The following is a 72,089-nucleotide window of genomic DNA, read 5'->3' as shown; positions in this document are numbered from 1 at the left end:
AAATTTCGCTTTGGAATTCGAGTTGAACCCTGTGCGTGTCCGACACTTGGCGAATGTCGGGCACAAATGACCTATTTGCCCTTCTACTTACAAACTTAATTTCAAATTAGCCTTGACTTCTACCGAAAATTCGGCAGAATCTCCCCTGTAATTTGTTCAATCCCAAAATTATATCTGTCAAAACGGGCAAATATATTTTTATACAACCAACTGCCAGTATACTTAAATATACGTTCCAACAGTTCAGTTCTCAATCTAGGGCGACATATCAGAGCAATTACTAAGAGTTTACGGATGAGTTAATCCTTTTACAAAACAGAACTTCTACATCAAAGGAAGGGCACGGAAGACAGAAAAATGGCCCGATGGTGGATTTCTGTGCACGTCTACAGCCTGGGGGCGCAAAACATTCAAAAATTTGAGTGGACAAAAATAAAGGTCTAGAAAATAGCATATGAACATATTAACCCTACTGTAAAAACAGTTATGCAAAAACTGAGTTTTCCTCTTCTTTATATTCATACTAAAATCAATGCATTCACATAATTATGTACGTACATGCCAATCATATTCAAGATCAATAAAACTCGCTTAAAAGCACTGTAATCAATTTAAAACTACCAACTAGGTGTACCCCTTTAATTCCGTCAATTCCTGATAATCCGTCAATTCCCTTGGCAGGTCCCGGTGATACAAAGTCAACCCGAGCCGCAAACTGGCAGGATTCAGGGGACCGTAATCAGCCTGATCTGCATTCCTAGCTCTCACGGTCCGGGCGTCCCCAAAACTCATGAGGCAAATGTCAAGTGCACTGATAAAACTGAAAGCAAATTGGATGTCCGTGGACATCGTCATATCCGAAGGCAACATATACTGAAGGCAACCTGATTCTGTAACTGGGTACCTAAGGTGGCTTAAGAAAATATAAGATTTCTGAAAGGTCTGATGAAAAACTGAATTTTTGTTAAATCTAGAACTCTACTGCCATTTTGTCTGATATAAATCTCAAACTCTACTTTCCATAACTTTTAGCATTTTAACTAGGCAACATATAAATAAAGATATTTAACTTCAACAAAACATGCTAGGAAAACCACAATCAATAAAACTTATTTAAGATCAAATAATGGAATTTATTGCATAAAATCACTTATAAAATAAAAGTCCACTCACTCCTGGTCCGAGCTAGCTAGACCTCTTGAAGGTCCCTCATGCGGGTCTGCCTGGCCCCGGGTGCGTGATCAAACCACCATGAATATTTAATTAATAAAATTACTCGGTATAAGTATTTAATTAAAACTCCGACCCCCGGCTCCTAGAAGTGCGTGCACTAACTTTAAAGTCATTCTTAAGCCTACTTAATAAATTCGAATGGTTAAAACTGTCTGAAAAGACCAGAGACTCACTAAGTAATAAACTTCCATATTGGTCAATACGGAACCTCGTGGGGTCCACAACATCCAATTGCCAATCTGGGAGTTCCTATAGGTTCCTCACATTTACATAATCATGTCCTGCTAGTCTGGTCTGAATTGGACGGTCGGATTGACCACGATCGTGTAATCTCAAAATTTCTAAACCCTAGCCCTAGGGTTCGCGATTTCGGAGTATCCGGGACTCCGATTCACAATCCGTTGAATCCTACACGATTCTGAAATTATCTAGAATAACATATCTGAAATTGAGTACGATCCAACGGCTCAATAGTATTAAACCGAGAAAATGCACAATATGGACAATTCTTTCGAGGCTCAAACGGTATCCAAATTGAGATTCACGAATTCCTAAGCGCCCGAATTTTCAAATTCGAAAATCCAATAGCTACACTGAGAACCGATTAATTCCTACCCAACAGGCAGCTAGAACAGCTCGAGAGGTTCAAAATCCATACTTGGCTCGACGAAAACGGTGGCCGGAGGAGGGAGATCGACGACAGTGAAGATCGAACGACACCGGCCACTTCTTCTCCATTTTCCAGCCAAATCACGGCGGCTGGAGGTGGGAGCTGGCTGGGGCTGGAAGAGGACAACGCCCCGGTCATTTCGGTACTAGGGTCCACAGCCGTGGCCGGTGGCTGGAGTTTCGAAGAGGGGAAGTGAGGCCGACGGAGAGGGAGAGTTCACGGGAGAGAGAGAGAGAGAGAGAGAGAGAGAGAGAGAGAGAGAGAAATCTGATTTTTATAAAATCCCATTTCGAAATAATTACGATTGTGCCACTGAGTTTCTTTTGACCATAACTCTCTCGTTGCAACTCCGATTCGAGCCCTACGTGTCTATGAACTCATTTCATCATGCTCTACGCAACGGTGTCTGTAGAATTATCAAATTCCTTTCTGGTCAAAAAGTCAACTTTTCATTAATAAATTATTTCAAGGGCAAAATTGTCATTCTTCATAATAAATTACTAATTAAATATGAATTTTGGATTTGGGTCATTACATCAACAACACAAGAGTTGTAAAGCACACCAAGGGTTAGAGACACGAAAAACACATAAAGAAGAGAACACATAGACGACAACAATGAAGAACCACATAGGAGCACACCAACTCAACGTAGAACTTGACGAAGAAAACCTCATATGGCCAAGCATAGTTCTTCGGGAGGCGCATAGGTGAGATCATATGTAAAGAGTCAACATAATAGAGGAAAAACACAACAAACAAACCCAAAAAAGCAAACAAAGAAAACCCTCAATGAGCACACCTCTGCATCCCAAAATTTTCAAGAGAAAACTTCTATGAAAGTACCATAGTCTTTTAGGTAGCAAAAGAATTGAGAGGTATGTAGAGGGGAGACGACAAAAAGAGACACCACACTGGAAAAAAAAATCCAGTCTCAACCACTTAACGAATAGAGAATTCAACTAAAGAGCATTCATTGAATGCCAAGCCCACGAATGCTCAAGTTGTGCACTAAGTGGGGACCCCAAGAGACCCCATACGATCGGTCTCCTTAGCCTTGTTAGAACAAGCACAATTACAAAATCTTTTAGGACCAGTTGAATCTACATCAGGACCTGTTACATCATTGCCAGTAGAGACATCGCATGGATTCTTAAGTTTCACATTGATATTTGCAGATGCACTCCTTGAACCTACCTCGTATTTTTAGGTTGTGCTATGACCCCTATTCTTTTGGAGATCCTCAGAAAACTAGATAATAGGCATCAAATTAAAAGGGTCATATAGAGCTGAGCTCATAATATTCCAAGACGTAGCCATGATTCCACTATTTGTAACTTCCACTTGTAAAACAGTATGGGCACCCAAAGCCACAAGGGGTTCCTACAAACTCACCTCCCTTTAGGGGATATCCATGGGGAGAACCCCAAACTCCGACACAGACCCGACTAGACCGGTGGAGGTGGTACTAAGGAGTGAACACCATTATTAGATAGCCCACTCTGTTGAAATAGAGTATATACGGCCTTCAACACTTGGTAACGGCGTGGCAGGGTTGAATTGGAGACAGAAAGCTGAAGCTCATTCTTGCCTCGGGAACTAGATCGCCAAGATCGATTATCAAAACTACCCCAATCCCCCGACCCATCTTTGTTCCAGAGACCCTCATAGCATGGAGAATTACTAGTGCCCTATAAGAAAGGGAAATCGCCCCATGGGTGGTTTCATATTTCTTAATACACACTTGAGAAGAATGGCCAATTCTTCCGCAGGCAAAGTAATATTCAGGAAGGTAAGCATATTGAACTCCACCAATTTCTCCCCAACCTCTAGAAAGATAATTGGTGTCCAACGAATAAGGGGTAGGGTGAGATCAAACCACACACGAATGCAAATAAAGTGGCTTACACAATTAGTGCCATCTCGGTTATCCCTAAAGAAAGGTCCCCAAATATGGCATCGATGGCCTGAACAACTACTACAATTGTACAAAAACTAGGTACACCACGTAAATGTATCCAGAAATTTCCATACGTCAATGGCATAGAGTGCATACTACCATCATCCGGGATCTTAGCTAGAAAAATCAAGGAACACCGATATGGCCAGGGTTCTATGTTAAGAACACTTTTCTTATCTCGAGCACTAATAAAGCACACCCATAACCTGTTAGAATCTAGTTCCTTGATTGAGGCATGGTTTTGATAAAGCCATCAAGGTTGACAATTTGATCCATAAACACTTTAGCCACAAGGCTATAAGTAAAGCCAATAAAACTATCAGAGACTGTTGAAGAACTAATAACCACATTAGCATGTTCCCTTGGCATAAGAACCAAGCAACTGCCAAATGAGCTCTCCATGTCCTCATTGACCACATCCTGATCGCGAACCGAAAAGGAGATGCAACGGGATATTAAGACATGAAGAATACCCACTACACCAAGAAGGAGACACATGCGCAGAAGCCACTGATGTAAGCCAGCCACACAATTACACAAGAACCCACAACCGACAAACCATAATTGCACTAAGAGGATGAATGGTGATTGACACAACACGATTGAGGCGACAATTCTAGGGCATAGAACTACGGAACCGTTACACCCTAAGTCTCCTAGTGAACCAAGGCTATCATTAACCAAAACTGAATTGGACAAGATGTGGAGGAAGAGGAAGAGACAACGATGACCACTGGAGAGGGAATATATCAACACCTTGGATTCCGATTGAGATGTGATGACAACGAACTGACAAAAGAAGAAGAAAACCTAACCCTAATATTTTTGCTCAACTCTCCTCTCGTTTGAGAGAGCGACCCGCCTTATGCCAAGTATGAATTTAGTAATATAAGGAAAGAAGGAATAAACAAAATATATTGAAAAATATGCCTACATGAGATGCATTCATAAGGGGATTCTAATGGATTAAAATCAAGGAAGATCAAGGAAATAATAACATATTAGATTCCAAAGAACGTTCCTATCATGAGTGCATGAAAAATGACATGTCTTACCATTTCGATCATGTTTCTCATACATGTTAAGTCATAGTTCTGGTATTCGAGAATTATTGAGCTGTTTCAATCTTGTAGTTTCTGGATAAAGACATCAATTTTGCTTCAACCCTACAACTAAATGAGACTTCTAAACCTATACTAAGTTCTAGAAAATGCCAACATAGTTTCATACTAACAAGATCCACCTATATGGGATATAGTCAGTAAATATGGTATAAGAATTAAGAATTAAGAACTAAGAAATATAATTTATATATATAAAAGAAATAGATATTGTGTCCCATAAAAATATGATTCATGTACTTATTTTGGCTATTATTTTGAATTTTTTAATATGAAAAATGTTAATTTACTACATTATCCTTAGTTAATGAAAATTTTAAATGCTAAATAAATTTCTTAACCAAGAGCAATTTTTAGTATTTTGAATGTTCCATCATCCTCTGTCTTTTGCTATATATATATATATATATATATTACGTATGATGGTAGAAACTTATGCATTTTTTTTTAATAAATAAAAAATGCAATGTTTACTTATCATAAATGAGTGAAGTAAGAAATCAGGGAATTGAGGAATGAGGGAAGTAAAAAATTGGTGTGGGAAGACGTCATTCCCATTAAGTTATATACTAACTACATGAAATCAGCATATGAATGAAATTCTAAAATTCTAAGGTTATTTTTGGGAGAACATGAATGGCACCCCCACTAGTTAATTTGATTTATGATTTTGAAGGTATGTGATTACAGATTTTAAGGTGGGACCCACATGTTTGTCCATTCCTTATGTATCAGTAAATATGGGGAAAGTCGGAAATTGGAACCAATTTCTTCCCATGCCCATTGATGGGAAACAAATATGATTGGAATCAAAATAAGGCGTTGGATTTTGATTACAAATACTGATGTTTTACTTCACATAAAGGAATGAAAATGCAAGTAGGGCCCACAAATTCTTGATTTTGAAGGAATTTAACTCTTGGGTTAGAGGTGGTATTCTAATTTATGAAGGACTAACATATCAAAAACCCGTATTTTTTCCCATTATACCTCACAAAATTTATAAACAAAGGAGATCCCATATCATTAAAAAAAGAAAAAGAAATGAGTTACGTATAAATAAATAAAAAGCATCTTCACAACCATATATTTTCATTAGAATGACACTGATAGAATGCCTTTTTCTTTATCTCGGAAAGTTATCATTCTATTTCTATTGGTTACAATAGTTTTTACAGTTAATCATCAACATAACTGCTTTCAGATTCAACTACACAAAGGATCCTTCCCATCATCCTAATTTTCATTCCTAATTTCTCAACCAACTCGAATCTCAAGTCATAATATGCCTACATTAATAAAATAATATCAATAATATCATTATTTAGCAATTTTAAACAATCATACAATATTCAAGAATTTTAATTAAATTAATTTCTATAAAGGCTCCCTGAGAACCCTTTACCGCGATTCCATCTAGTTGGGATCAGAGAAGCCATGTGAAGTTCCATTTACCATAGACAGTCCACTCAATGTATTTTCATTTTTCAGTGTTTTCATTTTCTAGTGGTTGTCTACCGAATCCGTTCCTGAGTTTGTACTTAATATTGTTTTTTAGGTGTGAAGAGGATTGGCAGAAGTACTACTGAGGCTTCATCATCTCGACTTGATAGACAAGGCCCCACAACCTCAACGAGGTGACAGAGAGCGGCTCCCAAGATCACTTTAAGGATACTACAAAGGTTGAAGATGTAGCTCTTATTCATGATAGTAATGTTGACAGAGAGGTTGAAGATGTAGTTGACAGGACCCGATCCAAATTTCGCTTTGGAATTCGAGTCGGATCCTGTGCGTGTCCGACACTTGGCGAATGTCCTGCACAAATGACCAATTTACCCTTCTAGTCACAGACTTAATTTTAAATTAGCCTTGACTTCTACCCAAAATTTGGCAGAGTCTCCCCTGTAATTTGTTCAATCCCAAAATTACACCTGTCAAAACGAGCATGTACATTTATACAACAAACTGCCAGTATACGTAAACAAACTATCCAACAGTTCTGTTCTCCATCTACGGCCAAATATCAGAGCAGCTACTAAGAATATACAAATGAGTTAATCTTTTTATAAAACAAAATCCTACATCACGAAACGGCGCGGAAGGTGAGAAACGGCCCGGTGGTGGATTCCTGTGCACTTTTACTGCCTGGGGGCGCAAAACATTCAAAAATGTGAGTAGACAGAAATAAAGGTCTAGAAAATAGCATAAGAACATACTATTCCTACTGTAAAAAAACAGTTATGTAAAAACTAAATTTTCCTCTTCACTATATTCGTATTAAAATCAATGCATTCACATATTTATATAAGTATATACAATCATATTCAAGGTCACTAAAACTTTCTTAAAAGCACTGTTATCAATTTAAAACTACCACCTAGGTGTACCCCTTTAATTTCGTCAATTCCTGATAATCGGTCAATTCCCCTGGCAGGTCTCGGTGACACAAAGTCAACCCGAGCCGCAAACTGGCAGGATTCAGGGGACCGTAGTCAGCTTGATCCGCATTCCTGGCTCTCACGGTCCGGGCGTCCCCGAAACTCGTGAGGCAAATGTCAAGTGCACTGACAAAACTGAAGGCAAACTGGATGTCCGTGGACATCGTCATATCCTGAAGGCAAACTGTTTCTATAACTGGGTACATAAGGTGGCTTAAGAAAATATAAAATTTCTGAGAAAATATAAAATTTCTAAAAGATTTGATGAATAACTGAATTTCTTATTAAGTCTAGAACTCTGCTGCCATTTTATCTGATAAATGTCTCAATCTTTACTTTCCATATCTTTTTAGCATTTTAACTGGGCAACATATAAATAAAGATATTTAACTTCAACAAAACATGCTAGGAAAACTACAATCAATAAAACTTATTTAAGATCAAATAATGAAATTTATTTGCATAAAATCATTTATAAAAGAAAAGTCCACTCACTCCTGGTCTGAGCTAGCTAGACCTCCTGAAGGTCCCTCCTGCGGGTCTGCCTGGCCCGGGTGCCTGGTTAAACCACCATGAATATTTACTTAATAAAACTGCTCGGTATAAGTATTTAATTAAAACCCTGACCTCCCGGCTCCTAGAAGTGCGTGCACTAACATTAAAATCATTCTTATGCCCACTTAAGCATTTCATATGGTTAGAACTGTCTTAAAAGACCTGAGACTTCACTAAGTGATAAACTGCCATATTGGTCAATACCGAACCTCGTGGGGTCCACGACCTCCAATTGTCAATCTCGGAGTTTCTATAGGTTCCTCACATTTACATAGTCATGTCCTGCTAGTCTGGTCTGAATTGGACAGTCGGATTGACCACGATCGTGTAATTGCAAAATTTCTAAACCCTAGCCCTAGGGTTCGCGATTTCGGAGTATCAGGGACTCCGATTCACAATCCGTTGAATCCTACACAATTATGGAATTATCTAGAATAACATATCTGAAATTGAGTACGATCCAACAGCTCAACAGTATTGAACCTGGAAATCGCACAATATGAAAAATCCGTTCGAGGCTCAAACGGTATCCACATTGAGATCCGCAAATTCCTACGCACTCGTGACAACCTAAGGATCGCATCAAGACTCAGTGCCACTGCACTACGCTCGCCCACGAGCCGCCACACGCGCCGACAGCGATGAGTGTCCAAAGCGATTACGCATCGCTGGAAAAACTCAAAACTACGGCTCCAAACTCCTACCCTAGGTATAACACCATATTTGGAACGATGTTTGTTCTTGGACTTACTCCAAAAACTGGCCGGAAGTGGCCAGAAAAGCGACTCAAAAATTGGCCGATTTCCAATTTGAAAATTGAACCATCAACCCTCAAAATTAATGAAATCCTACCCATCCATCAGTTAGAACACATTAAAAGGATGAGAAAACATACCTAGATCGCAAGATTTGGTAGCCAGAATCGCCGGAACGAGCTCTGAAAATTCTGAGTAAAAACGGCCGTTTTTCTGCAATTTTCGGTGATCATGGCAGCTGCCGGTGTCGGGGATGAAACGGGATGGAAGGAGGAGGAGCTGGCGGTCCTTTTGGGACCGGTACCACCGCAAACGGTGGCCGGAGCAAGTAGTGGCGACGGTAAAACCGTCGCCGCTGTGTATGCGGGAGGGGAGGGAGGCGCGTACAGGAGAGAGAGAGAGAGAGAGAGAGAGAGAGAGAGAGAGAGAGAAGAAAAATCTGGTTTTCTAATAACCAACTTCGAAATATTGAAGGTTTTGCCATTGTCGATGTTTTGATTGTAACTTCTTCGTTACAACTCCGATTCAAGCCCACTACGTGTCTATAAACTTGTTTCATCGTGCTCTACGCAACGATGTCTATAGAATTGTCAAATTCCTTTCCGGTCAAAAAGTCAACTTGTCGTTAATAAAATATTACAAGGGCAAAATCGTCTTTCCTCAAAATAAATTACTAATTAAATATGATTTTTTGTTTTGGGTCATTACAGTAGTTGCTACTCCAATTCATTACTGGAGCTTGATGAGCGTATATTTTCCTTTACTAGGCCGCTCATGGCATTAAGGGAAATAGTTGCATTGTGTACACAACCTTCCCAAGTTTATCAAGTAGCTGAGACCTTGCAGCAGATTTTAGAGGGTACCAACATATGGTATACCATGACATATCAACATCGTCACGGTTAATTAACTGACTTGCTAGCATGCATTTATTATAATTCGTGGAACCTTTGTTGTTTTGATTAGTTATTGCATATTTGTATTAGAACTCATGGAACTTATGAAGTCTGTCCCTCTAAAAAAAGGAATATAAGAAAATACATAGATTTATTAGATTTGTAATCTCAAATCTATAGTGAGTGCATTTTCGTTAGTCATTAGGATGACCGTATCTGTAGTAGCTACATTCTCCACTCCCGAAAGTTTTTGAAATGCATCCACACACGCTTGGCACCTTGAGTACAAATGTGTTACATTACATATGGAACTTTGTTCATGCCATTCTAGAAACTGATGGAATATGATGATATGGAGGCAAATGAACCTACAAAACAAGAATTCATTAATATATGCATAGAATATAAAATTAAACTATGTAGCGTAAACAAATAAATTCATACTTGGACATAATGATCATCATCGACAAAACCAATGGCAATTTCACGTAGCTTGGTTTCGCTTGATTGAACTAAGAAAGGAAGAAATGTAAGGCATTGATGCATGCTTAGAATGATTAAAACCACATTATAACATGTGGCAATAATATGCCTCATATTAGGCATGGTCATCCAAAAAAGAATGGTACAAATCCATCACCAAAATATCTCCCTTTGGTCTTCAACTTCTATTTTGTTTCAACAAGGGTAGTGGAACTAGGGTTCATTAGCTCATCCAGTTTCATTTGAACTTGTCTCTTCTTTTCATCATCTTGTTGTTCATACCACATATTGAATCTTTGTAACTGTGACTTTCCTGGTGAAGTTGTGTCATGACTACTGTTTCCTATATTTATGAGATCTAATTTCTTACAATGTGTATCCGCGACATCAAGTGGGATTGGTACACCACAATCTCTATACTCCGCAATTTCATGTGCACATGGTAATTGGTGGGTTCGATGAATAGCACAACCACATGATAAAGCATCCACCCCATCTATCTCTAACCTGTTTGCAAATAAATTACAATGTTAACTATGTAGACCATATATGTACATGCAATAAGTAAACTTAATTTACATTTCTGACTCGCACACTCAAAGCCTTTATAGAAACAAATCCTACTAACTCGCTCAACTCTGGATGCCTGAACCTATGTTGAATAAAGCATCGACTCTTTTCAAAAGATGCATTATTCTCTGTGTGCTGCAGCTCTAACAACGAGTGAATAGTTACCTATGATCTCTCAAAGTTAAGTTGACTCGAGCGGAGTTGTCGCTTCAACTTTGCATGTGCACTTTCAACTTTGTTGGTAACAATAATAAATTTTCCGGAAGCAAAATAAATTTTCAAATTAACATATCAATAATGGCTAAAATACCTACCTATTTGAGGTCGTCGATCCAAGATGAATACAAGCGTTTGTCCATGCGGCCATAAACCTATCCTTAAATGGATTTAACTAATTGTCATGTATGTATTCAAGAGCTTTTTGAAATTCACTGAACTTAGACTCAATCTATCGCAAACAACGCCAATATTCCTCCTCCGTTTCTGAACCAACCAAACTATTCTAATCCTCATTAAATTGCTTCCTTTGTTTGAGGGTCCCAAATAACTTCTTGCAGTTTACCAACACTCCTTTGTTAATATGACATTTACATAATAAATGTCGTGCTTTCGGAAATATAGATGTAATAGAATTTATGAGTGTTAACTCTTGATCGGTGGAAATAACATCAAAAAGAAAATTATCATCCAACAAATTCCTCAATGTAGTCAAACCTCATGTGCAATTGTCTTCCTTCTTGAAATTCATATATACCTAGGCAACAGAGAATGTCATATTAGTAGATGTCACCCTCATAATTTCCAATAGTACGAAACGATACATATTAGTCTTATAAGTGCAATCCATGATAAGTACAAGTGGAAATGCACGAAAAATCTCAATATTAGTAAGGTTTGTCCCAAACAAGTAAGTTACAACATCACCAAATTTCCTATGCCACTCAATATAATTGTATTTGGATAACTTAGTAAGCAATTGTTGCATTTGTGTTCTCCCAGTAATATCCAAACAAACAACAAGAAGATGAAGACTAGACTAAACACACATCAATTAACACAAATTAAAGCAGTTTAGTTAGAATGAATCAACAGCAAGCACATCAAACGGAAAGCAGCCTGTTTGCACCATTTCAAGTGATTCTGATAATCACTTCAGTAATAAACTTCTTCTTGCATTTTGGCTTCGTGCACACCGCATGAAATCGACCCCGATGATACTTCTGGTTTTTGAACAAATCAGTAATGGAGGTAAACTTCTTTGTGCACAAATTACAAGGCTTCCCTTTATCAGCTTTCTTCGTTCCTTTCTCATTCTTATAAGAAGTTTGTATCTCCGGGTGGAATTGCATATAATGCCCTTGTTTCTGAATTGCATTTCAAAATGTGACCGAACCTTCACATTCTGCCCAGGTATTTGCATTCACGAAAAGCTCTTGGTTCTCCATCTCCAGTTGAAAATCAACAAATTAACCTACAAATGACAAAGCTCATGTGTAATTGTCTTTCTTCTTGACATTCATATATACATAGGCAATAGAGAATGTCATCTTAGTGGATGTCACCATCATAATTTGCAATAGTGGGAAACGATACATATTTGTCTTATAAGTGAATCCATGATAAATGAAGGTGGAAATGCACGCAAAATCTCAATATTAGTGAGGTTTGTCCAAAACAAGTAAGTTACAACATCACCAGATTTCCTATGCCACTCAATATAATTGTATTTGGATAACTTAGTAAGTAATTGCTGCATTTGTGTTCTCCCAGCAATATCCAAACAAACATCAAGAAGATGAAGACTAGACTAAACACACATCAACAAAAATTAAAGCTATTTTGTCAGAATGAATCAACATCAAGCACATCAAAAGGAGAGCAGCCTATTTGCATCCTTTCAAGTGATTCTGATAATCACTTAAATAGTAAACTTCTTCTTGCATTTAGGCTTCGTACACACCGCGTGAAATCGACACCGATGATACTTTTGGTGGTTGAACAAATCAGTAACAAAGGTAAACTTCTTTGTACACAAATTGCATGCCTTCTCTTTATCAGCTTTCTTCATTCCTTTATCATTCTTAGAAAGAGTTTGTATCTCTGGGTGGAATTGCATATAATGCTCTTGTTTCTGAGTTGCATTTCGAAATGTGACCGAATCTTCACATTTTGCCCAGGCATTTGCATTCACGAAAAGCTCTTGGTTCTCCATCTCCAGTTGAAAATCAACGAATTAACCTACAAATGACAAAGCTCATGTGTAATTGTCTGACGTTCATATATACATACGCAACAGAGAATGTCATATTAGTATATGTCACCCTCATAACTTGCAATAGTGGGAAACAATACATATTAGTTTTATAAGTGCAATCCATGAGAAGTACATGTGGAAATGCACGCAAAATCCCAATATTATAGTGAGGTTTGCCCAAAACAAGTTAGTTACAATATCACCAAATTTCCTATGCTACTCAATATAATTGTATTTGGAAAACTTAGTAAACAATTGTTGCATTTGTGTTCTCTCAGTAATATCCAAACAAACAACAAGAAGATGAAGACTAGACTAAACACACATCAATTAACACAAATTAAAGAAATTTACTCAAAATGAATCAACACCAAGCACAGCAAAGGGAGAGTAGCCCATTTGCACCTTTTGAAGTAGTAAACTTCTTCTTGCATTTAGGCATCGTGCACACTGCTTGAAATCGACCCAGATGATACTTTTGATGGTTGAACAAATCAGTAACGGAGGTAAACTTCTTTATGCACAAATTGCAAGCCTTCTCTTTATCAGCTTTCTTCTTTCCCTTCTCATTCTGAGAAGAAGTTTCTATCTCCGGGTGGAATTGCATATAATGCTCTTGAAATTATGGAAACTGAAATTAAGATAAAGTAAATTCAATCAAATTCATAAAATAACCGCTAGAAAAGATAACTACTTTGCTCTCTATCACTCACCTCTCAAACTAAAAATTGAAAGCTCTAGAAATCAGACATTGAAAATTAGCTAGTTCAAGATCCATTAATTCAAAAATTATTTGACATGCAATAGTTAAACGATGCAATAAATTGAAATTCAGCGAGTGAGTACTAATTAATTTCATATAGTTATCTTGAAATCGACTCCATCTATTTACGCTCTCGCTCTCTCACTAGCTTGCTCGCTTTCTAGCTCGCTTTCTAACTCGCTCTCGCCTTCCCTCTATCTCTAACTCGCTCTCACATTCTATCTCTGTCTTTGTGAGTAAGAGAACTGGAAATGAGAGAGAGCTCAGAGCTCTTTATATAGTTAATGTCTAATTGCATTAGTTCATTTGTTTGTTCTTCCTAGTGTGATGTGAGTTTCTACTCTGTTTACAAAGCGCTAAAACATAGAGAATGAGCTATCTCTTTCTCGTCTCTCTCTACGTCATCGTTTGGCATTCGCTCTCTTTAGATTTTTGTTAGTATTTTAAAATGATTTATTTATTTTTCACAATGGGAGCTTTTTAGTCTTTTTCCGCAACCCTGTCAAGGCACGCTTAAAGTATGTGTTCTTTCTGGTTTTTAGATTTTCAGTCTTCAAACCTCTCTCTCTCTCTCTCTCTCTCTCGCTCTCTCTATTGAATGTGGCCTCGCCTCGCCATTGCAAACAACTTTCAAATTTGGTGTTGCAAAGTGAAGAGAAGCTGCTTCAATTTTTGGGTAACCTTTTCATTTCGAGTAATTAGCTCCCTCTCCTCCTAGGTGCCCCAATTAGTTCTAGTTTTTATCCAATATGTTGTTTTAAGGTTGCTGGTGAATTGTAAGAGGAGATGTTTCAATTTTCGTTATGGTAATGTTATGCCATTATTACATAGTTCTTGCAGCCTTTTCCTTTTCTATGGATTCTCGTTACTGTTCAAAATTGTATCCTTGTTTGTATCCCATGTGCAGTCTTCAAGGGAAGTAAGTCGCTGATGGGCTAGGCTCCATTGACGGAGTAAGTCGTTGACAGGCTAGGCTTTAATGAAGGAGTTACTTAAGTGGTTGCTCTTACAATTGTGGAGAACGTGTGGGTGGGGCATAATGTTTGACATAAGGTTGCTAACTGATATTCGGAACGAAGGATTATTCCAAAAGTGGATCTTGGAGTCTTACTCGTGAGCATGGTTTTCAAGGACATAGAGTGTGTCCACACTTGATGGCAGACAAAGTTGAAGTAATTTGGGTGTTGACATCTTACTTCTGCCGAGTCCGAGTTTGGGTGTTGGTAGTTAGCTGGTTCTACTCGTAGTAGGGATTATGTTTAACTTTGGTGAACTGTGATGGCCTAAGTGTTGTGCAACTTTACTTTGGACGTACGTGGATGAGAGAGTGTGTCGATGAGATAAGTTAGGGAAACCCATGAATGACATGAAGGTATGGCCGTGCAGATGCATAAACAAATGGAGGTGCCATGGAAGACATGTGGTTGGGTTACAAGTCACACCCAGGCTGGGTGCATCTCTTTCAATGTGGAAAATGTAGAAGTATCTGACCAGCGAGCTACGTGTTTGTTCGATGGTTAAGTGCGACAAGAGACAAAGGTCTCAGCCCAAAGAGGAAAAATACGTGGAACTTCGAGAGAAGTTAAAAAGGTGAACACAATGGTGCATTGTGGTCCATGGAGCGAGGAGAATAGAATATTCCCATATAGTGTTGTTATGTGACAATGCAATGGGCATGTCAACGAGGATGTCGCCACTATCAGTGAGGATGAATGTCACAGATCGCACATAAGTGAGTGCTCTTATGACTTCATATGCTGTAGTGCAGTGGGCATGTCGACGAGGACGTCAACATTATCAGTGGGGGAGAATGTCACGGATTGCAAATAAACGAGTACTGTCGTGACTCCATTGGGACATTTATGCACTTATAAGGTAGTCTAAGTGTGGAAGGGCGAGGACTTAAGACCTAGAATGGTTTGTGTTGGCCGGGTTGAACTCGTGAAGGGTATTTTAGGTATTTTGAAAAGTTATGGGAGAAATATGAGGAAGCTAAGAATACTGAGACATTTATGATGTTGAGATATGTTCAACACAACTAATGGTTTGCCATTCGAAGTTGGTACGAATTAGTTATGCCCAATTATGTCTCCTTGTGTATAGGTGATGTTTCCTCCGGATAGAATGCTAATTGCATAAATTGCTATATAGGGGTGACATGGTGTCACGCTCTCTACCACCCCTAGTGCTTACACCCTTGTGGTACTAAGCGAGCATCCTTACGACATTGGAGGTAGTGATAAGGGCGGGCATGGAATTGTTGAAGGACAATTTATGTCTCCAAGGAAATGGACTTCCCGAGGACAGTAAGAACACAAGGGGCCATTCATATTGCGGATGGTTGTGAAGAGTGAGGTCAACATATGGCATTCGCTATGCCGTTAGCAAGCGAGACATTTGACAATACTCGATGGACTTGGCTTAGGGTTAGGCCTTGTCTAATTTGAAAGGAAGATACTCGGCATGTCGGTATGCCTGTCTAATATGCAATGCATAAATGATTATGTGGGACATTCGGAATACATATGTCGCCAAGGCTTGGGCGACATGCAAGTGTGACAGCTTGCGTGTATAGCTTGAGGATGTGAGCTATCTTGGTTGCTAATAGAATGACGAACAGAAGTGTGGATAAAATGATAATGTGTTGGATCACTATGTCTTGACTTGGATAAGAGCGAGCCACAAGTAGGGACATGCGACGTGGTCAATACACTTGACGTGTCTTATGCAAAGCTTGATGTATGGACATCAAGGGTTCGTTGCTAGATACGGGATGATTGTATTGTCACAAGGTAGTGTGACTCGTTGTCTAGCTATGAGGCATGGCTCTTATGAGAGACGACACTTGATGGTGAACCTCTCGCGAAGTTGTGAGAGTCATGAATATCATGAAGATCAGTGAGATCCGAAGGGATCCTAGGCCTCACAAGACGTGTTTAGAGTGAGCAAAATGTGTGTATCACTTTTGCCAAGCGATGCCACTGGCTCATCCCGTGACACGAGGCATGCTTAAATTGTGTGTTCTTTCTGATTTTCTGATTGTGAGTCTCAAAGCCTCTATATAACAACTTTTAGATTTGGTGTTGCAAGCGAAGATGAGCTGCTTCAATTTTTGGGTAACCTTTTCGTTTTGGGTAATTAGCTTCCTATCCTCCTAGGTGCCCCAATTAGTTCTTGTTTGTATCCCATATGCTGTATTAAGGTTACTGGTGAATTTTCAGAAGAGATGTTTCAATTTACGTTATGTTAGTGTTATGCTATTATTACATATGAAACTTAAAACTAGAAATCTGGAAATCTAGAAATGTTGAAATCCTACTAAAATTGGGAAATCTAGGAAACTAACAAGTACATTAGGAAACTTATAAATTTAGGTCTTATGCGTCCTGCATTAGTCTCTCCCTGAAAAAAGAACTTGACTCCGATGAGTAAACAACCACAAAATATAAGTTAATGATGATAACGCCAATTGCAAGTATGAATAATAGGGGACGAAGGTCAACAATCATCGATATATGGATCATAGACACCTTCGAGAGGCTCCACAATCTCATAAAGCTAACTAGCGGGAGCGTTGATAGTTAAAGTTCGAATTGAAACATTCAATGCGAGCATTAGTTGAAATAGTCGGTCCTTTGTTAGGTGGTGGTGCAGGATATCCTGAATGTTGTGGCGGCAAATATGTCTCAGCATCCAAGGCTTGGCAATAAGTGTCCTCCAACACATCCGGACGTGACCTACTTACCTCGTGTTTGTGATCATCCATAAGGCCATGAATAAAACGAGAAACTGTAACGACGAGCTCTTGCTGCAGAGCATAACGCAATTGGTGCTCCACAAAGCGGGAATAATAGTCTTGGACTATTGAAGTGCCCTGGGAAAAAGTCCATAATTGATCTAACAATTGGTGACGATAAAAAGATGTAAGGTATAGTTCTCGGAGTTTCAATTTCATCTCATCCCATAAAATCACAGGGTTTTGTCCGAGTTGTTAAAGATGGTGCTCGGTAGCCTCCAATATTGCTTTGCGGCTCCTACTAGTTTGAATTTGGCAAACCAGATCTGTTGTGTATCGAACATATCATACCATTCAAAATACTCTTTCATAGCCAATATCCAATCAACAAAGAGAGTAGGATCCCCACGACCATCGAAGTTAGGAGCAGTAGGCTTGGCACGGGCGATCTCAAAACCAAAGTTCTGTGGACGATGTTTTGTTCATTGGGTTGGGGTGGCGGGGGAGGGATAGTGGTGTCCACCAGAGGAGAACCCATTGTATGTTGCATATAATGTGGTTTAGGCGCAGATCTCGCAGAAAAAATTGGTTCGGACCAAACCATAGACGTCCCCGCAGAAGATGATGGAAGGATGGATTATATTGTCTCAATTACAATAAAGATTGTGAAGTTTTAATAGCTGAATCGAGTGAGAAAAGGATGATAAGTGTAAGAACATCCACTAGGTTATGGCATGGATGTTTAGGGCACATTTCAAAAGAAAGAATGAAAATTCTTGTTAAGGAACAAATCTTGCCATTAATGACTTTCGATGATGACGAAATTTGTATTGAATATGTTAAAGAAAAACTCACTAAGACTAAAAGAAAAGGTGAAGTTGTGATATTTTAGAAATCATCCATACAAACATTAGTGGACCATTTCCTCATTAGACAATTGATGGAAATTGCTATTTCATCACCTTTATAGATGATCATTCGCGTTTTTGTTGTCTCTATCTCATAACAAGACAACTTTTTCTCTATCTCTATCTCAAAAAATTTCAAACTGAAGTAGAAAGACAACTTGAGAAAAAGATCAAAATTGTGAGGTCGGACATAATGGGTGAATATTATAGATGTTTGATGAATGAGGAAAACATACTAGACCTTTTTACTAGGTATCTACAAGAAAATGGAATCACTGTTCAGTACACAACGCCATGAATTCTGCAACAGAATGATGTGGCTGAGAGAAGAAATCGAACTTTGAAGGACATAATTCTTAGCAAGATTTCCAAAACTAATTTGCCTACGCTTTTTGAGAGAGGCGACCAAAACAACAAACTATAGAGTGCCTAGTAACTCCGTACCTAAGACATTTTTTCAAAATTTGGACTTCCAGAAAGCCTAACATGCGACATCTTCATGTATGGGATTGCAAGGCTGAAGCTAGAATCTATAACCTTCAAGAGAAGAAGCACAATCTTAAAACGATTAGTTGTCATTTTATAGGTTATCCAACAAGGTCAAAGGGTTTTAGATTTTACTATCCAACTTATGGCGCTCGAATTGCTGAGACTGGCTGTGCAAAGTTTATAGAGTATGAGGAGAATGCCACTGGAAATGAAGATTTTATTTTCGAAAAAGAAGATGATGTAGCTGTGATCAAGAATGATGAACATGATGTTACACCCTTGATTTCTTTAAGTGAAATTGTATTGGAACCACCTCAGTTTGAAGAACTAGTTGATCAACAAGAACAAGCTGTCGAGAATCCTAAGCTAGATAATCCACAAGAACCAGTGCAACCGAGGAGATCTGACAGACCAAGAAGATCCACAGCAAATTTAAATTATTGTAATTACAAGAAGCAGATTTTGACATTGGAGATGAGGCTGATCCAACAAATTTTAAAGAAGCTATAGAGAGTCATAATGCAGACAAATGGAGGAAAGCAATGTTGAATGAACTCGGAAGCATGAAGAATAATCAAGTATGAGAATTAGTTGAATATCATAAGAGCCAGAAATTGGTAGGCTCGAAATGAATATTTAAAACAAAAAAGGATAAGAATGGAAGAATCGAAAGATTTAAGGCTAGATTGGTAGCAAAAGGATTCACCCAAAGGGAGGGAATTGACTACACTGAGACGTCTTCTCTAGTTTCCGCCAAAGATTCTTTCCGCATCATTATGGTTTTGGTGGCGCATTATAACGTACTTTTACATCAAATGGATGTAAAAATTAATTTCCTGAATGGTGAACTCGATGAAGAAAATTTTATGAGGCAACTCGAAGGGTTTGCAAAGTAGGAAAAAGAGTATATGGTTTGCAAACTTGGGAAGGCAATTTATGGACTAAAGCAAGCACGTAGAGGGTGGTATTTCAAATTCCATCAAACTGTTTGATCTTATGGTTTCGAAGAGAACATAGCCGATCAATACATTTATCTGAAGAAGTGTGAAAGCCAATTTATTTTTCTAGTGCTATATGTTGACGATATACTTTTGATTACAAATGACCACAATTTACTGAAAGAGACTAAGGAGCTATTTTCAATGAATTTTGAGATAAGGATTTGGGAGAAGCCTTTTTGTGTTAGGCATTGAAATTCAAAGAAATTAAGCTCGATCTCCTAAGCATATCGCAGAAAACATATATTGAAAGGATACTCAAGCGTTTTGGCATGAGTATATGTTCTGGACAAAAAGTTCTGTTACCTAATAGAGATCTAGAGAATAAGCATTGCCCCAAGAATAAAGAAGAAGAAGATTTTGAGGTACCTACGGAGAACAAAGGCTTATATGTTGATTTACAGACGCACAGAGAATTTAGAGCTTGTTGGTTATGCTGATGCAAATCTTGGAAAAGCAGAGGAGCTATTTTCAATGAATTTTGAGATGAAGGATTTGGGAGAAGCCTTTTTGTGTTAGGCATTGAAATTCAAAGAAATTAAGCTCGATCTCCTAAGCATGTCGCAGAAAACATATATTGAAAGGATACTCAAGCGTTTTGACATGAGTATATGTTCTGGGCAAAAAGTTCCGTTAGCTAATAGAGATTTAGAGGATGAGCATTGCCCCAAGAATAAAGAAGAAGAAGATTTTGAGGTACCTACGGAGAACAAAGGCTTATATGTTGATTTACAGACGCACAGAGAATTTAGAGCTTGTTGGTTATGCTGATGCAAATCTTGGAAAAGCAGAGGATGATTACAACTCTACTTCAGGTTTTCTTTTCAAGATGGGAAGAGCAGCTATTGCTTGGAAGAGTGCTAAACAATCTGGTGTTTCTAGTTCAATCATGTTTTCCGAATACATAGCTTGCTATGAAGCCACTTCTCATGCAGTACGGCTAAGGAATTTTATTAAAGGTAGTGGACTCAATTTCTATATCAATACAGATATATAATGATAACATTGCGGCTGTTTTTCACTTCATGAACAACAAGATGTCGTTTGGACTTCAGCATATTGACAGAAAAGATATAATAGTACGGGAGAAGGTAGAGGATAAACTAGTCAGGTTTGATCATATCATAATTTAAGATATGATTGCATATCCATTCACAAAGTTTTTGCATTCAGAAGCTTTTCTGAGATATGTTGAGAGCATGAGATTATTTCCTAGCTTTGATTCTACAATCTAGTGGGAGTCTTGTTCCCGTTTTGATATTTTACTAGTTTGTTCATTTAGCTATTTTCTGGATTGAGGGATTTGTATTTTTGGATGTTAATTTGGTTGACAGTTTTATTTATTGTTGAATAAATTCTACCGTTTTGACTATTTAGCTGTTTCAACTTATTGTGCAATTTTGTTTATGTATGTGAGTTTATGGTCTCTTTGAGATACTATAGTTTTAATAACATTGCGGATTGACTCTTGCTAAGTCATAAAGTGGTACATGTACTGAAAAACATAAAGATTCACATTATGGATCAGTACATATTAAGGTTCACGTTTGTAGGTGCTTCATGTGTTTTGAGATTGCATTATGTGATTATAAATGGCCAGTTTTTAATAAAGAGAGTAGTACTTGTCAATAGTTCGTTTTGTCTAATCACTTTCACTGTAGCTTGAGGGGAAGGAGTTAACAGTTTTAAACTCATGGCCAATAAAGATTATCAAACCTTTTGGAATATGGAAGCTTAGTGCTCTAGTGCATGATCTAGTGGGAGAATATTATGTTTTCCTATTTAGATCGATGCACTAGATACTAAGTTATATCAGGTTTTGATAAGAGTTTAAATGAAGGTATACTTTGAGGCCCAAAACCTTGTGGAATAAGGAAGGGTTTTTAGGCCTATTAATGAGCACTATTTATTTCCTTTTTTGCGTGAACCGTTTTGGTGGGCTTGGAAGATTAGTCAAGTCGGCCCTCGGTGATGAGTAGAGACGACTTGACCTAGCCTTATATAAGGTTAAGGCCCTGCTCTCATCAGACATGTTCTCTAACCCTAATCTCATCATAAAGAGAGAGATGAAACAGATTCTGAGAGAGAGTAGAAGTCTTGAGCCGTTCCTGGTCTTGCTGGGATTGTTGCTGCTACGGATTGAATGAGTTCAAAGGTCGTATACTCAAGGAAGATGGCCCCAGGTATGTCTTTATGTCTTCACGTATTTCAGATTGTGTGAAAGATCTTGAACATGTATGTAAAGAAATCTAACACATGCTCCTTTCCCCGTTCAGGAGGTGTTAGTGGAGGAAGGCAAATGATTGAATTTTCTTTCTTTTCCCTCCCTATAACCATAGAGAATGGATTCAATAATGTTACTACAAAATTTTATTCCACAGCTACTAGCCATCCTTTTGAAGAACCACAAAATCTCATATTCGTCTTGGACATTCTTATTTGCAAATCTAGAACCTTATCATCCATAACATTGTATGAGTACCATGTATCTTCTTCATTACCAGAGATCAAGCGCATTGGAGTTGTCATTTTAGTGAGTTTATTTTCATTGTCCTTTGCTACAGAATGCCACGAATTACAAATAACACTGAATCGCAAATAGTCTAATGGTGCTACTAATAACTCCAGAACTAAATCTAAGAGGTGCTTAGGCAAGTTTTCCCAATCTGAGAACACAAAGAAAAATTCAATTAGAGAGATGAATTTCAGTAGGTTCATACAATTTGAGTTATGGAAAAATAGAATATGTAACGACACGGTCCTAAACTAATAATTAAATACTAAATTATTAAAGAAAAAGACAATGTTACCCCGGGAATGTTTTAATAGGTTTACATGTTGACTTGTTGACCGGGGAGACTTTGGTGAAATTGTTACATCCCAATCCGAAAAAGTGCTAAAATATTTAAAGTAAGAGAGAATAAATTTAAAAGAGGAAATAAATTGAAATAAACATTAAAATAAAATGATTTGAATTAATTAAGGTTTTTGAGAAATTAAATTATTATTTAATATTATAAGGGGCAAAAAGGTCATTTTAAGTTTGGGAAGGAATTTGGAAATTCCAATTGTACCGTTGCGTAGAGCACGTCCAAACAAGTCTGTAGACACGTAGTGGACTCGAATTGGGATTGTAACGAAGAAATGACAATTAAAAGAAGTTTAGTGGCATAACCGTAAATAATTTGAAGTTCAATTTTTTTAAAAACCCAAATTTTCTGCAGTTTGGAGCTGGACCAGCTGACTTCCGAAGGTGATATCTCCCAACTCTGACCACCAATCGAAGGAAGACCAGTCCCGTCAAAACCACCATACTTCCCTCTTCTAGTTCCAGCCTATCTCAGCCTCGATTCGCCGTCGTGGTTGTCGAAAACCTCCACGAAACAGGGCGTTTTGGACAGTTTTTGACGGAATTTCGTGGAGCTCGTTCAGACACCTCCGGCCACCATTTTCTTCGAATTTGGTATGTTTTTCCATCCTTTCAATGTGTTCTAGCTGATGGTTGAGTAGGATTTGATCAAGTTCTAGCGTAGGCAACTCGATTTGTAACCCAAAATTTGGCCGGATTTCGGGATGAGATTTCGGCCACTTCCGGTCATTTTTCGAGGTAGGTCCAAGAACAAAAGTGGTTCCAAATAGGGTGTTATACCTAAGATAGGAGTTTGGGCTGGCAGTTTGGAGTATTTCTGGCTGCATAGTGAGGTCACTCTTAGTCCTAGAATAATCCTCGTGTCGTCATGAGTGCGTAAGAATTCGCGGATCTCAATTTGGATAACGTTTGAGCCCCGATCGGATCTCGCATATTGTGTGATTTCCGGGTTTGATACATTTGAACCGTTAGATCGTAGTTCTTCTAGTATATGTCAATCTAGGCAATTCCCAAATCGTGTAGGATTCAACAGATTTGGAATCGGCCAACCCTAGGGCTAGGTTTACGGTAACCGTGCGATCGTGCGATCGTGAGTCTCGAGACACTTCTAGACGGTCCGATCGAGACCAAACTCTCGGGACATGTGTCCTAGGCATGTTAAGACCTCTAGGAACTCTCGGGTCGAAATCTTGAGGTCGTGGACCCTACGGGGTCTCGAGTTGACTTTTTAGGGACATATCGCTTTTTGAGTCCTGAGACACTTCTAGACCATTTTAATCATTGGAAAGACTTATATAGGCTTGAGAATGACTTCAAATATAATGCACACACTTCTAGGAGCCCAGGGCCAGGACTTTGGATTAAATAGCGAGGATGAGCTCCATGTGATATGTTTGAGCCTTTAGAAAGCTCATGTGCGTGCGAGTGTTCATTTGGTTTAATTATAGTTCTAATTTCATGATTTTATGTAATTTCGAAATGAGTATTTAATTATCTGTTTATTTATCACATGTTTATATATGTTCATATGGTTAATTGTGTGGTAGGAGTATAAATATAATATTGGAATGGTATGCTAAGCAGAGATCGAGATAGTTAACAAATTAGCCAAGTGTTTAGTGTGTGTATATATATATATATATATTCAGTAGTTGAAAATGATGAATCTTAGCTTTTGACTTTTATCATATTATGATATATATATATAGGTATGTATATATTTTGAGTTTAGTTGAGAACCAATCTATTTAAAGTTTATCTAAATGACGAGTTATGGTTTTCAAACCCACCGCGAGGGTACCCCTCAATTGCCTTGAGACAGTTTGTTATTTTGATGATGCCCCACGAGTTTCGGGGACGCCTGAACCGTGTGGTGCGAGGATTGTGGCTCAGATTGAAGTGTTATCTCTGAGACCTATGAGGATTGCTGTAATATCCCAAACCAAAAATTCATAATTAAGGAATATTTTATTTTGCGAAAAGACAATTTTGCCTTCGCAACATTTTATTAAGAAAAAAGGTGACTTTTTGATCGAGAAGGAATTTGACAATTCTGCTTGCGCCATTGCGTAGAGCACGGTGAAACGAGTTCATAGACACGTAGTGGGCCCGAATCGGAGTTGTAACGAGAAAGTTATGGTCAAAAGAGTCTCAGTGGCATAACCGTAAATATTTCAAAGTTGGATCTATAAAACCCAGCCAGCTCTCTCCTCTCGCGCGAAAACGGGCTGCCGCCTTCCAGAGCTCGCTGGGGCCTCCTCAGAGCACCACCGGCCACGGGACTGGTGCGATGGAACTGCCGTCGAGTCCCCTACCTGTGCTGGCCGGAAACTACGAAAGAACGACGGGAACTCATCAAAACTTCAAGGCCTCTGATCTCCCTCCTCCGGCCACCATTTTCATCGACCTAGGTACGGATCTTGAACCTCTCGAGTTGTTCTATCTGCCTGTTGGGTCGGATTAGATCGATTTGTAGTGTAGCCATTGGATTTTTGAGCTTGAAGTTTCAGCCGATTTTCGGCCTCTGTTTTCGGCCACTTCCAATCACTTTTTGGGGTAGGTTCAAGAACAAAAGTGGCTCCAAATATGGTGTTTTACCTAGGGTAGGAGTTTGGAGCCGTGGTTTGAAGTTTTTCCGGCGAGCCAAAATCGCTTTAGACACCCATCGCTGCCGGCTCGTGCTGGGGTGCGTGGGCGAGGGTGGTGCAGTGGCACTATGTCTTGTTGCGATCCTTATGTTGTCATGAGCGCGTAGGATTTCGCGGATCTCAATTTGGATTCCGTTTGAGCCCCGAACGGATTTTTCATATTGTGCGATTTCCGGGTTCAATATTACTGAACCGTTGGATCGCGCTCAATTTTGGATATGTTGTTCCAAATAATTTTAGGATTGTGTAGGATTCGATGGATTGTGAATCGGAGACCCAGATACTCCGAAATCGCGAACCCTGAGGCTAGGGTTTGGAAATTGTATGATTTCACGATCGTGGTCAATCCGATCGTCAATTTCAGACCAAACTTCCAGGATATGGTTCCTTAAACGTGAGGAACTTAAAGGAATTCTCAGATTGGTCATTGGAGGTTGTGGACCCCACGGGGTTCAGTCTCGACCAAGGTGGAAGTTTATCACTTAGTGAAGTCTCGAGTCTCTTTAGACGATTGTAAATATCTGAAATACCTAAGTGGGCAGGCAAATGATTTTAAAGTTAGTGCTCGCACTTCTAGAAGTCGGGGGTCAGGGTTTTACTTAAAAAGTTATACCGAGCAGTGTTATTAATTAAGCATTCCTAATGGTTTACCCAGGCACCCGGGACCAGGCAGACCTTCAGGAGAGACCTTCGGGAGGTCTAGCGAGCTTGGACCAGGAGTGATGGACTTCTTCCATAAATGATTTTATATAAATGAGTTTATATAAGTGATTTTATATGATTCTATATAAATGAGTTTTTATAAATGCGTTTCTATGAATAAATTTCATTATTTGAACTTGAACAAGTTTTATGAAATGTTTTCCGAGCATGATTTATGCCGTAAAGTATCTTAATCCTATGCTGCTTAGTTGCACATGCTATAAAGTTATAGAAACAGAGTTTGAGGCTTATATCAGATAAGATAGCAGCAAAATTTTAGATTACAATTATTTATCAAACTTTCCTAAAGTAATTTATTTTAAAACCACCATGTACCCGTTTCTTTTTGGTGATTACCCTCAGATGGACCGATGTCTACGGACACCCAGTCTATTTACAGCTCTGTCAGTGCACTTGACATTTGCCTCACGAGTTTCGGGGACGCTCGGACCGTGAGTGCCAGGATTTGCGGTTCGGAAGACTTGGTGTCCCGAGACCTGCCAGGATTTGCGGCTCAGCTGACTTTGTGTCCCCGAGACCTGCCATGATTGCGGATCAGGCTGACTACGGTCCCCTGAATCCTGCCAGAGCGGCTAGAGTCGACTTTGTGTCATCGAGACTTGCCAGCGGATCAGGCTGACTATAGTCCCCTGTATCCTGCCAGTTTGCGGCTCGGATAGACTTTGTGTCGCCGAGACCTGCCAGGGGAATTGACGGAATTACAGGGGTACATGCGAGTGGTAGATTTGATTGATTGCAGTGTTTTGATTCAAGTTTTGAGTACATTGCTTTTATACAGGTTTGATTTCAGTGATTTTATGCGAATTTGGATTCCAATGTTTTCATGCAAGTTTTATTGCTTTTGAAAACGATTGCATATATTTCTATAAATATGTAATTGCGTTGATTTTAATATGTTTCAAAGATAATTTAGATATTCAGTTTTACTCAACGGTATCTGATTTCTTTGCTTTTATGCGAGAATTATCGAGTTCGAATATGATTTACATATAATGCCTTGAGTTTAGTAAGCTTTAAATGTAGAATACGTATTTAGATTTATTTTACTATTCTTACAATGGGGGTTAGTATATTCTTAGATATTTTAGGAACCTTTATTTTTGGTCCACTCACACTTTCAACTGTTTTGCGCTCCCAGGTTGTAGCGTGCACAAGACATCCACCACCGGGCCATCGTGACTTCCGCGCTTTCTGTTTCAAAAGTGTTGGTACGTAAAACAATTAAGTAATTCATAAATTATCAAAATTGCTCTGATATATTGCCCTAGAGTGAAAATGGAACTTTTGGCATGTTTACTGAAGTGCTGGCAGTTGGTTGTGTAGATATTTTGCTCATTCTGACAGATGGAAATTTTGGGATTGAGCAAATTACAGGGGAGACTCTGCCGAAATTTCGGTACAAGTCAAGGTCAAAATTTTAAGAAAAAGGGAAAATAGGTCTTTTGTGCCCAACATTTGCCAAGTGTCGGAACGCACATGGTTTGACTCGAATTCCAAAGCGGAATTTGATTCGGGTCCTGTCAATTGCGGCTCAGATTGAAGTGTTATCTTTGATACCTGCGAGGAATGCGGCTCGGTTAACTTTATGGTTCCGAGATCTGCGAGGATGGAATTTACGGACTAAGATTGGAATTGACGGATTAGTATTGGAATTGACGGATATATGAAATTGATGGCATATATGGAATTGACGGTATTAAAGGAATTGATGGATCAGAAATGGGTTTACGCCTAGGTGGAGAGAATTTAAGTTTTGAGATGTTTTTAAACTAAATTAAGGATTTTATATAGTTACCATTATTTTCTTAAGCGTCACATTTGTTTTACAAGTGATAGATGGAAATATATATAGATTCTAATCAAGTTATTGATATATATATATATATATTTATTTATTTATGAACTTTACGTGAGTTCAATACAAGGGTGTTCGGAACTTATAATCTTTAACTTGTGTTATTTTATTTTATTATGTTCATTTATCTTTATCCTGCATTATTTTATATAGTATTAAATATCTTAAGTTTTTCTAGCATATTTTGCCCCATGAGTCTTAGAGTTATCCGGACCGTGGGAGCGAGGATTGTGGACCAGGTTGACCAAATGTCTCCTGAGTCTAGTGAGGATTACAGGTCAGGACGTGTCACCATTGGTGTCACGAGGAATTGATGGTTATGGCTTTCCAAGCATGATTACTTGATATAAATGCTTTTATTTCTTCATTTGATTATATATTGCTATGTGAGAAATATTAGGAAGTTTGAAATAGAAAGCTGAAATGAAATATGAGAACTAGAGTGGTTTTGCAAATAAAGAACTACTACTTGTGGCTTGATCCCTCAGTAAGGGTACGTAGGCAGCCTATTGTTACAAGGTGCAGCCACGAGTTAGAATGTTTGAGATTACCGAAGTAGTATTGTTGTTCTGAAAGTTGAGATGAATTTTATTAGCAGATTGATTTATTTGATTTATTGCAATTTGAGATCAGGACATTATGATGCTTAATTTGTTTGGATATAATTGAATGCATGCTGAACGATTGAGTTATATAACTGTTTAATGACAGGTGGAGATTTTGGAAATGAGTAAATTATAGGGGAAACTCTGCCGAATTTTTGGCAGAAGATAATCTTATTTTAAAAGTTGTTTTTTAGTTAGAAGGGCAGTTTGGTCTTTGTGCTCAGCATTAGCCAGGTGTCGGATACTCACATGGTTCGGCTTGAATTCCAAAGTGAAATTTGGGTCGGGTCCTGTCAGAATATCATAATAAAAATATCTTTCAATTTCTGCTAAAGATTGGAAGATGGTAAAATAAATACATTAATTACAAAAAATAGTGTTTGTTTGGAAAACATACCTAGATTCATGATTTCAAACCCTAGAAGAAGAATCCTTCCGATTTTGTTTAGAAAACGAAAAGCTTTCGCATATATATATATATATATATATATATATATTGTATTCTAGTACTTTGAAGAATAGGATTTTATTAGGGGGAGTGCTAGCAACCTTCTCTCTAACCTTTTCTTTTGGACCTTTTCCCTTCTTCTCATGACAAGTGTCATTTTCCTTACACTAAAAACAATGTCATTAATGCATCACACAAACTAGTTTTTGTTTTCCAAGTTTACCCTTATTAAATGTATTAAATTTTTTATAATAACAAGCTAATTTTTTATTTATAACTTTCTTAACACCTTGTTAAAAATTAAATAAGAAAATAAAAACTGAAGTTTTTTTAATTTTTAATTTTTCCAAAGAGAATGTGTGTTTTGTTAAAAACAAAATAAAGATGATAACAATGTCATGAAACAAACTTTATTTTTATTTTTTAAAAGTATGACTTTTTTCTTATGTTTTTATTATTATTTATTTTTTAACAATGTGGTAAAGAAGTTATAACAAAATTTGAATAAATTGAAGGAAATATAAAAGTCAATATATTTTAAAAGGGTAAACTTGGAAAATAAAAATTAAATTGTGTGATGCATTAATGACATTATTTTAAGTGAGAAAAATGATACTTGTCATAAAAAGAAGAGAGAAAGTCTAAAAAAGAAAATTAAAGAGAAGATTGCTAGCATTCCTCTTTTATTAGACTTGAAAAACTGTTGTCTATTGGAATTGGAAACCCACGTCCCTTTCTTAGAATTTCGACACGCGTTCCTTCTTGCACTATGGCGCGGTGCGTCCAGCTTTCCACTAGTAGTAAAATTCCCAAATAGTTACTTTCTCCACAAATAATTAAAAATAGCTTTTTAGATCCAAATCGACTGGGATTTCCTCTCTCCATCTCTTTCAAAACCCGTTGCCGGGACTTCCGCTTGAAGCTGCCAAACCCAACTCAACTCAACAGCGGTCAAAACTCGCCGTTTCACTTGCTTTCCTCCTCTACATTTTTGAGTCCCGCGATTCTCACTCTCACTCATTTAAGCTTAATGCTCTGTTTGGTTGCTGAGAAAAACTGAGGTAAACAATTCGGACATGCTTCTCTGATTCTGCAGTTTCATTTTCTTCTCTGAAATCATAGCCGCCAAACGGAAACGGATCTTCTCTTGTGCTTCTAAGAAATGGAGCCCCAGCTTTAAGTTTCATTTTCTTTTCTTCCCTTTTCTTGCTTACCACCCAGAGCAAGCTGTGCCACTCTGTGAAGCTTGAGTTTTCCTGTTTTGGGGTATTTGTCAGGTAGCAGAGTTGGAATAATTTTCAGATGGAAGAGTAAGTCTTGCTTTTTATTTTGAAAGAATTTTGCTTTGCTAAAACAACAAAACGAAAACTTCAATTTGGTAATGGAATGTGGGGAGAATGCTGTGGAGCTTTTGCAACGGTATCGCCGGGACAGGCGAATACTTCTGGATTTTATACTTGCCGGTAGCTTAATAAAGAAGGTGATAATGCCTCCTGGCGCGGTTACCCTAGATGATGTGGATCTAGACCAAGTCAGTGTTGATTATGTGCTCAATTGTGCTAAGAAAGGTGGTTTATCTGGTTTGTTTATTGTTGATTTCGACTTATTGGTTTTGTTAGGTTTCTTTCTTTACACATATATAGACGCTATTTTTGTTCTGTAGGTGGAATGCTTGAACTCTCGGAAGCTATTAGAGACTACCATGACCATACTGGGTTACCCCAGATGGTAAGTGCAATTTAAGACATGATTTAGTGAATTATTCTCATGTTGATTAGTGAAAGCTTTTGTCAGCTTTGGAGTTCAAATCTCGTTGGAGATTTAGTGTTGTTATTACCCGTTTTGTTTTTAATAATGTGGATCCAAATTAGGACCAATCAAGGAAATAGAATTCCCAATTAATAGTCTTTCCTTCTGCAGCTCCTGTGGTCATTATGTATGCTCATCTTTTCTGGGTTTTGGTTGATTTCTTTTTGTTTTGTTTTTTATTTTGTAATTTGGTCCATTTCCTCTTGTTCCTGTTAATTTGTTTGCTTAAATTATATCCATTCTGTTCATTTTTCCACTTTACCAGAATAGTACAGGTTCTGCTGGTGAATTCTTTTTGGTTACGAATCCTGAGTTTTCCGGTTCTCCTCCAAAACGGGCACCACCACCTGTTCCAGACTTCGTGCCACCTCCTGTTCTAACTCCACCTCCTGGTGTCTTATCATCTATTCCTGACCTTGACTCATCTCCGGTTGCATCAAGTGTGTCAAAGTCAGAATCTTTTAACTACACACAAGCTCAAGAACTGACTGTAGATGATATTGAAGATTTTGAGGATGATGATATTGATGAGGCTGACAGTCTCCGGATTTCACGAAGGATTCGAAACGATGCTACTGATCTTTCGCTTGGATTGCCTTCTTTTAAGACAGGTAATAGATTTTAAAGCCATTGAAATTGTATCAAAACTAAATTATGTAAAATTTCCCCTGTATGAAACTAGTCTAATTAATGACCTACACTTCCCACATGATGGCCCTTGGGTGTGGGCTCATGTGATAAAGAGGTAGGTGCGGATACATTAAATTTTGGCCTCAACTTATCGAACAAGAAAGGAAAGAAAATAAAAAAAAATAAAAAATCTAGAGAGAGTTAGCTCTCAAATAAAAAGTTGTGTACTTTGATATCATCATTCCTACTAAACCAATACCAGCGTATATTCGTACCATATAAATCTAGTCAAACTACATTATACTTAACCATGAAAAACTACACTATGTATTCAGTAGAAGTGCCAGATTCAGGTAGTACAATAAGATTTGAATTTATGGTCATTGGTTGACTTTTCAATTCTAAACTAACTGGATATGATATACATTGTACTATTTTTTATATAAATATTGTGATAAGAAACACAGTTTCGTTAAAATGAAAAAAATACAAAACAGGGGACAAGTTGTCCAGTGGTCTAGCTGGTAGTTGCTAGCTAGACTACTCGACGACGATTCGACAACCAATGCAAAACAGAGCTATGCATCAATAGGATTTCCCACATCATTTTTTTCTAAAACCTTAGCTACTCTACTTGACATTCGAAAGAGAGACATGAAAAAGGAATACTACTTAAAGACCAACATAGTTAGGGCAATGGTCCCACCTCTAGATAGACACCCTATCCTCTACCGAGCTTACACACTTTAAATTCTGTATCATTAACCACATCTTGCGTAAGATTCTGATGATATTAATGGAATAATGGATTTGAAGATGTTTGGGTTTTGGAGATTTTCATGATGAATATTGGTATTAATGGTCTGTTTCTTTTGCACAAGGAAGGTTGGATATGGATGTTGGATACATTGAAATGTAATATTCTGGAAAGAGTAGACTGCAATATCGCCACAATGTTAAATGCGCATGCACGTAGATCAATGTATATATATTTACATACATTTTTTTCAAAGTTCTCCGAGATTGTTACACTCATATGGTGTGATAGATTCATCATACAAGCATTCTTAATTTATGTATAACTCAAAGAGTAAAACATATCTCATATGACCCTTTGCTATGTTTCAGTCTATAACAGCTGCCCAATTTGAGACCATGATTTTATTTTTAATTATTATTTATGTTTGGATGCATTTTTTAAAAATATTTGGCACATTAGGAAGTATTAAAGAGGTATAGAGTAACCTACTGGTATCCTATACCGATGCATCTGTCTGCTTTTTCCACACATTTGGCAATCAGTATATAAGACTGCATTCCCAGCCCCTAGGATGATTGATGAAAGTTGACACTAAAAAGCACAGGGTGGTTGTCATAATTTTTTTTCCTCCTTTTCTTGTTTAGGTATCACAGAAGATGATCTCCGTGAAACTGCATATGAAGTCCTTTTAGCATGTGCTGGTGCTGCAGGGTATACTTTCATTTTCTTATTGGGTCTGCAAATATTTTTTGTTTTCTTGTAAATCAAGGAAATGCTGTTGTGATTGCAGGTCTATTTGTGTACTTAGTTTAGTTCTGACATGACACCATCCATGCTTGCACTCTCTCTGTCTGAACAGGGGTCTGATTGTGCCGTCAAAAGAGAAAAAGAAAGACAAAAGGTCCAAGCTGATGAGGAAACTTGGACGTAGTAGAAATGAAAATCCTTTGAGTCAGTCTCAACGAGCACCTGGATTGGTTGGTTTGTTGGAGAGCATGCGTGTCCAGATGGAGGTATTTAGTAGTCATTTGCTTTTCAAATGGAGGCATTTCTACTCTATTTCTTCTCCCTTTTCCTCTCCTTTTATGGCATGCTTACTTACCTGGAATGGTGTTCTAATTATTCCGATTCCAAACTTCCCCTGGGTTTACTAACACGTGAGAAATCAAAATTTATGTGAGTTTTACATTAAAATTTACAATCCAATAATTGAAAAACCATAAATTAGATTGATTAGGGGGGAATAGTTAATCCGATACCCATTCCTTCTCTCCGCTATTCTCAACTTCCCTGATTTATGACTTAAAGTAACATGCCATTAATGTTCAATTAATTTGTATTATTAAAAATGGAAGACAGAGGGGTTGGAACTCCTCCATCATCCCGAATGGGTGTATTGATCTTGAGGAGTAGTTTGTAAAACTTTCAAATAAGCGGTGTTTGATAAGCATTGGAGATGAATGATATTTATAAATGATAGTTACAAATATGATAGAAGGCATTTTTAAGCTTCCTAAATAAGATTATTTTTAGAAATTATTTAATCATTGTTTAGTTCTGTTGGTTCCCTTATACAGCATAATACATAACACCATACAGATTATCCGGCGTCTTAGTCCTGACAGTACCAAACCCATGCTAGTAGTAAGGTTAATACAATAGGAAGAAGTACATTACAATCAAATTGACATAGTAGAGGTTCAGTCCAGCATACTAAATGAGCCCATATGGTAGAATACTTAAGAACTATGCGAGCACAAAGGAGGACTGCATGGCATGTTTTTCTTTTGAAACCGGATGGTTAATTACTAAGACTAAAAGGCTGAGCGTCATGTATAAGCTTATTAGTTCACTGGAGAATGGACCATATTGTAAACAATCATCTGGTTGTGCTAGTTCCGAGTCATGTGCTGTTGCATAATTTTTCTTTATCGTAGCCCAGCAATACAAGATTTGGTACATGCATATGTTTATTTTGTATGCATTACTAGCTGTCACTTCAAGCTGCTATGCACTGTAAAATTTTATAAGTGGGTCAGTTGTTTCTTTCCTTGTTCGGGTCCCCACTGAATGTATTCATCTTATTGTGACCCTTTCTGTACCTCATTATTGGTTTGTAATTGACGTGGCGTCAGCCAGAGGGGTTCTGAAATCATTGCTGTCTTCAAATATGATTTTTTATGCAGTTTTGGTGAACTGTATTTTGTTGGATTCATATTGATTTAATGATTTTTTTTTCCCATACTCGTAAATGCAGATATCTGAGGCCATGGACATCAGAACTAGACAAGGGCTGCTTAATGCCCTAGCTGGAAAAGTGGGAAAAAGAATGGATGCCCTACTGGTTCCTCTGGAACTTCTCTGTTGTATTTCACGAACAGAATTTTCTGACAAGAAGGCGTATATACGGTGGCAGAAAAGGCAGGTAAGTTCTGTTCCTTACAATCTATCATTTTGTCTTGATACGTTTTATTGGCCTTGTAAATTTCCTATGTGGTGAAATTGGGGGGGTGACCATATATGCACATGAGATCCAAATTGAGAAATTCTGATTTGTTTTCACAGTTGAATATGTTGGAGGAAGGGCTTCTTAATTTCCCTGCTGTTGGATTTGGGGAGTCTGGACGGAAGGCGAGTGAGTTTAGGATTCTTTTAGCAAAAATTGAAGAATCTGAGGTATGTCTTCTGTTCGTCTAAATGGCTGGAATGCTCTCTATCACAATAATAGACAATTAAAATTTCCCTTACCCAATCATTTATTCTCTTAACTAACACTCGAAAACCATTTGTTCTACTTTATATAATTATAAGATTATAATGGAAATATTTGGGTCTTAAACCTTTTATTTGCTTTGGAAACACCAGAAATAGGGGTAGTTGGGTGTTAAACATTAGTGTAACTTGTGTTTTTCTTTGAGGGTGTATGTGGAATATGATGGAATTTTTGTGCATTTCTCTTGTATTTTTATATCTTGTTAAAAAGAATTCTACTGATCTTGTTTGGGTGTTAAACTTTTCTTCTCTCTCTCTCTCTCTCTCTCTCTCTCTCTCTGTTTTTGGTAAACAAGAAAAAAAGAAAATGAAGAAAATGACCTAAAAGCTACCCAGTCCCACTCACTGTTTTACGACGTCAACTATGGCTCATGTGGCATATAGTTGGGCGTTAGGTGTTCTTTTGTTGTAAACTAACAAATTATCACCCATTTCCTGTTTTACCACCATGTGAACTCTGGCCCATAATTTTTTATAATAATGATTTATTTTATAACTTGGTGGTTTAAAAAAAAAAATTAATATGGTCTACATTTCTGGCATGGTTCCATCTCAATTTTTTGCATGTTGCTTTTGGTATAATTCTATTTGTTTTGTTTTTCATTTCGCCCCCTTTCCTTTCTCTTTTGATTGTAGTTTCTTCCACCTTCCACGGGTGAACTCCAACGAACAGAATGCTTAAGATCTCTTCGAGAGATTGCCACTCCACTTGCTGAGAGGCCTGCTCGTGGTGACTTAACTGGTGAAGTATGTCACTGGGCAGATGGTTATCACTTGAACGTTAGACTGTATGAGAAACTGCTTCTCAGTGTCTTTGATATGTTAGATGAGGGAAAGTTGACTGAGGTTAGTACTTCTGGTTCTTGGCCATGACAACACGGCTCTGTCAAAATCTACAAAAGAACTGCATTCATTTACATTGCCAAGTCACTTTCTGCTTGATTGGTTGGGTTTTAAAAGCTTTCTGGAGTTAGGATCTCCATTCTGTTTTAAAAGCTCTCAGATTTCAGAATTTTTTCTGTAAAATAAAATGTAGTTTTGCTTTACTTCATAGTGATGTATGGTAGTTTAGGAAACTTAACCTTGGTTTTATGTGGTGGGCGCTAGGGTTGAAAGAATTATGGGTTTAAGGCTTGGAAATGTAGGAAGAAAGCTTTAGGGGTTGTAAATTAGTGGTGAAAAGGTTGAATCTTGATAGCTGAAATTGATTGAAATCTAAGAAGAATGCTCATTTTATGATTGCTTATTTGGGGGCAAATATTGTGGAATGTGGGGCTAAGGAGAGAATTAAGGTCTTGAAGAGATAAGAACAGAGAGAAGTCGGGTTGTTGTACCAAGTTAAACAATACGAGAGAGAGAGAGATGCCTGAAACACAAAATAATTAAATTTTATCGACAACTGATTTTGAAGTATACTCTTAAGCCAAACTAATAATAATGAGAGTATCCAGTTAAAAAAAGAAGTACGTCTCAAACACACGGACTTATTTCATACCCAGGGCTCCTAGGAAGTCCTGAACTCAACACGATTGTTAAATAATACATACAAATTTCTGCATGGTTACCCCTGTGAGGCAAAAAAGTTTATAACTCAGTTCTTAATTAAAGGCTGAAGTCAAAAACTTATTTAACCTGAGAATCTTTAGGGCACAAACATGAAAACCGTTAACAGTCACTGTTGTCTATTGTTGCATGCGGGCTCCAGCTGTAGATACCCCAAGTTGTCAAATATGAATTTACAAAGAAAGCAGCAGCTGGGCTTTTTTTCTTTGTCTCTCAGAGTCTCTAGATTATCTTTATTTTCAGGAAGTGGAAGAAATACTCGAGCTTGTGAAGTCAACGTGGCGTGTTTTAGGAATCACGGAGACCATGCATTACACCTGCTATGCATGGGTCTTATTCCGTCAGGTAAAATAGGCATAAAAGTAATTTACTTTTCGCATTGTTCTGCAGCCACTAAAGTGATGTTTTTGTTCTTTTCTGGGAAAACTATAATGTCATTGTTTATATGTGATGGAGAGTATGGTTGACTTGTGTCTTATATTGTTACATTTATAATATGTACTCTTAAGAAAGATATTTGTTTTTCATATAATTACTGGAAGATATGGACTTAACAGACATAAAGGACTCTCTCTCTCTCTCTCTCTCTCTCTCTCTCTCTCACGCACGCGCGCACACACACACACACACACACAAACAACATGTACCTCTGATTGTACAAACCCAGAGTTTTGTACGATGTTGTTTATAATTTTGTTTTAGTCTGAGGCCTATAGGCCTATAAGTTATACAATCAGAGGTACTCCTCTCCCATCCCATGAACCTCTCATTCTTATTGAAGGCATTCCATATCTTTGGAAACATCAATGTTTTTCCAACATTTTAAAAATTTCTATGTAGAGCATCTTGGATAATTGAAGTTGCATTGAATGACACTAATAATAGATTCTAACATGTAGTAGATGTATTCAAAAGCTTGGTTCAATTGACTTTGGTTTTGTACAACTTGACGTTTCATCTTATACTTTTCAACTGGCAAATCTTTTCTCTGGAAATTGAAGCCCACCACATGTACACACACACACACACACACACACACACACACACACACACACTCTACAGTGATAAAAATTCGTACATGCATATTTTTAGGAGGTTTCAAGTATAAAGATACTGATAGTGGAATGTCTTTCATGAGTGGCTCCTTGTCAGCATGATATCATGTCAATTATGTACTCTCATTTTATTTGAGTTGGTTATTCTACAACAATTGCTGTATTTGTTCAATTCTTTGAGTTTCTTTTCAGCTAGATTAGTTCTTTCTAATTCTTTTGTTTTATTTTTGTCTTTTCTCATGACTGTCTGATCTTGGCAGTTCCATTAGTAAACTTTTTCTACTGATAAGTGTCATCGCCATTTACAGTTTGTATTGATTCTGTGATCACAGCATGTTATTACAAGTGAACAAGGAGTTTTAAAACATGCCATTGAACAGTTAAAGAAAATACCATTGAAGGAACAACGGGGACCACAAGAGAGGTTACACTTGAAGAGTTTGCATTGTAGAGTTGAAGGCGATCAGGGTCACCAAGATTTATCTTTCTTACAGTCCTTCTTGTTGCCCATTCAGAAATGGGCCGATAAGCAGTTAGGAGACTACCATCTGCACTTTTCTGAGGTATGCTAAGGTCCTAGAAGTGCTATACTTGGGTGTGGTCCTCATTCTTAATTTGGTTTATTGTCAGGCTGATGTTAGCTTTGTTAAGCAATTATTTTTAATTTGTATATGTTTGTTTTTATACTACCATGGAAATAACTATCATAGGTCTTGTGCCCATTTGCTTGCATGATCTTTCTGTTTTATTATATGCTTGTGTATTGATGCTATGCAGCTTTTTTCACTTCTGGTACTTGTTACTGTTGCATCTTCATGACACCACTCTGGGCTCCAGCTGATTCAGCTAATTAAAAAATTATGCTAATTTTAGTCACTTTTACCAAGGGACCTTCCTGGTTGCAACTCAGTTTTCTTAAACTTCTCATGTACCTTGTAGGTGCCAGTTATGATGGAGAATATAGTAGCTGTTGCAATGATTGCTCAAAGGCTTCTATTGGAGGAACCTGAAGCAGTATGTGTAGACTCAAAAGAAACTTTGTGCTTGACTAATATTAGAGAATAATGCATGGTTCTTCATCGGTGAGGAAAAACTTTTCTTCTCACTGCTAAGGTGTCAGGTGAATGGTGGGACTCACCACTTTCACCAATTCATTGGTATGAATTGGTGACATCTCAGCGGTGAGGAGCCAAGCATGGTTCTTGACTTGTGGAAAACAACTAGTATAACTTTCCAACTTTTCTAAGTTATTCTTTCTTGTGACGAACCCTTATTTTTTGCCAACTCCAGTATCTGGATTTTTTTTTTAAATAACAAATATTCGAATGTGTTGTCAAATTGTAAAAGGTTTAAAGATGATTTCTTTTATTTCTTCCACAGGCAATGATGCAATATACATCCAACACAGATCGAGATCAGATAGAATCATATATATTATCTTCTATTAAGAATGCATTTACAAGGGTAAGTGTTTCAGTGATTTTTTTATAAGATTTTTGACACAAAATATATTAGTAAGTCTTACTATTTCAATTAAGCAAAATTTAATGTAGGAAAATTAGGCAATGGACTTCTCCTCTGGGAAGGGAGGTGTTAGGAAAAAAACAATACTTGGCCCATACTTAAGCTTTTGGAACATTAGTAGACCAAAAATATTTGTCATGGTATTAGAACAGGAGTCCAGTGTTGTGTATATGTTAGACCCCAGTCATGAGGAAATTCAAGCCCGCATTCTAACATGTTAAACTTTTGAAAGTAGTAGGTAACTAACAAAATTGATCAAAACTTGGCTGTATAGGAATTATTTTTAGGCTCTATCATGTGCATAAAGTTGTAGTAGTTGACCAGAAACTTTGTCCCTAATTGTTTATCATCATCTTTGGGGAAGGGTCAGATTTTGGTGATCTCTATGGGCTCTTGTGCTGCAGAATTTAAGCATGAATGTAAAATACAATAATACATTAATGTTAATAAAACACTAACTAGAGAAAGATCTACAGCTCTAACACACACTTCCCCTGAATAGTCAATAAAACACTGATCTTATAAATATTGTGTTGGGACCCTAGTCAAAGACAAAGGTGCAGTGATGTCAAGCTAGGCTTACTAGTAACTAGCAAGCTTCAAAATCGAGAAGACACCGAGTGGTAAATTGTTCAGAGTAGAGTTCGGTACACAATTTATTCAGTGGTCACTCTCCACAGAACTCATGTGCGCACACACACACACACACACATACACACACACTTACATAAACAGATACCGTTGATACGATTAAAGTTTCCATTTAAGACGGCTGAATAATGGATTTGAATTTTTAATTTTAAAAATGTATTTTCTCGTTGTACAGATCTTACAGTCTGTTGAAAAATCAGACTCAAAGCATGAACATCCTTTGGCATTGCTTGCTGAAGAGACCAAGAAACTCTTAAAAAAAGATACAACCATGTTCATGCCAATTTTATCCCAGAGGCATCCACAAGCAACTTCTGTCTCAGCCTCACTCCTTCATAGGCTTTATGGCAACAAGTTGGTGAGCTTATATGCTCCCTCCCTTTTTTTCAATAATGAGAATTACATGTATCTACATTTTTTCCACGATACAGTAGTTTTTTAGGGTGGAAGTGGAGAACTTAATGCTAATGTGTTATTTCAGAAACCTTTTCTCGGTGTGGCTGAACATCTGACCGAGGATGTAATATCTGTATTTCCAGCAGCTGATAACCTTGAGCAGTACATTATTGAACTTATTACATCCAATTCTGGAGAGGAAACTGCAGATATATACTGTAGGAAACTAGCTCCATACCAGGTGATAGTTGGATTTTTTTCTACATTACATATCTCCTTTTTTTCTTTTTCTTTTTAATGTAAACTTGTCTTCTAATAGTGTAAAGTGATGGATATGCACAATTGGAAAAAGACTTGGTTCCGCTAAGCTAAAGCTGAAAAATTAGATAGTTGCAAACAATATGTCAGGTTTACTGTTTACCAATATGCTCCATTGCGCCTTATTTTCATTTTATTGAACTTCTTATATCTTCTTAGATTGGATCCATATCTGGAACATTGGTGATGCGTTGGGTCAATTCGCAACTTGGAAGGATCTTAGGTTGGGTTGAACGCGCTGTTCAACAAGAGGTAAAATTTAAAGTTTATACTTTTTTTTTTCTTTTTTCTTTTAATGTTTTAATTTCTTATGTTAGTTTACTTTTTATTGCTCTCATCTTGAAAGCACAAGCCATAAAAGCAATAAAAAGAAAGGAAGCAAGCACATTTTTGTTTTTATGCTACCTGTTTGAGACGTAGGGGTGAACATGGTATTGACTGGTAATTTATGTCTTTCTTCAGAAATTGTTGTACTTGTTCGATATACTCTAGATTGGTAACTTCTGTTAATCCAGTCAGAAGGAAAGTGTCCTATGTGTTTTCACATGGATTAAAACTGTTGAGTGTTTGTCCCACATTGAAAAATTAAGGGAGTTGGGCTACTCCTCCCATTGCCAATTAGTTTCGGGGTGGAACCTGAACTTCCTTCGTGGTATCAGAGCGGGTTGCCCATGTGTGAAAGCCCAACGGCCACACGTGCAGAGGCATGTGAGAATGTGAAAGTGAATTGTCCCACATTGGAAAGTTGAGAAACCTAGCAAGGGCTTATAAGGAGTTGGGCTACTCTCCCCATGGCCAATTGGTTTTTGGAGTGGAACCTCAACTCCCCTCATGGTATTAGAGCAAGGCTTCACATGTTGAGCCCAACGGCCACACGTGCTTTCATGTCACCCAATATGTGTTGTTCATGTGTAAGGCCTGAAAGTTCGCCACACGTGCGGGGGCGTGTTGAGAGTGTTTGTCCCACATTGAAAAGTTAAGGGACCTAGCTGAGTTCACAAGGAGTAAGGCTACTCCCGCCATTGCCAATTGGTTTTGGGGTGGAACCTCAACTTCCTTCAAAAACTATTGTTGGAATGATGTTTTCTCACCTAATTAGTGGTGGCGTTGGGTACCAGGAAGTTGGTAGCTTTGAGGTATGTTATATTGAGGAGTCATGGTGACAAATAAAATAGGGGAGAGGCCCCTGCCTCTAAACTGTGGTTAGTAATACTTGTGTAATATTCTGTGGAAGGGTTTTATAAAAGAGATAATACTTTTATCTCGTCTTTCTATCAGTGTGGATAATGAGAGGAAGGTAGTATATGTGAAGCATCCGGTTATTTCTTATGATTGTATTACTCAAATCTATCATCCATGATCTCATGTAAAATTGTAAGTTTTGTGTATCAACGGCCAAGTCTGCTACTCATTATGCCATTCAGTAATTAGGATTGTCATAGACTCGTTAATACTTTGAACACATGGGGCTTATTCAGTAATTGGGTATTTGTAGGAACGTCTGGCTGTCCTGCCTCTTCAGACATAATTATTCTAGTTCCATTTTGTCCTTTGTTTAATTTTCATAACAATTTAGGGAAGGCCGTTTTATCACCATTTGCATGTAGGTTAGTTTTTGTTATAATTTATGGAAACTTTTCTCATCTTCATTTTTTGTAACAATATATGGGGCTTCTTTTTTCATCTTGTGAGTTGCTTAATGTTTGTGTGCATTATGTTACAGAGGTGGGACCCAATATCACCTCAACAGCGGCATGGGAGTTCAATAGTTGAAGTTTTTAGGATTGTGGAGGAGGTATGACTGTTTGTTCTTTTTGGGTTTTGCATATGGTATTGTATAAGCTATAAAGTAGTTTTTGGATATCTTTCATAATGAAAAAAAACAGTGATCAATTTATATGTATGTGTATAACAATAACTTACGTATTCATAATAAAAATGCACACATAGTTGACAATATGGGTCACACACTTATAATTGGTGATAAATAAGTTTGTTATATGTTTCCAAAAGTCTGCATCTTCTCAAATAATTGTATCGTTGCCATTGATATCTTTGAAATGCTTTCATTTCTGGGTTTCAAATGATTGTGTTATTTTTTTTAACCGAAATGTACTTTTTTAAAAATAAAAACTCAAAAAGTGCATGCAATGGACAAGGAGTCCTCATCTATAGTACAATCAATAGCAGTCAAATAATTGTGTTATTCATCAAGAAAGGATGTCTTTATGAAATGAAAAATAAATTGAATTGGATATAATGTGGAACTTTTATTGGAGATTAGTTTTAAAGGAAGTGGACTATTAAATGCATCGTCAAGTATCTGTACTTCAATTCTAGAATTTGTCAGTGGTTTCATATGGAATCTTACAATTCTGGATATACTTGTAGAATTTGGCCTTCAAATCTATTATCTGCTCTTGCCACTGACCAACGTTGCTGATGTGCTTCCTTATAAACATTTCTTCATGCAGACTGTCGACCAATTTTTTGATCTCAAGGTTCCAATGAGGCCTACAGAATTGAGTGGTTTGTTTCGCGGAGTTGACAATGCTTTTCAAGTGTTCGCAAATCATGTCATTGACAAGTTGGGTATGTGCTACTTGTGAGTTGTACAATTCTGAATTGACTGACATGACATACATGTGTTATCACAATTGTGGAAAACTTCGTGAGGGTCATTTAAAATTATCTGATCACAAGTTATGTTTCCTTTACCCTACTCTCGTACATATTCCTTGGGCAACAGTTGTTTATATGGCCTTCTAGAGAACTGACCTGTAGATAATTTTATTGATGGATATTAGTGTAGCACTTATTTGCGTAAATGTTCTTTTCTGCTTTTATTTCTTTGAACTCAGGAACTTCTAGTTATAAATAGGTTCATGAATGATGAATACTTATTTTGTGCCCAAAAAGAAAACAAAATTGTTTCTTTATTTGTTTTCTTATTACATTGTTAGATTTGTTAGATTTCCCTTGGACCCCAAAAGCTTAAGTTGTGAAGGAATGGGTCAACACTGTATATCAAACTGAACCTCCTTCACGTGTGGTGAGAGAGAAATGCATGCCAATAGGTGCTGCCCCAACCTACACCTTGCAAACCAACAAAGAATTGGGAAATGTGGTTTTGAGGTTTCAACCCAGGATCTCCTACAACCAAGGCCTTGCTACCAAGTTAGCTTACCAATACCCCATAATGTTAAACAATGTGTATCAAGCTAACAAGATTTTTCATTCTTCTCTACATGCCATACAAATGATTTTAACCTTTTTTTTTTTTTTTTTTTTTTTTTTCCTTGTTGTCTACCCTTATTGTATCCACACAGACCTTACATTGGGATTTTGGTCATGCAGCTACCAAGGAAGATTTAATTCCACCTGTGCCCATTCTTACAAGATACAAGAAGGAAGTTGGAATAAAGGCTTTTGTAAAGAAGGAACTATTTGACCCTAGGCTGCCTGATGAGAGAAGGTCTACTGAAATTAGTGTTCGAACGACTCCAACGCTTTGTGTTCAGTTAAATACACTTTATGTAAGTTCAGGTTCAGCTTCTTGTTTTCATTATGAGGGGAGGAAATATTTTCGTAATGATGTTTTAATGCTAAACTCAACTAAGCCTTGGTACTCCTAATTTGAATTGGCCGGATGAGTTCTTCTAGGTGCTTGTGATCTTATAATGTTTTTGTTCTGGTATTGTACGTGTCCTGGGTGAGAAAATGATGGGTTATATGCACGTGATTCTTTTATAAGAATCATAAGAAAGTGAAAACATGGATATTAATGAGACCTAAGTTTCATAAGAAAATGATGACACTGTTATAATTATTTGCTAAAGATCTTTAGTTGCATCTACATTTGATGGTCCTCCGGTTTCTTTTCACCATATCTTTTAGATATAAATTTGTTTGGTTGCCATATACTTTTTTCTAATAGGAATTTGATTGACCAATAAGATTAGTGAAAAATCTGGTGTACTTTTGTGCTATTCACAGTATGCAATCAGTCAGCTGAATAAGTTGGAAGATAGCATGTGGGAGCGATGGACGAGGAAGAAGCCCAGCCAAAAGTTTACCAGTAAGTGCAGAAAAGTGGTTTTCTAACTTTGTATTTGTTTGCAATCTTTCCATTTACAGGAATTTAGGTTGAGGAACGCATATTAACATCATTTGTCTGCAATCTTTTCAGTGCTTATATTGACCTTTTGTTTGTAGAGAAATCCATAGATGAGAAGTCAAAAAGTTTCACCCAGAAGGACACGTTTGATGGGAGTAGAAAAGATATAAATGCTGCTATAGATCAAATTTGCGAGTTCACTGGTACAAGATTTGTGTTTTTAGATGATGTCAAATTCCTTGAGATACTAGACCATTTATTAATTTACCAACTGTTTATTGCAGGAACTAAGATTATCTTCTGGGACTTGAGGGAACCATTTATTAACAACTTATATAAACCAAGTGTTTCTCTTTCTAGGTTCGAAGCAGTCTATGAACCACTTGATACGGTCAGATTTATTCCATTTGGAAGCTACATTCTATTTTTGGTGGTAGTTAAAGCTGCTTAAGCTCGAAAATGACTGATCTGTCAATATCTCATCTGCCTTTAGCCTCTATTTCCTTGCACAATAGAAAGAAACCAAATTATTCTATATTTATTGCCCTCACGTTCTACATGTTATGAATTGTACCTCTTCTTGATCAACCTTTTAAGTTGCGTATACATTCACTCCTAATTGTGTTGTCATGTGGATAGTGCTAGCACAAGTTTAGCCATTAAACAAGGGTCCTGGGAGTTTGAGTTACATCTCATGAAGTAGAAAGATACATCAACTTGACTAATAGGTTCAGATGGTAGTTGGTAGTTAGGATCTGGCACATCAACCTGATCATATGACTTTTATGTTGGATTCATGCTCAGAAGGCATCAAAATTGGATGCTACGTAGGGTCAATTTTGACTTACCTCTATTCATCTTGGTAGAGTTGAATAATTTTTAGCACTTGTTTAGACATATTGTTTATGTTTCAGAAGAACGACAAATGGAGTGTTCTGTCTGATTTCTCTATCCACCTATTACGTGTTTCTTCTTCAGTTATTAATTTCCATGTTTCCATGTCATTTTTTAATTTGTATTTGTTTCTTAAAATTGTATTGATATTGAAGACAAAGGGCTGCCTGTCATTATGAACTACTGCAGGAACTTAGTCAACTGTGTGCTATAATTGTGGAACCACTAAGGGATCGCATCGTGACAAGCCTCCTTCAAGCAACGCTGGTCTATTCCTCGCCCTTTGCTTCTTTCCACAAATCTGTCAAATTTACTGTAATTTTTATTTCCTTGGAATTTTATTTTATTTTATTTTTTATCCAGGATGGTTTACTCCGTGTTGTATTAGATGGAGGCCCATCACGAATTTTCTCTTTGGGCGATGCAAAGCTATTAGAAGAAGATTTGGAGGTCCTCAAGGTACCTGCTTTGTGCCCTTTGAATATTGCAAGTGGTAAATTTTTATTGGTGAATGCTCCTCACATGTGGGTGAACAGTTATTTTAGCTCGTAACACTCCTCACATGTGGACATCACCTCACCATTAGAGGACCCCAACATATGAGAGTACCTATATTTGGTGGTTGTCATTTTTGGGATTTGTACTCGGGTTTGCTTCTTTGATACCATGGAATCTTTTCTCTTTTTTTCTTTTTTTTTTCCGGGGTTTATCACCATACTTTAAAGTTGACTGTTAAAATATAAGCCAATAATTATTTTTATATCTGAGCAAAAAGAGAGAATATGTTTTGAATCCAGATAGGTAATCCAACAAAGTTGCATATCATCTTTTCCCACAAATTTACACTTGTTCCGTTTAGGGCCCGTTTGATAACCATTTTAATTTTAGTTTTTTGTTTTCATTTTTTGTGCTAGAGTATAAAGGAAAATGAGAGTGAGAATGAGATGAAAGGGAGGATGGGAGGGAGGAGTAACAAAAGTGAAAACAAAAACTTGAAAATGAAAACAATTTCAAATAGATTTCAGTTTTTAGTTCTTGTTTTCACATTTATAACTCCTCGCTCCCATCCTCCCCTCTCATCTTCACTCTCATTCTCACTTCCATTCCTCTTTTTCCTCTATTCTCTAGCACAAAAAATGAAAAATGAAAAATGAAAACTAAAAACTAAAATTAAAATGGTTATCAAAAGGGCCCTTAGCGTTGGAAAGAAGGAATTTACTTACAAGTAGGCATTTGGAAGTTGGTTGAACTTAATCTGGCAAAAGAAGACATAAACGGGTGAATTTGTTCATTTAAATTGCTTCACAAGAAGAATTGTCTACTTCGTATGACAGAGCATTTCATGGAGTTTCAAATTTATAAACCAAACTTGCACTTACTTTGTGTCATTGTGGTTGTGATTAACAGGAGTTTTTTATCTCTGGAGGAGATGGGCTTCCAAGAGGAGTTGTCGAAAATCAGGTAGCACGTGTTCGAGATGTAATAAAGTTGCACAGCTATGAGGTTAGTCCATCTTTTTCTCTGGTTGAGACTTTACAAGTGAATCAGGTTATTTAAGGCATTATCATATTTCACTATCAATGAGAGTTTCATTAAAATGCAAAATGTACATCTGGACAGTCGTCATGTTCTGATTCTTTTTTATTTATTTTTAGGCATTCCTCTTGCTGTGATTTCAACAAATTAGTTTGTTGAGAGAGAGAGAGAGAGAGAGAGAGAGAGAGAGAACCATCTTATTTTACCCTATACCCAAACACGAACAATATTCTTATTGATTCAACAGAAAAAGGATAATACAATGTATGCAAATACTCCAACCCAAATGAAGGAGCTAATAAGATGGTTTCCATCTTATTACTGTGGCTCACACACGTGCACATGCACACATAAGCACACAATACACCAAGGTAAAAGATAGCAAAGTTTCTGACTGCTTAAATTTTGAGCTTTTAGAGTTCAATGTTTGATTGTGTTAATGTCTCAACGATCTTGTCGACTTAAATTTATGGTACTTTTTCTTTCTACTTTTTTCTGTTCTCAGACTCGAGAACTGATCGAGGACTTGAAGTCTTCCAGTGGCCTCGGCGTGCAGGGTGGTAGAAGCAAACTAGGGGCTGATTCTAAGACTCTTGTGAGAATCCTATGTCACAGAGCTGATTCGGAGGCCTCTCTTTTCCTTAAGAAGCAGTACAAGATACCAAAGTCTACAGCTTAGGGATAACCTTAGCTATTCACAAGTCCTCTGGAAATGTAAAGCAGTAAAATTTGTATTCCGCTGGAATGTGATGTTTATGTGTATCATTTCAGTTATTTCAAGTGAAAGGCAATCGAATGTTGTATTTATGTTTGTCCATTCTTTTTAATGTACCCATTTTGCTTGTGCCCTTCTCTGCCTCCCTTTCTGTCTCTTGCTTTCTCCTGCACCAGATCCAGTTTTAAGATTTTCTTCAAGTCAATCTTGATTATGGAGTTGCATGGTTCTCTTTAATTATTATGTTATAAGTAGATTAATTATATTGTTGAAACTTAATAAATTGGATTAATTGGGGAATTGATGTATTGCAGTGTTTCATAAATATTTGAAATTCAAAGCGGGTCCAGAGAATGCTAGAAATATAAAGTGGGTAACATTTTTGTATGGATTTTTTTTTTTCACTACAAAAATGGAAAACCAAAGCTGCTAAAAGCTATGGATGAGTTATTTTATTATATTATTATTTTTAATATATAATGTCAAAGCCGCTGGAAGATTTTATTAGAAATGAATAGAAAGGTTAACATTAGCTGCAAGAATATTAAAGAGTCATTCAGTTCCAACACATGAGAACCCCCTGTCTAGAAAGAATACAAGCTATCGCATGTGTAGCTCGATTACGACGTCAAGGTGCAAACACAAAAGTCATTCGTGTAAGGGGAGTGTTAGTAACTTTCTCTCTAACTTTTTCTTTTGGACTTTCTCCCTTCTTCTCATGACAAGTGTCATTTTTCTTAAACTAAAAACAATGTCATTAATGCTTCACGCAAATTAGTTTTTGTTTTCCAAATTTATCTTTATTAAATGTATTAATTTTTTTTAATAACAAGCAAATTTTTTTTTTATAACTTTCTTACCAGCTTGTTAAAAATTAAATAAGAAAATAAAAACTGAATTGTTTTGTAATTTTTAATTTTTCCAAAGAGAACGCGTGTTTTGTTAAAAACAAAATAAAGATGATAACAATGTCATGAAACAAACTTTATTTTTATTTTTAAAAAATATGACGTTTTTTTTAAAATTTTTTTTTTAATAATGTGCTAAAGAAGTTATAACAAAATTTGAATAAGTTGAAGGAAATATAAAAGCCAATACATTTTAAAATGGTAAACTTGGAAAACAAAAACTAAATTGTGTGATGCATTAATGTCATTGTTTTAAGTGTATGCAAAATGACACTTGTCATAAAGAGAAGGGAGAAGGTCCAAAAGAGAAGGTTAGAGAGAAGGTTGCTAGCATTCCTCTTCGTGTAAATTGAGACACTAGCTGCTGTATGTTGAAGACAATCGCTTCAAGGTCAGCATCCACCGCAATCTGTCTGTTGAGTATCGAGATACCACTTTGGGCATTAGATTCAACCATCACATCTGTGAGTTGAAGTTGGACACACGCTTAGAGCTTGTCTAATGGCAAGGATCTCCATTATCAGGGCAGAAGAGCCTCGAAGATCACCATCTCCCCCAACCCTAAGCTATGGATGAGTTTATTAAAATTAATTTTGATAACAAAATCTATGAATATATAGGGAACCTCTTGGAACTTGCACATAAAAGTAGAATATTGAAGTTTTTAAATCATACAAGGGCATTAAAAAAGACTAATATGAGCCAGTTCTCCACTTGAAGCACAATGACTTGATTAGATGTTAAAATTATTAGGCCATCTCCAACTCTAGAGGACTCAAAACATCAAATTATTTTTTTTTTCCAACCTTGCAAATTCATAATTTGAGTCCACAACTTTATTAAATTGTTAAAGAATGATATAATCCTTTTTCTTTTTCTTTTTTTGTGGTTAATTTTTGTAGTTAATTTTTGCATATTACTCAGTGATTTATTTTTTTGAACATTTTGACGTAAAATTTTTGAAATTTCACAAACATAATTTTATTAACAAATTGATAGATATTTATAGAGTTTAGGATATGTTTTGAGGTTGCAACCAACTTAGAATAATATATGTACTTATTTTTACGTTTGGATTTAAATTTCAGTTGTTGGATTATTTTTTTCCTGTTTATCCAGCCAAATTTTATTATCATCCGTTGATTTCTAGCCTTTAGGTTTGAAAAAAAATACATATGGAAAGCAGCCCATTTGAAATGTAGCCATTGAAGTGCAATTGGAGAATCATACCAGCAGCATCATGACTTCTCTTCCCAAGAATTGGGTAGTTTCGGGTAGTGAAAAGTATGGATACTCTCTATGAGGCCAGCACTATGCTATTTATAATATACAAATCCCTAACCCTAGTTACAATCAAATACTACCAAAAATAGGTTTTTCAATATCTCTTTGATTTCTTAAAATTCCACAAGGATTTAACCAAACTTCCTCCTTTAAGCTTGGACCAGTTGCTTGGCTTCTAAGAAACATCTTCTTTGTCTTCAATTAATTCTTGCCACACATCCCAACAGGTTTTGAGTCCAATTTGACATCTTTTCGTCCAATTCATCTAATTAGGGATCAACTACAAAATTCTCACAAAATACATTAAACCCAACAATTTAATCCAAGGAAATAAATAAGTAAATGAGGCATAAATATATAAAATATGGACTTATCAGGATGAAAGTCATAAATATGAGGAGTTGCATCCATCTACATCCATTATTATCTGACATTCGATCAAAACTGTATGTTTCATCTCAATATGAAATAAAATTTTATTTTCAAAATCTTGTCCAAATTTTTATTTTTTTTAGTTGAAATGTTCCTTAAAAAAACTAAAATAACACAAACATACATTAACACAAAATAAGTACATAACAAAAAAATTTAGCACGTAAACTAAATTACATCATAAAAAATAGGTAAAATTGTAGCAATGGTCCCTGGACTAAGACGTAACTTTATTTTTAGCCCCACATGTTGCTAAATTGTTACGGTGATATTTCAATTAGCTCTCCTGTTGCATCATTGGTCTTTCCATCAACTTAGTTAAATTTTTTGCCAAAATTAAGGGCAAATTGGCAAATTCATAAATAAAATAAAAAAATCTATCTATCTCTCTCTCTCTCTCTCTCTCTCACCCCGATGATTTCTTCTTCCCCTATTCCTTCATGACTACCACCTGCAAGCTCCAACCCTCAATCCTATCCCATAGCCACCCTCTACCCTAGCACCCACGAACCCAGAACCCCAGCCCCCATCCTTCACCCAAGATCTAATCAAAACAAGAAGTGTAGGAAGTGTTATTATTTGAAAGGATTTTAAATTTTAAAACGTTTTATTTTCTGTTTTAATTTTGGCTAGTTTCTTTTATTTATTATAGGAGTTACAAATTGTTTAATTTTCAGTTTTTATTTTCTATTCATTGCCACCAACTTTTATGGTTAAATGTGTTTGGAGGTTACGAGTTTTGGATGCCTATAAAAGGCCACTCCTCCTTCACATTTGAAATACACTACAATCAGATTTCTCTATTCTCATACTTTCACATATTCCATACTTTCTATATTATTTTTGGGCAACGGTTCTGTGGCTTGGAGTTTTCTATCCGACTGTGAACGTGCTCATAGCGGATCTTAAGCCTGCGTATTGGGGTCGTATCTTGGAGTCTTGTAGACCGTCATTACCTGCACGTAGGGAGGCTACAAAGGCTTTAGGACAGCGTCTTTGACGTGCTTTCACTATACCAGGCTTGCTTTCTTAATCTTAACTTGTTTTATTTATTTGTTTACTTGGCTCTTTATTTTACTTTACTGTTTAATATTTATTTTGTATATTATTTATATCTAAAAGTTTTGAATAAGAATTTTATAAAAAGGGAAAAACCACAATTTTTAGTAACAGGAAGAAATTGGTAGGGCGGATAAGAAATTTTGAGAAATCGCCGAATGGGGAGGGGGGGGGGGAGGAAGAAATTGGTTCTGTGGAGAAGAAATCTGGGTGGAGAGAGAGAGAGAGAGAGAGAGAGAGAGAGAGAAGAAAATCGCAGGGAGGGATGGGTTCTGTGTGCCTAGAGCAAGTGCCAATTTCTCAATGTCCTCATTTCTTGAATTCCAAAGCTTGCTTGCAATTTTGCAAGTTTGAAAATTTGGCAAATGGCTCTGAAAGCCATGCATGTCTTAAACGTTCCTAGTCTCCATCGAGTCACAGAAAATGCAGCATTTGTCGTCCATTCTTCACGCTTGGCTCAAGGTGATAACCATTCCATCAAATTGCTTTGAATTCAAAAAAACAAGGTGGTTTTGATCTTGATCTTGATCTTGTGTTTTGTGAATAGGTTTGAAGGATGAAGGTGAAAAGAGAGAGAGAGAGAGAGAGAGAGAGAGAGATGAGATTTTTTTATTTAAAAAATTATGTGAAAAGACATTTTTGTCCATGCCAAGTAGGACTTGTCCATGCCACATCATCATTATTAATGGTTGATTGAGATGATAAAAATGACGATTTCTGAAAGTGGACGCATAATTAAAGTATCACCGTAACAATTTAACAATATAAGAGACGAAAAGTAAAGTTTGATCTTAGTCCAGAGATCATTGCTCCAATTTTGCCTGAAAAATATACAGCCTGAAATATAGAGCTCCGGGTATAGTGCTCACCATTGTGAGCTAGATATTTTTACGACCCAAAAGATTCTACAGGAGCTCTAAATGGGCCTTCATCCCCCATATTTGGAGCATAGTTAGAGCCCACCATTGGGCTTGCCCAAATGGAATTGAAAACGGCTGCGTCCGATTTCTGAGTCATCCCTGCTAAAACCCAAGATAAAACCTAGCTTTAGCTTACTTACAGCGAAGTGAAATAATTCTCTGAGACTCTTTATCAAAAAATAAAAATAAAAATCTCTCAAACTCAGCAGTGTTTGCGTTCTCTCAGCTCATCTCTGTGACTCTGTGTGTGCGCGTTTGTCGTATCAATTCAATGGCATCAAGTGGAGGGAACGCAGGAGGAGGAGGAGGAGGAGGAGTGGAGTGGCACGTGCGGCCTCCGAACCCTAAGAACCCAGTCGTCTTCTTCGACATTACCATCGGTACCATTCCTGCTGGTCGAATCAAGATGGAGCTTTTCGCTGATATTGCCCCTAAAACCGCCGAAAATTTCAGGCATTGCCACTCTCGTTCTGCTTTATTGTTACTCTCTTTTGTGATCCACTTTTTGCCGTCGTTTCATTCCTAATTGAGTTCTTTTGTGTCTTTTTTTACTTGTTTCAGGCAGTTCTGCACTGGCGAGTACAGGTAGAGCTTCATTTTCACTAATATTTTTTTTCTTTTCGTACTATTGGTTTATTTATTTATTTATTTTATTTTAACCTTTTATGTTTGTGTATATTGTAAAAATTGGATTTGTGAATTGGCAGAAAAGCTGGATTGCCAGTTGGGTACAAGGGATGCCAGTTCCACAGGGTCATTAAGGATTTTATGATTCAAGCTGGTGATTTTCTCAAGGTCTTTGCACTTTCTTCTACTATTATCTATGCTTTCAATTATAATTTGGGTTTCAATTCTTTGAAAGAAAAAAGTAAGGTGTACTGTTGCCATTCTGGGTTTGTTGCCATTTTCTAAATATGAATATGTAAACTTATGTATCATCTAGGAAACTTATAATTTTTCTTGTAAATATATTCAATGTGCTCTGCCCTGAACATATCTAGTCAGTACACAACACTGCTTACAATCGTCATCTTTTTTTTTTTTTTTTTCCCTTTATTAAACAATTTACTTTGCGGATAAAGAAAAGAAACTGCTATTTCCAGCTAAAAATGTTACGGCTGGAAAGACTACATATAAAGGACGCTGTACCCATTCATGAGGGTTCTGCAATGCCCTGGTCATAACAATTGTTCATCTAGAATTAACATTATCCTATTAAGGAAAAAAACCATTGTAGTTAATTACGATCATTGCAGCTATGACAGTTTTCCTTTTCTCTTCTCTTCTTGTTACAAGACGCATATAATGAAGTTCTTGCTTTGCAGGGTGATGGTAGTGGATGTGCTTCCATTTATGGACATCAGTTCGATGATGAGACTTTTGACGCCAAACACACTGGTCCTAGCCTTTTGTCAATGGTATGCATTTTTCATTGTACATTTAGTATTGAATAACTCTCACTGTGTTTCCCCCATAGTTTTGGAAGATATCTTTCCAAGTTCTTTTTCCTTTTTTTATTTTATTTTTATCTTGCCTTAGTTTACACACTTATCATGTGCAGTAATTTTTTTTTTTTTTTTCATGTTGAGAATTTAGAATTAGTTAAACTTTACCTTCAATCCTTTAATAAAAAATTTGTACATTGAGAGGCAATAGTCTAAGTTCTAATTTGATTTGGGTTTTTTCAATCACTCATTTGTATCTCATATATTGTACATAGGTATAAGCTGCGAAATTGTTAGGCTCTAGTTCACAGTGCTTATGATGATTAGTCCTTCAATTTAAGATCCCCATTGGCATTGATTTACTTATGGGTGATTGAGTTTGCAGTTTAAAGTCTTAACTGAATTTTCTTTTAGGTGGAATTTGGGTCAGAGTCTTTTAAAATAGGACTTCTTACTTTTAAAGAGTAATATAAGTAAATCGCATAGGCATGCCTGGGTTATAGAGCTAATTTGGGTTTCACCTGTTTTGGATGGTGTAATTAATCTGTGAAAGTCTTTTGACATTTCTGTGTGGCAGACCTTTTTGTAGCACTTAAAAGGCTTTTTGTCTATGACCAAAAAAAAAAAAGGTTTTTGTCCTGCTTTTCTTTTCCCCTCCTTCATGGGTTGAATATTTTCATACTCATTACTTGCTTCTAAACACATTGTAAGATGTGTGTAAGAGATTTAACGTTTTACTGTGTATATATGTCTGCAGTAGCTGTAATCTCACTTAGCTTTTGTGCCAAACCTCAATCGTTTTTTGGGTTACTGAGTTATTCATTTAGAACATGGAAACAACAAAGGGATTGATGGGAATTGGGATGGCCCAATAATCTATTGTTAGTGTTTGCCCAAGCTTTCTGTTTACTTTAATTTGTTTTACTAGGGTTTTATTACTTTTATTATTTGCTTCTCCTTGTGGGATTTTATTTTAGATTGCTTATAGAATTGGGCCACTCTTTTTAATAGAATTCTAGCTTTTCATGTTCAAATTGAGAATACAAGATTGAATTTGAAGCTATCATACCTTTTTGTCTTTCATTTGTGTCCCCATATGAGTTACTTTTTTGTAATGTATATCTATGAGGGGAAGGATCCATGGTACTTTTTTTTTTTTTTTTTTATAATGCAAGTTTTGAGACAAGTTTTTAACCATTAGGTGTAGACACTACTAATCGCTGAGATTAGTAGGATCCATGGCACTCAATCTAATGGTTCACAATTGTGTAAAAAATAGCGTCATGGATCCTTCCCCATTATATAAATACATTTTATATAGGTTGTTTCTTTGACAGGACCTTGTTTAGAGGGATCACACAGCATACGAACAACACATCTGGCCTTCCAGAACAGCGCTAGTCTGCCAAAGCGCACCCGTTTAGAGCTTATAATTTAGGTTTTTAAACTCATGGGTTTTGGGAGTTTGTCAAAACTTAAACCTAAACCATAAATGGCTTCTATACCAAGTCATCAACCAATTGACATGCTGTTCAAACAGCCCTTGTTGCCATGTGAACAGCCAAGGGATCCCAGTCCTGAAGGAATTTCTGTGTATTGTGTGTGTGTTTTCCAATATGTGTTCCTTTTTGTCCTCTATGTGCACTCCAATATGGGATTGTTTTATTGAGACTGAATGGATAAAATCGTGTGCTCTTTTTTCAGGCAAATAGTGGACCAAATACCAATGGGTGCCAGGTCATTTCAGCAATTCAAACTCTCTGTGTCTCCAACCAAAACAAAACTCTCTCTCTCTCTCTCACACACACACACACACACACACACACACGCACACATACCCGCACAAAGAGTTAAGAACTTTTGGTTCTATTGATTAATGTTCCTTTTTTCTTTTTTCCATTTCAGTTCTTTATCACTTGCTCGAAATGTGACTGGCTTGACAATAAGCATGTTGTGTTCGGGGTATGCTATGATTCCTTCTTTCTAATTCTTTTGATATATAAATTATTTTACTCAAACATACCGGCACCGGATTACTTATCAATGAGAGAGGGACATATGATTCACTTACCAAATAAATAAAAGAGCCATATAGATGAACAAGTATTACCCTATGGGCTTGTGAAGCTGATATTAAACTTGAGGTGACTCAAAAGCCTAAGCATTAAGGTGAAAGTCAATCTGGCATGAAAACTGTGATATACTTTGTCCCTAACCATGCCCAAGCCAAGATCTGATATCAGCCTATGGCGTGTTAGATTCCCTTGGGAAATGTTTTACCTAAAAATGAATCTAGGATCCAAAAATTCACACCCCCTTGAGTGTGCAAAACAAACTTAAGCATATTTGTATAGTTGTAGTTTTCAATTTTGGTAGAGTGGAGTTGCATTATCTTATGTCTATATTTCCAAAGACTGGCAACCTATATGGATTTCCACTGACTATACCCCCCTTGTTGCTCAACCTGAAATTACTTGTTTCCCTTTAAAACCTTCCAGTTATTAGTGTTACTGAGAACCTGTTTTCCGTTGTTTTGTTAATTTGTATGCAGAGAGTACTTGGAGATGGCCTCTTGGTGGTTAGGAAGATTGAGAATGTGGCTACAGGACCCAACAATCGCCCCAAACTAGCTTGTGTAATTGCTGAATGTGGGGAGATGTAAATCCTGAGTTTAGAAGCAGTTCTGTTGTTGATTAACTATAAAAACTCCTGTAACCAATAGAATGTTAATTTTCCCAGAAAAAGAAAAAGGTATTCTATTAGTTTCATTCTAAAGAAAATATATGGTTCTGAAGATGGTTTTTCACATGCAACTTTGACAACTTTTGCAACTTTTTTGCGTTCCTGAATAGCCCCCTTCTCATTTCCCTTCCCTTTTAGCCAACCGGTATTCAATTTTTATTGAGGGGTTTTTTGGTGGGGGCATAAACAAGAAATAGGTATACCCACCAACTTCTTGACCTGTTTGGTCTCAGTTGTGTGAATATTATTTGCATCCCTCCAAAGAAAAAGTTTAATTTCATTTGGGTTATGTGAAGTCTATAAATCAGACCAGAAATGTGCCTATAGTAAGACCAGAGAGGAAGAATCTATTTTCAATGCTTTTTAGAACAAATATTAGATCATTACATAACACCAAATCAGACACTTAAGCAACAGTACAAAGAAAGGATATTAAAAACAAGGTCGGAGATGATGTCCAAGGCAATTCGTAAGAGCTTAACAGCACCAACTGCGCAATGATCGGCAACGACGGATTGCCGTTCTTGTCAGGGTGTGGTGCTAGAAAGATGCCTATTTTTTGCTTCAAGGAACTGCAACATCGGCTGAACCTTGAAAGTGTCACAAAAACAGTAACCAAATATTTGTTTGACTAGTTCCCTAGTTATGAAACAAACATAGATGAAATTCTTGCAACCTTTAGAAATTTCTTTTTGTCCTTTATATCAGAATCTTTCCAGCGTAATCCATTTGTGCATAAATGAAATATTATACATTATATGTATATGCTAGATTGGTTTTAGCCGGCTTAATGTGAATTTCAATAGATTTATGAAAGCCAGAGCTTTACTTATTCTTTTTTTTTTTTTTTATTCGTATTCATTCAAGCAAACAACCAAAGCAGGATGCTTCAAATTCAACTCTCTCTCCTTTATGAAATTCTTGTAACTTTCAAAGTTCTTTTTTGTCATCAATCATTTCATTATAGATATCACAATCTTTCCAGCTTTCTCCAATTGTGCAAATATGCTCCATTGGTGCTGGCCGGCTTGATGTGAACTTCAATAGATTTATAAAAACTACGGCTTTCTTCATTGGTTCTTCATCTTCATTCAAGATAATTGACAACCAAGTAGAATGACTCAACTTCAACTCTTTCTCCTTTATGTTGCTGCAGCTGCATTCATGTTTCAACAATTTTGTGGTATGCAGTCTAACTATTCTCTCTAATTTCTCACCATATACATAGCTTATAAAGGATCCACAATTCCTAACGCATCGTTGCGTGCTACAGCATCTACATAAAATTTTTGGTACCACAAATATTTGCTTTCACTATTTAAAAGTAGATGCTATTAAGCTAGCTATCTAATCTTTTGTGTTGTGGCTAACCGTTCAAATTATCTATGCATGATTCAGATGGAAAGTTGATGATGGAGTACATTGGAGCCTCAGGAATTCCAATAAAATTTGACTCTGTACCAATTGAAGATGAAATTGACTTCAATTTCATACTCGGCTTTGCAATTGATGCAGATGCATCAGGCAATCCACAAAATGGGACATTCTCACCATACTGGGAGACTACATTAACCCCAAAATCTGTTGCGGCCATAAAGAAAAGCCACCCTAACGTAAAAGTCTTGGCAAGCCTCTCAGGTTGGAGCTTAGGCCAAACAATCCTTCGTTGGTACAATCCAACAGACCCCAACTTATGGATATCCAATGCTGTCTCATCTCTTGGTTCCATAATCACCACTTACCATCTTGATGGCATTGACATAGACTACGAAAATTTCCCGAACCAGAAGAGCAGTAACTCATCAAGTTCTTTCGCTTTTTGCATCGGCGAGCTCATCACCCGTCTTAAAAAACAAAGGCTCATCTCAGTAGCTAGCATTGCTCCATTTTATAGTACGGCTGCGCCATATGTTCAACTCTTTAATGGTTATGGGGATGTTATAGACTATGTCAACCACCAGTTCTACACTGACAAGGTTAACACCCCAAAAGGGTATTTAGATGCCTACACATTTCGGGCCAAGCAATTTGGAAAGGATAAGTTGTTGCCTAGCTATGAAGTAAATGGAAGAGGGATTCAGGGGAATGCATTTTTTGATGCTTTGAGTCTGTTGGAGAAAAATGGATTTGAAATTAATGGGGTCATGATCTTCTCAGCTGATGCTGCTTCTACCAACAACTTTTACTATGAGAGAAAATCACAAGCTTTCTTGCTCAATTCGACTAATAATAATTAATTAGTGGCAGTCATGTGATTGTGAATTGTAATATACTAGCCTCTTAGCATGTGCTCTCGTGCATGCGAGAGGGATTTTTTTCCTACACATATGATAAGATCATTTTTTTCATTGTGACTAGTTATATAAGTAAAGTATGTACTACTACTTCTGGCTTCTGTATTGTATCAGTTGTCTATGTACAGCTTGTTCATGGGAAGAACAAAAAAGAAATTAATAAATTTATTATTACATAGTCCTATGGATACATAATTTGTTAGAGAACAATTTGAGTGCATCCTTACTATATCTGCTAGTTACAACTCAAAACTGAGATTCTTTTTGTTATCATTCTGAGTTTTTCTCTGTATTTTCAGATTAGGAAGAGGTGATCTTGTAGAGCATTTTAGCTAGAGAGAATGAAGAAGGAATAGAAATGTACTGTTCTATTGATTTCTGCAAAACTGCAGCTTACATAGTGTGACTGCTAGGAGAGAATTGTGATTCTCTCCTAACAGAATTACAGCTGTCATCCTATTAGATGCTTACACTTGTCATAGCAAATCTAAGCTAGAGAATCCACCTAGACTATGATCTAATGGTTCTCATTACATCATTTAAATAGACTGACCAAAACAGAACAAAATAAGGATAGCTTCAGCTCTAAGAAATCTGCTGCAGGATTATATTTCAACACTCCCTTCTAATCCTTTAGCTGATTTCACACCAAGCAAGCTTCTCAGCCTCACAAACCGATCCTTAGGTAGAGCTTTAGTCAAAATGTCTGCTATCTGATCTTCTGTTTTGCAGTATATCAGTTCAATTTCTTTTGCTTGAATGGCTTCTCTGATAAAGTGAAATTTCCTGCTGATGTGTCTTGTCTTTTGGTGATGAACTGGATTCCTTGCCATTGCAATTGCTGAGGTGTTATCACATAGAATTTGAGTCCCTTCTATCTGTTCTTCACCAAAATCTTCAAGCACAAATCTCAGCCACTTAACTTGTGAAGTTGCTTCTGCAGCACTCACATACTCAGCTTCGGCTGTAGATAGAGCAACTGTGTTTTGCTTGATGGAAGCCCAAGAGAACATGCCTGAACCTAGTGTGAAGGCATATCCTGAGGTGCTCCTCATATCATCCTCACTCCCAGCCCAGTCACTGTAACAGTACCCAATTAGAGTAGCTGTCTTCCCCTTTGCAAACTCAATTCCAAAATCCAATGTGCCTTGAATGTATCTCAGCACCCTTTTAGCAGTTCCCATGTGTTTCTTTGAGGGATTGTGCATAAACCTAGCAAGCAAGCTAGATGCAAACATGACATCTGGTCTTGTGGCAGTCAGATAAAGGAGACTTCCTACAATCTGTCTGAATTCACTTTCATCTGCTGCTTCACTCCCATCTTCTCTACACAATTTCTCATTCACCACTAATGGGATTGCCACTGACTTGCATTCTCTCATTCCAAACTTCTCAAGAATTTTCATAGCATATTTCTTTTGATGAATGAAAATATGCTTGTCAGTTTGTTCCACTCCCATGCCAAGAAAATGATGCAACAACCCAAGTCTGTCATCTCATAGTGTTGCATCATATCTTGTTTAAATTCTTCAAGCATTTTAGGATAGCTTCCAGTATATATAATGTCATCTACATAGAGGGAGACAATGATAATACCTGAGGTGTCACTAGTTTTGATATAGAGAGTAGCTTCACTTAAGCTTTTCTTGAAACCTGCAGTGTTGAAATAGGCATCTATTTCATCATACCAGGCCCTTGGGGCTTGCTTCAGTCCATATAGAGCCTTGTTCAACTTGAACACCTTGGTTTCCTTGCTCTCTTGAACATATCCTTGAGGTTGTTCAACATAAACTTCCTCCTTTAGAATGCCATTGAGAAAGGCAGACTTCACATCCAATTGAAATAGGTTCCATTCCTTTTGTGCTGCAAGGGCTATCAAAGTTCTGATGGTGTCAAGTCTTGCCACAGGGGCAAATGTCTCATTATAGTCGATTCCAGGCTTCTGTGAATAGCCTTTAGCCACAAGCCTAGCTTTATTCTTCTGCACAGTGCCATCTAGGTTCAGTTTGACCTTGTAGACCCACTTAACACCAATTACTGGTTTGTTAGATGGCCTGTCAACTAATTTCCAAGTATTGTTCTTCTCAATCATCTCCAATTCAGCCTCCATTGCACATCTCCATGATTCATCCAAATCTGCTTCTTCAAAGCTGTCAGGTTCTACAATGCACATGTTGCATTGTGCCATGATGTCATTAATACTCCTCCACTTGTGAGGTGTGTGATCAAGCCTTTGAGTCTCTTCAAGCATTTCTTCCCCTTGAGGTGCAATTTCTTCTTCCATCTGCATTTGAGTATCCAAGAACTGAGAGTGATCATCTAATACCCTCTGTTCAGTTTCTGCAGTATCTTGATTTCCATCTGGCATAGGTACTCCCACATCTGCATTGCTAGGATTCTCCCATTTCCATGAGGCTTCTTCATCAAAATAGACATCCCTAGACAAGATAATCTTTCTTGTCTTAGGATCATACAGTCTATAGCCTTTTTCACACAATCCATAGCCCATAAAAATGCATTTGTGACTGTTTTCTTCCAACTTGTGTCTCAAAACAGAAGGAATAAGCACATGACATAGGCATCCAAACACTTTCAAGTGTGCAATACCTGGCTTTCTTCCTGTGTAGGCCTCAAATGGTGTCATTTTCTCAAGAGATTTAGAAGGACACCTGTTGAGAAGGTAGACTGCTGTATGAACAGCTTCTGCCCAAAACTCATAAGGAAGACTCTTTTCATGTAGCATAGACTTTGCCATCTCAATCACTGTCCTGTTCTTCCTCTCAGCAACACCATTTTGCTGAGGAGAATATGCCACTGTCAGTTGTCTTTGTATTCCAGCCTCACTGCAGTATGTAAGGAATTCATTTGACATGAATTCTCCACCTCTATCACTTCTAAGTGATTTCACTTTGTGTCCACTCTGCAATTCTGTCATTGCTTTGAATTTCTTGAAACATTCAAAAGCATTGGATTTATTTCTGAGAAAATAAACCCAAGCCATTCTTGTATAGTCATCAATGAATAGCAGAAAGTATCTATTCTCTGACATTGATGCTATCTGCATTGGACCACAGATGTCAGTGTGAACTAATTCAAGTGGAGACTGAGCTCTCCAAGTAGATTCTGCAGGAAATGAGTCTCTATGCTGCTTTCCCAGCTTGCAGCCTTCACACACTGCTAAATCCTTCTCTAGACTAGGCAGTCCATGAACCATGTCTTGATTTGCTAGCATCTTGATGCTTTGATCATTAAGATGACCCAGCCTTTTATGCCAAGTCTGCAAACTGTGAGTCACACTTGCTCTCAACACCAACTGAGTAGCAGGTACCATTGTGAGAGAGAAACACCTATTGCTAGTCATTGGAACCTTAGCTATAGGATTTTGCAGTGACCAATCATCAAAAATTGTCACCATTCCCTTTCCAAATACTAAACAATACCCATGTTCCATCATCTGACCAACACTTAGCAAGTTCTCCTCCAAACTAGGCACCAACATCACTTCTTGAATGTGTTTTCTGCCTGTTTTGGTTTCTATCACAAGAGTACCTTTTCCTGCAACTTGAACTGTCTCTCCAGTCCCCATTTTCACCTTGGAAGTTACATCCCTTCGAATGTCTATCAGTAGCCTTTCATCTCCAGTCATATGGTTGCTACAACCACTGTCCACATACCAAGAGTTGCTCATTTTCACATCTGTCACAGCATTGCATGCATAAAACAATGTTCCAGTTTCTTCAACCTGATTGGCATAGTTCACCTTCTGCACAGATTGATTGTCATGGCAATTTCTAACCATGTGACCAAACTTTCCACATCCTCTGCATTTTGGTTTTCCTTCAAACCAGCACTTGCCATAGTGCAGTTTTTCACAGTGCTTGCAGGGTGTTTTAGTTCCATCATTTGATGCATTTGGTTTGGTATTTGAATTGGACTTGTTATTCCAATTCTTCCCATTTTCCTTCAAGTTCTTCTGAGACTTGTTACCTCCAGAAGAACTTCCATTCTTAGAGCTTTTACTCTCAATGTTCAGACTAGTGAAAGCCTTTTCTGTGGAATTTTCATTGTGCCTATCTAATCTGAGCTCAAAGTTCTTGAGAGATGCAACCACTTCTTGAATTTCAAGAGTGTCAAGATCCTTTGAATGCTCAATCACAGAACATATGGAATCATAAGATCTAGGCAAGCTAATAAGCAATTTCTGCACAACTCTTTCTCTAGGTAACTCTTCACCATAATTCTTCATTTGATTAATCAGATCAAACAGTTTAGCAGCATAAACAGAAAATGATTCACTATCCTTCATACGAGTGTATTCAAACTCTCTACGTAGGCCTTGTAGTTTCACACTTCTTACCTATTTATCACCTCTAAACTCCTGCTTCAGAATATCCCATGCACCTTTTGAGGTTTCTTCATTCACTATTCTGGGAAAAATTTGGTCTGAGACTGCACCTTGGATCAGTCAGCATCTTTCATCAAGGTCTTAGCCGTTACAGATTTCTCTTCTTCAGCAGCTTTAGATCCTTCTTCCTTTCCTTTTTCCTTCGTTGGATCTGAAGCATCAAAGCCATTTTCAACCAAATCCCACAGTCCATAAGATTTCAGAATGGTCTTCAATCGAATGCTCCAAAACTCATAGTTTTCTCCATTGAATACTGGTGTACGAAGCTCAGAAGAACTTGATCCTGCCATATTAGACATCAGACACAGCTAGACAAGCTTCGTGAAGTTTTGAGTGAGCTCAATCGTCAGCTCAGCCAAACACCAGCACTTTCTTCACAGATTCACGCCCAATAAACAATCAAACCTGGCTCTGAGGCCATGTTATCATTCTGAGTTTTTCTCTGTATTTTCAGATTAGGAAGAGGTGATCTTGTAGAGCATTTTAGCTAGAGAGAATGAAGAAGGAATAGAAATGTAATGTTCTATTGATTTCTGCAAAACTGCAGCTTACATAGTGTGACTGCTAGGAGAGAATTGTGATTCTCTCCTAACAGAATTACAGTTGTCATCCTATTAGATGCTTACACTTGTCATAGCAAATCTAAGCTAGAGAATCCACCTAGACTATGATATAATGGTTCTCATTACATCATTTAAATAGACTGACCAAAACAGAACAAAATAAGGATAGCTTCAGCTCTAAGAAATCTGCTGCAGGATTATATTTCAACACTTTTTCCATCTCGTTGGAGTTATTTCACAAAGACTTGTATGAAAAGGAAAAAGGAAGGAACAAGCACACTTGGAAAGCAAACCCCATACAAGTCAAATTAATCAAACCCAACTTTTTGACAGTTTCAGATTGGCCAAATAAGCTCTTGACGTCCTCCACAATATGAGAGACCCACAGAAAATTCACCCACGAAGTTTCCTGTTCAGGAAACTTCGACAGTTATTCCTACTCTCAGGCACAACAATAGGGCATGAATCGATCATGAGGAAGACCTGTCATCTCTTATCAAAATCTGTTAAGTCCTTTTCAACAGAAACTTGTAACTTTTGAAGTGACTCGCAGCAAATCGCGTAGGCATGCTTGGGGTTTTAGGTGGAATTTGGGTTTCAGGTGTTTTTTGATGGTGTAATAAATCTGTTTATGGTTTCTTGACAGTATTTCTGTGTTGGCATTTTGAGTATTAACCAATTGATTTCTACCCCATGCCCTACCCTGGTAATTGACAGATTATCTACCATAGACATGAGAATTAGGTTTAAAATTATTTCAACAAAAGGTGTATTGAATATCAAGTAGTTACATACAACAACAATCACCTCAAAATTAGAGGCAATTTACAAATCAAGTAACATTAAGCCACCCGGCATACTGATAACATCACAACAGTCGCCCTTTGGCCCGGATTTGATTTTCTTACAATCTTAATGGTTTTCTTGTAGAAACTCCCATCTCCTCCGGTAGAATTAGCATCAGGGCCGGCCCTTTTGCGAGAACACGCATTCGACCTCTGCTGCTGCGCTGGTTTGCTGTTATTGGAACCACGAGCCCCTTGAGACCTCGGACTTAAAGACTTGTCGTAAGCCTCTCTTTTCGCACGGTCGGAGAGAACATCCCAGGCTGCTTTAACATACTTGAAAGCACCATCGGCAGCAATAGATCCGTTCTTGTCAGGGTGCAAGGCAAGTGCCAATCTCTTGTATTGTTTCTTGATGGCTTCCGAGTCGGCAACACTAGGGTTGGGGATGCCAAGAACATGGTACCAGTTTTTCTTGTGTGATACGTCAGAATGAATTTGGTATGCAGCCATGTAGTTGTACATACCAGGGAACTCTGGATACAACTCTTTGGCTGCCCTTGCCTGCATGATCGCATGGTCGAAATGTCGAAGCGTGAAGTATGCTTCTGCAGCCTCTCTGGCCTTGATCGCAGCCATTTGTGCGAGGTTGATGATGGGATCGGGACACAAAGCTTGAGGGATGGAGTTGCTGGGGATTCTGCTGCGGCCAGTGGCCATCCTATTACGCTTGAAATTCAAAGAAGAAACCATGGTGTAGAGAGCAGTGAAGAAAATAGCAACAAGGAAACCCTGGTACTTTGATAATTATATATCAAAGCAACGAAGAAGGAAACCTAATACTTTGGGGTTTATATCTAGCCTGTAACTTAAGCAACACGCTAAAACCCTAGAAAATTGGGATTAGCTTGTATAGTTTGGACAAAAGTTTTTCTTCCATTTGTAACCTGATCTCTTGGACCCCTGTAGTCCAAGAGATTTATAGTCACTCACCGTTGGATGTAAATTCAATGGTTGACTTGAATCGAGTAATAATCATTTATGTCATATTGCATTTATATATATTATTTTGAACCATTGGATTAATATCCAACGGTGGGTGACCACAATCTCTTGGACTCCTGTGGTCCAAGAGATCGGGACTGTTGGATTAGGATAGAAAAATTCGTTTCTTTATTATCTACTATTTTTGTTGAAAGTGGATTTTCTAATAATTTATAAATTGAAATTATGGCAAATTATATTTTGTAAATGTTGATGAAATATTACAAAATTTTCTAAGTATTCGTTTTTATATTTCATATTTTCTTCTCTTGATTTTTATTTATTTATTTTGGCATCATATTTTCTTCTCTTAATTACAAGATTGAGCATCTCTCATGGGAAAAAGAAAAAAGAAAAAAGTTATGGTATCTTTTAAAGCCTAGGTCGAAAAATGATATATTTCTCATAAAAAAGGGCTATTCAAGCCCAAGCCCAATATTTTTTAATTTCTTTTCTTTTGAAAAGACAAAAAGAACCCTTTTTAATGATGGGCCAACAACGGGTAAAAATTAATAGAAGCCCATAGTGCCAGGAAGCCAAAACTTTGATCCACACTAAAGTTAAAGAAATTGGTAACCGTTGCACATCGACCCACATGAGGGTTTGAAGAAGGATTGTCACCATTAATAGCGACTTGACCGTCTTCTCGCCCAACAAGAAAAGCGAGCTGGATAAAAGCCACAAGGACCTAAAGGAGCCGATTGCCAACTGGATTTCCAGATATAGAGAACTCAAGTAAGAGAAACATCTCGTATAACCAGCGATTTTGTTAGAGATATTCCGCTCACCTATAAACCAGTCCAAAAAAACATATCAACAGCTGACTTTGGATAGTAGCCAAATATCCTCTTTCAACTTTCATCATTGAGATTTCTTGTCTTTAAATATAGAGCTTCCGCAACTGAAGAAGGGGACTCTCTCTCCAAAAATTAGATGCAACATCTTGAAAACACTTGAAAAAACTCAAGATCTTTTCAAACAAAGCCTACTTGATATTTAGATAACTAGTTGACAACTCCTATGTTCATCTTTTGTTGCTCTGCCATCCTCTTGGTATGATTTCTTTTAAAAGATCAATTTGAATTTATGTATCGCTCGAACTAGATAGAGAAATCTCTAGTTTTCCTTATATTTAAACGTTGTTTTGAATTAGTTAAATGGACAAATTTATGACTCCTGACTTTCTTTGTTATCAAGTTAAAATTGGATGAAGAAATCTTGGAATTTTCTTGACTATTTCATTAAGTATCTGCTTTTTAACTGCTTATATATATATATATATATATACTAGTTTAGTTTCCCTCTCTTATATTATTCAAATTTACCATTTGAACCCAAAACAGAGGTCTAGGCCCGAATAGGGCCCCGTTAGTTAGAAAGTAAAGGTTAATTCAGGCCCGAACTATACCATTGGGCCCGAATTGACCAAAATCTTGACCCAATTTAGGGGTTTATTGGATTTAAGTTAGGTTTATGAACCCAAATAGGGTACCATTAACCACGACTCTGGTTTTCCCCCCTTGTTTGATCAAGTATTGATCGTATCTATCAAACCGACACGCACAAATGAAAGAATATTGAAGTCCTCTTATTTGAGGCATAGAAAAGAACTCATCCAGGCCAGTACCCCTCTTGGAGCACAATGGCTTGAGCAGAAGTCTAGAATAAGTGCAAGTACAACATATCAACATCCTACACTACATATACCAAGTTTATTAGGCTGATCTCATACCCAATAGTGGCACGCCTATACAATCCATGACCAGGACAGAAGGAACAAGTCGATAGGGCCCAACCCGAGCTTGCATATTCCTATCAACCTGTTCCAACTTTCAATTTTGTCAAAAAGTTGAAAGAATCTTCCTCGCGAGCTAGAAATCCAGTCGGGGCATTGGTGTTGATCTGACGACCTTCCCACTCTCCAGAGCAGCTCAATACAGAGCAAACCACAAAAAGAATGTTGGCGGGAAAAGGGACTGACAGTACTATTGCTTGTTCAAAACAGATTGATTATCACTCATGAGAAGAAGAAAAAAGAAATTAATCCTAACTATATATGCTTGTTACAACTCAAAACTAAGATTCTTTGTAAGTCTCATCAGAGTTATTTCACAAATGAGTCAAATTAATCAAACCCCAACTTTTTGACAGTTCCAGATTGGCCAAATAGGCTCTTGATGTCCCCACAATATGAGAGACCCAGGGCAAATTCACCCACAAAGTTTCCTCTTCAGGTTTTGCAAAACCTCAACCGTTATTCCTACTCGCTATTAAGCTAAGCATGGCTGATAATCAGGCAACAATAGGGCATGAATCGATCATGAGGAAGACTTGTCATCTCCTACCAAATCAAAAATCTGTGAAGTGTTTTTCAACAGAAACTTGTAACTTCTGAAGAGACTCGTAGCAAATCGCATAGGCATGCTTGGGGTTTCAGGTGGTTTTAGATGGTGTAATAAATCTGCCAATTTTAAGTATTAACCAATTGATTTCTACCCCATGCCCTACACTGGTAATTGACCGAATCTACAATAGACATAAGAATTAGGTTGAAAATTATTTCAACAAAAGTTGTATTGAATATCAAGTGGTTACATACAACAATAATCACCCAAAAGTTCGAGGCAATTTACAAATCAAGTAACATTAAGCCACCCGGCATACTGATAACATCACAACAGTCGCCCTTTGGCCCGGATTTGATTTTCTTACAATCTTAATGGTTTTCTTGTAGAAACTCCCATCTCCTCCGGTAGAATTAGCATCAGGGCCGGCCCTTTTGCGAGAACACGCATTCGACCTCTGCTGCTGCGCTGGTTTGCTGTTATTGGAACCACGAGCCCCTTGAGACCTCGGACTTAAAGACTTGTCGTAAGCCTCTCTTTTCGCACGGTTGGAGAGAACATCCCAGGCTGCTTTAACATACTTGAAAGCACCATCAGCAGCAATAGATCCGTTCTTGTCAGGGTGCAAGGCAAGTGCCAATCTCTTGTACTGTTTCTTGATGGCTTCCGAGTCGGCAACAGCCGGGTTGGGGATGCCAAGAACATGGTACCAGTTTTTCTTGTGTGATACGGCAGAATGAATTTGGTATGCAGCCATGTAGTTGTCCATACCAGGGAACTCTGGATACAACTCTTTGGCTGCCCTTGCCTGCATGATCGCACAGTCGAAATGTTGAAGCGTGAAGTATGCTTCTGCAGCCTCTCGGGCCTTGACCGCAGCCAATTGTGCGAGGTTGATAATGGGATCGGGACACAAAGCTTGAGGGATGGAGTTGCTGGGGATTCTGCTGCGGCCAGTGGCCATCCTATTATGCTTGAAATTCAAAGAAGAAACCATGGTGTAGAGAGCAGTGAAGGAAATAGTAACAAGGAAACCCTAGTACTTAATAATTATATATCAAAGCAACGAAGAAGGAAACCTAATACTTTGGGGTTTATATCTAGCTTGTCACTAGAGCAACACGCTAAAACCCTAGAAAAATGGGATTAGCTTGAATAGTTTGGGCAAAAATTTTTCTTCTATTTGTAATTGGATTAGGATGGAAAAATACGTTTCTCTATTATCTACTATTTTCTTGTTGAAATTGGATTTTCTAATCATTTATAAAATGAAAATATGGCAAATTATATTTTTTAAATGTTGATTAAATATTACATATTTTCCAAAGTATTCGTTTTTATATTTGGTATTTTCTTCTCTTAATTACAAGATTGAGCATCTCTCATGGGAAAAACAAAAAAGAAAAAGGTTATGGTATCTTTTACTTATTCCAGTCTACCACTTTGCAATAGAAATTATTATATATATATTTTTTAGAGATAAATTATTACTTATTCTTATTCCTATTGATTCATAATTTTCTTGCTTGTTTTCTTCTCATCGGCGTCATGTATAATGGCCGTGTTAAGGAAGAAGGGAGGACCAAACGCACTTGGAGAGCAAACCCCATACAAGTCAAATTAATCAAGCCCCAAGTTTTATTAACCAAGTTTGAGTATATATATATATATATTAACCGACTTTTATTCTACCCCTAACCTGTTTTATTGACATATTATATACCATAGACATAAGAATCCGGAGCATTGGGGAAGATTCAAAATCAAGTCAACAAAAGGCGTAACTAATAACAAGTAGTACATTCAACAATAAGCAACCCAAAATTGAAGGAGGCAAAGTGCAAAACAAGTAGCACACTGCCGGCATTGCTTATTTGGGGTGATAAGTGATTTTTAAAAAAATTGGAAAGCCTAGCTCGTTTCGTAAACTATAAGAAAATCACTTATTATTAAAAATTGTTGTGAGAGAAAGTTAAGGTCGGTCCTGAGTTTTCAAAGGCCTAGGGTGAAAATCTAAGTGCCCTACACACATTAATCACTAATACTAGTATACTTCTTGTTTTATCAACTAAGCATTGGTTTTTTTGAGAAAGTATTTATTCGAAAATATTTTTAGACTTTGAGCAATGTCCTCCATATTCCTAAATAATGAAAACAAATGTCCAATTATAGATACCATACCAGTGAGTCAAAGAATTTCAAGAATGCAAGTGTCACATCCCGGGATCGGCTCCGCCGTAGTACGATATTGTCCGCTTTGGGCCTCACTCTCTGCCCGCACGGTATTGTTTCTAGGAGCTCACGAGCAACTTCCCAGTGGGTCACCCATCCTAGGATTGCTCTGGCCTCCAACTCGCTTAACTTCGGAGTTCCTACGACCGCGAAGCCAGTGAGATCCCAAAAGGCCTCGTGCTAGAGCACCCCCTCTCCGTTGGTTAATGTGGGATCTTACAGCAAGTCAAGCCAATATCAAAGAATTTATTTTAAAACTCTCGTCATGGATCCTTTGTTTCAAAATTTCAGATTCATCTCAATATCCTATTCCTAAAAATTATGGAAAAATATTAAATCAATTTATAATAATATATAACTCTTATTATAATAAAAAATTTGGGGCCCCCTTGAATAATAGGCCCAGGGCAGTCGCACTGACTGCCCCTGGTCAGGGCCAGGACTAGAGAAAGTTATAAGGAAAAGCAGCTAATGAGGTGCTTTTATTTTCTAATTATGCAGGAATCAGTTTCAAAGAGGTGCTGGGTTTAATGATTATGCGGAGACCATTTTTTGATTATTCGGGAAATAGTACCAACAACACTTTTAACAAAAAGTTTACCAAACGTCAAACTGCTTTCTCTCACAGCAAATCTGACAGCGATTATTTTCACAACATAGAAATCCCAAACTAGCCCTAAGCCTCTCAGCATACTGATAACATCATAAGAGCATTCACAATGGGCTCCCTAAATCATCTCCCTTAGCTAAAATAGGGAATTAAAAAAACCCACTTCCAATCATGTTCCCTATCCAGCTCCTAAAATAAGGAGACCTTTAGGAACTCCTAAATATGAGGAGAGAGAAATGACTCCTAGTGTCTCTCTATAATTAAATACTACTATATTTTATTATTATTTTAAACATTTATTTAATGATATCTTTAATTTTATCAATTTTTTTTCTGCATTTTATATGTTTGAATCACCTTTCCACGTTGCAAAACACAAGCATATATTTTTAACAATTTTCTCATTTCTTTTCGCTGTAGTATTTTGCAGCACACTTCTTTAGTTTTCAATTCTTTTTGCTGTAGGTGCTTTGCAAAGCACAAGGAAAAAAAAAAAAAAAAAAATTTCTTTTCGCTGTAGATTGCAGCACACAAACACCCTTTTTTAAATTTCTTTTCCTGTCGGTATTTTTCAAAACACAAACACTGTTTTATATAATTATTTTAACATGATGTATTGTTTCGACAGCCAATTCTTTCAAAGCATAAAACAATAGAATATCAAAATTGAATAACAATCCTTTCAAATTATTAGTAATAATATAAATTCAAATTACTAGTTTCATATTCTCCTGCATGTAGTTGCCACAAGTGTTCAATAAGATCTAATTGAAGTTGGGAATGACCACCATTTCTTTGATGATCGCCATTTAAATTGTTTTCGTAGCTTTTTATTTGGGAATATTCATTATTTGAATATGAACATTTTATTGTAAATTAGGAATTAAATTTAAAAAGAAGTAAAATATTTATGACAAAAAGAAGTAAAGCATTTATGACTCTCCAAATTAGGGACTGTGGTTGGAGTTGAATTTTTTAGAGAGCTCCTAAAATAGTTTTTTTGTGTTTTTAGTTAAATTTCAGCTGAAAAATAGGAAGCATGATTGTGGATGCTCTAACAGTTGCCTTTTGGCCCGGATTTGATTTTTCAATCTAAATAGTTTTCATGCAGAAACCCTTATCTCCTTCGATAGTATTAGAATCAGAGCCGGCCCTTTTGCCAACGGAGGCACCAGATGCCTGCTGCTGCGCTAGTTTGGGGTTGGATAAGTTAGATGACTATTTGGGGATGGATAAGTTAGATGACTCTTGGTGGTTGGATAAGTTTAGGGTCGGATAATATTTTGAAGCATAAATTAGATGAT

The 72,089-nt window shown here is 37.2% G+C and overlaps 3 protein-coding genes across 6 annotated transcripts; all 3 read left to right on the top strand.

The window, feature by feature from the left end:
- The first annotated feature begins 29,832 nt into the window (after positions 1-29,832).
- Positions 29,833-47,850, top strand: LOC117618702 (protein unc-13 homolog). 4 transcript variants are annotated; one of them, XM_034348402.1, is made up of 27 exons: positions 29,833-30,038; positions 30,255-30,287; positions 30,370-30,545; positions 30,641-30,705; positions 31,052-31,397; positions 32,821-32,887; positions 33,036-33,189; positions 34,434-34,601; positions 34,742-34,852; positions 35,585-35,794; positions 36,755-36,856; positions 37,899-38,129; positions 38,506-38,580; positions 38,947-39,030; positions 39,917-40,099; positions 40,223-40,378; positions 40,615-40,707; positions 42,179-42,250; positions 42,930-43,047; positions 43,813-43,991; positions 44,452-44,533; positions 44,671-44,775; positions 44,857-44,963; positions 45,656-45,733; positions 45,830-45,925; positions 46,874-46,969; positions 47,508-47,850. In XM_034348402.1, the coding sequence occupies exons 2-27, from the start codon at positions 30,280-30,282 to the stop codon at positions 47,679-47,681; spliced, it is 3,336 nt and encodes a 1,111-aa protein (XP_034204293.1). In that variant the 5' UTR covers positions 29,833-30,038; positions 30,255-30,279; the 3' UTR covers positions 47,682-47,850. The 4 variants fall into 4 exon arrangements, with proteins under 4 accessions (XP_034204293.1, XP_034204292.1, XP_034204291.1 ...); XM_034348401.1 differs by having other exon boundaries at positions 30,199-30,287; XM_034348400.1 differs by having other exon boundaries at positions 29,833-30,287.
- A 4,605-nt stretch (positions 47,851-52,455) lies between these two features.
- On the top strand, positions 52,456-56,578 carry LOC117620150 (peptidyl-prolyl cis-trans isomerase CYP22). Its single transcript, XM_034350275.1, has 7 exons — positions 52,456-52,773; positions 52,882-52,905; positions 53,028-53,115; positions 53,646-53,738; positions 55,470-55,502; positions 55,671-55,727; positions 56,317-56,578. The coding sequence occupies exons 1-7, from the start codon at positions 52,592-52,594 to the stop codon at positions 56,425-56,427; spliced, it is 588 nt and encodes a 195-aa protein (XP_034206166.1). The 5' UTR covers positions 52,456-52,591; the 3' UTR covers positions 56,428-56,578.
- A 1,338-nt stretch (positions 56,579-57,916) lies between these two features.
- Positions 57,917-58,818, top strand: LOC117620025 (chitinase 2-like). Its single transcript, XM_034350114.1, has one exon. It carries the CDS (start codon positions 57,917-57,919, stop codon positions 58,742-58,744), a length of 828 nt encoding a protein of 275 aa, XP_034206005.1. The 3' UTR covers positions 58,745-58,818.
- Positions 58,819-72,089: the final 13,271 nt, after the last annotated feature.

This window comes from Prunus dulcis, chromosome 2 (genome assembly GCF_902201215.1).
Source record: "Prunus dulcis chromosome 2, ALMONDv2, whole genome shotgun sequence".
Classification (NCBI taxonomy): Eukaryota; Viridiplantae; Streptophyta; class Magnoliopsida; order Rosales; family Rosaceae; genus Prunus; species Prunus dulcis.
The sequence above is the reverse complement of the archived record's forward strand: the minus strand, read 5'-3'. Positions and strand labels throughout refer to the sequence as shown.

Excerpts from the sequence above, each read along its gene's own strand:
- LOC117620150 (XM_034350275.1), top strand. The coding sequence starts at position 52,592 with ATGGCATCAAGTGGAGGGAACGCAGGAGGAGGAGGAGGAGGAGGAGTG. Across the intron at positions 55,503-55,670 it reads CAAATACCAATGGGTGCCAG|TTCTTTATCACTTGCTCGAA; the intron begins GTCATTTCAGCA and ends TTTCCATTTCAG. Across the intron at positions 55,728-56,316 it reads ATAAGCATGTTGTGTTCGGG|AGAGTACTTGGAGATGGCCT; the intron begins GTATGCTATGAT and ends ATTTGTATGCAG.
- LOC117620025 (XM_034350114.1), top strand. The coding sequence starts at position 57,917 with ATGATGGAGTACATTGGAGCCTCAGGAATTCCAATAAAATTTGACTCT.
- LOC117618702 (XM_034348399.1), top strand. The coding sequence starts at position 30,359 with ATGGAATGTGGGGAGAATGCTGTGGAGCTTTTGCAACGGTATCGCCGG. Across the intron at positions 30,546-30,640 it reads GCTCAATTGTGCTAAGAAAG|GTGGAATGCTTGAACTCTCG; the intron begins GTGGTTTATCTG and ends TTTGTTCTGTAG. Across the intron at positions 46,970-47,507 it reads TAAAGTTGCACAGCTATGAG|ACTCGAGAACTGATCGAGGA; the intron begins GTTAGTCCATCT and ends TTCTGTTCTCAG.